The 72,089-nt window shown below is 43.6% G+C and overlaps 1 protein-coding gene and 1 long non-coding RNA gene across 3 annotated transcripts; one reads left to right on the top strand and one right to left on the bottom strand.

The window, feature by feature from the left end:
- The first annotated feature begins 41,731 nt into the window (after positions 1-41,731).
- Positions 41,732-71,818, top strand: LOC147139359 (BMP/retinoic acid-inducible neural-specific protein 3-like). Of its 2 annotated transcripts, none has more exons than XM_086047738.1 (9): positions 41,732-41,957; positions 49,459-49,912; positions 53,948-54,138; positions 58,365-58,555; positions 64,304-64,409; positions 65,394-65,630; positions 66,998-67,220; positions 68,592-68,934; positions 70,557-71,818. In XM_086047738.1, the coding sequence occupies exons 2-9, from the start codon at positions 49,698-49,700 to the stop codon at positions 71,325-71,327; spliced, it is 2,277 nt and encodes a 758-aa protein (XP_085903864.1). In that variant the 5' UTR covers positions 41,732-41,957; positions 49,459-49,697; the 3' UTR covers positions 71,328-71,818. The 2 variants fall into 2 exon arrangements, with proteins under 2 accessions (XP_085903864.1, XP_085903865.1); XM_086047739.1 differs by lacking the exon at positions 41,732-41,957 and adding an exon at positions 42,149-42,278.
- LOC147139360 (uncharacterized) lies at positions 58,044-65,465 on the bottom strand. The gene is made up of 3 exons (XR_015089034.1): positions 64,948-65,465; positions 60,231-60,349; positions 58,044-60,086 (listed from the first exon to the last, which is right to left on the bottom strand). It is a non-coding gene; the product is annotated as an uncharacterized LOC147139360 (long non-coding RNA).
- Positions 71,819-72,089: the final 271 nt, after the last annotated feature.

The raw sequence follows: 72,089 nt of genomic DNA, 5'->3' as shown, positions 1-72,089 counted from the left end.
TTCATAAATAGCAGATGATTAGAGTCAATGCATTCAACAGTTAAAGGTTTCCATCCGGGTTAATGTTGGATTAAACACAACCGTTTTTTACCTGGCACTTTGTTTGCTCTGGCACATGAAGTGTTGAGCAAGATAAAAAGTCCAAAAGGACAATTTGGGGTACAAAAAGGATCATTCACAAAGCTTGCGTAGCTTTTGAAGACAGCCACGTGTTGAACGAAAGCCAACTGTATTTTGGCGGACAAAGTTTCCAAATGGAATAAACAAAAGCAGTGGTGACTTTCATGCTGCCGGCGAGTGGTTGATTGCTGATCACTGATCAAAACTCTAACTCGAGAAAGCAAAGAAAATCAATGATACCCACTGTAGTATATTCCCCTTCACAATTGTTTTTTTTTTTTTTTAATTTTTTTATTGGTATTTAGGTCACTACTACTTATACAACTACTGCTCTGAATACATGGACCTCTACTACTACTATGAAGCAAAGCAAGGCAGATTTCATACACAAGGTAATGCAATGTGCTTCACATGATGTAATCAGGACCTACACCATTCCAAAATGTATAGACCAGCTGCAGAATTTTAAATGCTAGTCGACTACTACTACTCATAACAACAACAATAATATTCCTACGACTAATGGTAATAATAATGCAATGAAACAGTGTTTGTGTGAAACATTTGAAATTGGAACACCTGCTCCTAAATGACTTGAGGTGGGGTGAGCGGCCTCTCTCAGTGGAAAACAGTGAGTACTGCTCTGCTGAGTTGCTTTATCGTAAATCTCGAAAGCGTAAATCTCCGTTGCCACCAGGGAGCCATAATGATCGCTCCACTAAATATAATAAAGCGTGAATGCTTTATTATATTTAGTGGAGCAATGCTAACCCTTAATGCATTTGACATTACCTGCTCAAATCCTGACTAAATTGTAATCTGTCCCATGGGTAGAATCAAATCTAAAATCAAATGTATGAAACTGAAATGCACATTGTTTCCTAGTGAAACAGTAACAAAACAGAGAGACTGCTACAGTGCACACGGTACGATAACTCGTAACTGTAGCCTAATAGCAACAACTTAGTCCTAATAGCAATAAAAAAAAATACAAAAAAAACACCAAGGTGCTAGCTAAAATGGTGTCCCCCCTTTATGAATACTATACAGTTCACTGTCATTGTTATAGGAACAATGAAAATCAGTTAAGCATGTCGTGATTTAGAGCAATGAATTAGGGAGACTATAAGTACGCAGTGATACTCGCTGTACTTCATTTAGATCAACAGCATATCTAAAAGAATACTTTTACAATTGATCTGATGCAAATTCTAAAAGAGTCTTTTCTTCAGAATAATATTGGATTCTTACAGTCAATGTGACTCAAAAGCATGACTTTCATACCGTAGCAAGCAACCAGCATGGCAGAAAAGTCACTGTTTATCAGACCATGCAGTCATGCCTGCACAGTTGGACCAATCTTGCCCAACACATTCGTAAAACAGGCAGGAAGAAACCTAAACCAAGAGAAACATTTCAAATTGTGGAATTGCTTTTTTTTTTTCATTTTTTGAATTGTGTATTTGTGTTTTTGGCTCAAACCACGTGTAAGGCAAGCGGGGAGTGTTACTGTATTCTTGTTGTTAAAATGTACAATTTCAACCAAGCAGTGTAAGGTTTTAACACTTTTCCAGATTGTTAAACAAATGACAGTTTAAAAAACAATTCTAAAGATCTCTCAAATGTTGGTACTTGGATTCACTTTAGTGGTGCTTGAGCAACTCCCAACATGAGCTGGACAAGCCTATGGCTAACAATCATATTCATGTTTACAGTTACAACATTTTGCAACCAACAGCATGTGCAGGGGACCCTGCTAATAATTAAAACCCCCAAATAAATTCACCTGCAACAGTTGTACACAAGAATACAATACATTGATTTGTTCTCTGCAAGATTCATTGTCTGTTTGGCCACTTGCCCTTCCACAGAAACACCAACACCGGGCTGCCAGAGGAGGCTCCCATATTGTGCCTGGTGGCTCAGACCTGCCAAAGACAAGCCTTGCTTGGGTGGACTCGTTTGTCAACATTTCAAATGAAGTCCAAATAAAGATTTCATAGCGGTCAGCTAAGATCCAGTAATATGAATACGCCATACAAACACACCATTTTCGAAAAAAATAGAATGAAAATATATGGTCTCATTTTTCTGGTCTACAATCTTTAGAACACTGACCAGTGCACAATGAAGTAGATCAATCACCTGGTTTGAAAAGAAGACATGCGTCAATATTTGCTGGAAGGGGTAGCTACCTGTGATGGTGAGTGGCTGCAAAATGCAGCATTTGTCTCTTACTCTCATTTGTTCCCCCCAAAACGTGTAGATGTAATTAAGCGTTTGAAACTTAACATGACCAAAAAGGGTAAGCCACTAGTCACCTCTCCTTCCAAGAGACTGCAAGTGTTTTACAATCTGCGACACAATCACATAGAAACTTGGCCAGTCTAATTGTTCTAGTGTATTACACATCTGAAAATTCACTACTGGATGGATTGTAAACACAATACATTGAATTGTAAAAGGAAAAAAAAAAAAAAAAAATCACCTTCTAAATACTTTGCATACGGCAAGGGTGCCTGTTCTGTCCGGATAGTCCTTCACGTAGTTTGATGCTACCGATGAAATCATGAATAATGCACGGACATCATTGAAGACCCATTTTTATAATTACAATTTAGGACTGACAATACATAACTTTCAAAACCTTGAGGCAAAAACAATAAATTGTTGTTTGAGCAAGGAACAAAATGGGCTGTTAAAATGCAGTTTCAAAACATCATCTATCAAATAGATACATTGATTTTCACAAACACTGTGTATGTCATGTACTTGCATAACAATACTTTTAACGGATTCATCAAAAAAAAGAAAAATGCATTCAATGCTTCAGATAAACATATTGTCGTATCGGTATACAAAGGTGGACTTGTTCTAAAATTCCCAATATCTGTTAAGAGTTGTAAACTGTAGAGAGCTTGTGAAATTGCACCTTGATTGAGGCGCTTCATGATGGAGGCTGGCCGCGTTTGAGACAGTTCTTGGCAAAGGTCACAATGTGTCAATCAATCGCCGTTTGCAGTATCATCCACTTGAAGACGAGTTCAGCCTTCATTTTCCAATCTCCCAGACCGTTTCCCCTCACTGCCACTGTGCAATGTCGCTGAGCAGAGAGCTCACATATTGAAGGGATTCGTCTGTGAATAAGCACCTGTGTCTCTTTGTGACTTTTCGTCAAAGAGGAAGGCAGACAACCTGTAATCGCGCCAAAACGCCTGGGATGGGCTTCAGATAACCTGCAAACCTGATAAGGATGAGCAGCATACGTAAAATGCATGTCGGATGTTAGTGGGTGCGTGTGTTTTTTTTTTGTTTTTTGCAATCATTTCCATTTAGCGTCATTGGCTCATGTGTAAGGGCTTTGGAGTCACTGGGTGACTGTCCAAGTGACAAATGTAAAGCATGGTAGCTAGTTGCTGGAGAGATGCTCGTCTGCTACTATGATTTTGATATTTCTCCTTGCATGTCTGCTTGTGTATTATCTGGTTCTCTGTTTGGTGTTGCAACACAAAACATAGACAGCAGAATGTGAGTTTGAATTTCCCCTTTAGGGGTTATAATGAATAGGATAAATTCCTAGACCACAGAATTTGTTTCTTCGTGATTTGTTTTGACAGCTAAAGGTTGAAATGATCAACATCGCCAAGTCTTGGCATTACAAGTATGGGCATTACCAGTTCAACTACATTTCTCAGTAGCGTTGTTTTCAATGTCAAATTGCTTTCCCGTTGTGTACCTACTTTCACGATCGCATAATGCGATCATGCCCACAGAAGCCAGATTTCCCCAAGCAGTTCTCAACCTTAAGTGCATCGCTGCTGTTTGACGTCACCTCTGCACATAGAAGAATCAAGATAGAGGGCACTTTTTACAATTACTGACCACATAGAGTCACAGTACCTTTTTGCCGAGGTGTTATGTAAAGAAAGTCTTAGCTGATCCACCATTCACCCTTTACAGTTGTTATAGTTTATGAAAAACGAATAAAAACAACCCTTGTGAGGATAAGAGGTATAGGTGATGGATGGATGGATGGATGGATGGATGGATGGATGGATGGATGGATGGATGGATGGATGGATGGATGGACAATGACAACTAACACTGAACAAAACATTTCCATTCATGGAATAAAATAAAACCGAAAATGCTTTTAAAAAACAAAAACCTAACTTCAACTAAAGCTTTCCTTTAGACAACTTACTAAATGTAATTATGGTGAAAAGGGCCTTCATTTTCATCTCTATCAGTTAATATCATACTTGAGCTTTCAGGGTTTGTTTATTTCGGTATTGCTGTACGTCCGTACAGGAAAAGGAAGGTCAAGCAGTTGTTTGAGAATTGTACTTTGCTTTACTTTCTTCCACAATACCTTTTATCTTGCACTCGACAAATATCGTAAAAGAAAACTGAAACTGGCAAAACGAACTAAAATCAAGCTTTAAATGAAAACGAACAAAGCTGCCCTATAAACAAATTCACACTTGTCTGAAATTCAAAAACAAAAGTCAAAACTAAATAAAAAAAAACAACCAGAATGAAAACTGCCAAACTGTTATAGCCCTGCCAAGACCCAAACTTTGCCGTGTTTTTATAGTGGCGCATACGACACATAACACACACATGCATTTGTGCAGATTTCTTTCATCCCCATGTGAACGACAGGGATGATTATTCATTCATTCAAAACAGAAGCTACTTACATACGGTAAACTCTAAAAGTGCAAAGAGGAACATGGATAAAAGAATGACCTTTAGAAAAAAAGAAATAAATAAAGGTAAGCTTAGAAGTCTTGATCAAAGCATCCCTTGTTCCCTGACTTAGGAGGCAGGAACATAAGTGAGTGCATGGCTTTGGCATAATTACACAGCAGCAAACCTCCCCCCCACGGACCAAGTGAGATTCACACTTAGTCTCTGAGCGGGAAATGTGCCCACCACCTTGTCAACCAATACGGCCTCCCACGCTGAAATAATCAAAAAATTGATAAGGTCATTTGGGAGTGTTTAGTCACTCGTGAACACCTTGAGGGGAGCCGGCGTATAGAGCCGTCCCGCCGAGGCACGCAAGCGTGTCGGAGCGCGCCGGCAGTCGAGGGGAGCTCGGCCGAGACGAGCTGGGAGTGGACCCTCCACCTGATGTCCACGTCAGTTGCCTTTGACTGATTTCTGTCCCCACTAGTCTTGGTTGACAGGACAAAAGAGGCATGTGCTGTGAGGGTGGCTGCATGCACAAAAGGGGGCAGTTCCGCATCCGAGTCCACATTTGTGCCTTTTACTCACGTTCTTGTTTACGGTGTGCTGGGTTTGCAATAACTGTCGCCAAGTCAAACGGACCATATGAGGCTCAGACAACATTTTTCTGAAGGCCTCCTGGGTAAAAAACCTTTAAACAATACGAGTCACTGCAAGGTTCACTGATTATTGTGCACCCACTTACCTGACGTTCAATTTCTCAAATCATGACAGCTCGAGTTGACAAGTTCCTCTTGCTAAATTTCACGTGGCTTGTCACCGAAACAACAAAACCAAATGGTAGGAGTGCAGTTTGGGTTTCACCAGCAAGTGACTGAATCTAATTTCTAAATTGTCACAAGCGCATTTCAACAACTCCCTCGAGTCATTCGGCCAGCTGTGCCACGTTTCCATTCACAACACAATTTGACTTAGATGATTAAAACAAGTTTATAATACTGAATAAATGCCTTACGATACTAATAAGAGTAAGTATGGGATAACTTATGTGCAATTATTCTAACAGATAGGAAATAAGCACGCGATGCAAATGTTTCTCTAAATTTGAAAGCGGATGGAAGTGCAAAGGGGAGACCTACTCCGTTTGTTTGGATGACAGCAAGGCACTGTCCCACACATCTGTGCAATTTACCAGTCAAGCTTGTGCCTCCGACCTCATCCTTTTTTTTATTTCGTTTTTTTTTTTTTTTAATCCCAATAGTTGATCGACCAAAATTTTTCATATCAGAATCAGCAGTGCTTGATGACAAGCACTTACTTGGGTCATCTCAACCCACTCGTGACATTTTGGCATGAACCTGAAGTAAGTTTTTTGTTTTTTTATGCTCACGTCTTAGCTGGAGCGGCTCGTCTGTTGTCATTATCTTTTGGTTTCAACAACACATGATTGAACCATGTGAGAGAACGGGGTAGATCACTTCTCACGTCTTATTCATGAATGCTGAAGTACTCGTATCTGTAAAGCTGTTCGACTGAACTGAGTGGAATTGATCAATTTGCCGTTTTCTGCATGACATGCGCGCATTTCTGACCCGTAAACATTGAGGCTTGAGGTTGTCCTGCTTTCAGTGAAAATAAAAAGGTGAAATGAATCTCAAATTGTCAGCCAAGCAACCTTACGAATGGTGGCCTCAATTGTTTTGACTGAAGGTGAAATATAGTGAAATGTAATTCTTCCGATTTTTGGATACAGTATTTTCCTTTACAATGTTTCCTTTGCGTTTCAACTCAACAGCAGAGATCGGTTTAGGACAAAATGTCAGTGCCTTCGAACTGATGAAATTAGATGTATTTATCTGCTTAGTTCTTATTCCACGAGTGCAGCACGTTTGAATTTGGACGATTCCGGTTCCTTGATTCGATTCCGGTTCCTAAGGATTCTCGATTCTGATTCTTAACAAAAAAACAAAAATAAATTTAAAAAAGGAGTTATTTTTGGGCAAATCACCTGAACTTCTCTGTTCTTCAGTTTAATGAGCTTTTTACTATTTGTGAACTTTACCATGGATTACACAAAGGGCTGAACCGGTATATTTATTTTAATACATTTTTTTGTATGATTATTGATTATTATTTTTCACAAGAGCCTCATTTTTGAGAATACAATACAATTTTATTTGTACAGCGCATTTCACAACAGCTAGAGCTGTAACAAATACAATAATGCAGATGTTACTGAAAGCCTGCTACTGAACGCCAGTTGATTGGCTAACCTTGTCTTGCTTTAGAAAGAAAATATGACAAGCACAACACTGCATTTTAAGGGCAAGCAAGGATCGTTTAATCCAAGCAGTCTATGTAACCACATGATGTATCTGTATGTACAGTATTTATGTATATGCTGCAGCTGTGTGTGCTATAAGCTAAATATTAGCTGGGTACGTGCATTTGTGTGTTGAACTTGTTGGCGCAATGTTGCCATTAGGCGTACTTAGCTGATTCTAACATAAGCTGCATCACTGCAGTTCTATGGCTAGGCGTGGGGCGCCGCCACCGTGGAGATACGGGGGAAGGGCCGGGCGCACGCCCAGAATCGCCGCCGCTGCGGCCCACGCTTGCCGGCCGGTACGAAGAGAGCGGCGGGGCTGACCGAGAGGACGGCGGCAGCTCGAGTGGGGGCGAGCCTCCGTGCCATTGCGATGCAGCTTCGGCGGCAGGAGCCCGGGGTTGCGCCGTAGCACTTCCGCCCGGCTAACCAAGAATCGAAACTTAACACCGACATTGTAAAATCTGAACGGTTCCGGGAGAACTGAAATGATGGACCCGGTTCCACTCGATTCCCGGTTCTCAGTGCCCAACTCTTGTGAACCCTAACCCTAACCTTGTTTGGACTACCAGGGGCAACTTAGAATATATTTTGTCAAGGAAAGATTTGCCTTGAGTTCTGTTTAAACAACCTCAACTCAATGCATGGCTTTTATTGACAGTGATTTAAATGTGTTAAGGTGGAGAAAAGTTGGCATTTCGCGACCGAGAAGACACAAAACCAGTGCCATTGTGAGAATGTGCGTCTTGCGGGCCACCTTGTTCAGCTTAAGTAGGCGTTTGAACATGTTTTGTTTGAAGTGACCAGCAGCAGGCCAGTGGCGTCAATATCCATTTCATGCTCAGTCTTGGGAATACGATGCTTCAGTGGCTTCACACAAGCAGCTATTGCGTTTGCTCGTCCTTGCCCAGGTATTGTCTCTCTGTGAGCTAGTCTTTCGCTGTGGAAAGTTCAGAGTTCAGAAAAGAACGAAATGTGATTTCAGCATAAGCCCTTTAGAAACCTGCCGCGTCCATACCAACACTACGTTGCCTCTACTGCAATTCATTGATTCCAACAAACTCTGGCCTCATCACCAAAAATGTTCAGCGCACACAAATTGAAGGCACTGCTTGTTTTGCACATTCTAGTTTTCCCCCTTCTTCTGACAAAATAAGCCAGAGGACGATTGAACTAAAGTTCGCTTCAAAACAATGGCTGTTGCAATATGTGCAATTTAATGAGTTGTCTGTTGTTGCTGTTAATAACCTGGTTGCGTTCCTGCAAGTGCTGATGGACATGACTGTTTTTGCTCCTCTTCATCTTTGTTTTGCATGTATGGTTTCCTCATTTATATCCGTCTTGTGGCAGGTTGTCAAGGGTTTGCAATAAGTTGTCTGACATAAACGTCAGCCAGAAAAACATGTCGGCATGTTGCAAGAATAGATTTTAGGAAGAATGATTCTCATTTCAGGGGCCATCTGCTGGGCTTGCTGATACAAAATGTCATAACGAGTGGTAAAAAGCAGTAAAGGCTTTACAGGAGCTATTAGTCAGTGATAGCAATCACTGTTGCTCACTGTCCGGGTTGACTTGCACGGAGGACCGCAAACGAGATTCGAGATGGTAAAATCATCAACACGCATCGAGAGGTGGATTGCAGCCATTCTTCTGCGTGCTATGCTGCTTATTCCGATCGGAAGGTGCGGGTGCTCCCAAAATCACTTGTCATTCACAGAGATTGACAGATGAACACGAGGATTCCTACCCAATCCTGGCCAGACCAGAAGTGAGCGACGCTGACAGGGTGCTGCTTTGATTAGGACGACATTTGCCTTGATGTGGGTTTGATCTCAACTCACTCCGATTCCTTGGGATCCAAAGCGAATGTTTTCCTTAAGCAAAACGCGAGCGTGCTCGCAGCCGCGGGATGTGCAACGCTCGACACAAGAGAGATTGAAGCTAAGGACGAACAACAGACGATGACATTTCATCTTCTCAAGTATTGAACTGCAAACAGCATTAGTTCCGCAAACTGACCACACGACAAGCGGACAACATCCATAATATGTAGTTCCTGGCCACGTCATTCTAGCACGTGCCTTCGGGAGGCTTGTGAAGGAGATTGCTATTTGATATCTGACATACACCACATTGGTCCCTCCTGGGATTAGAGTATTGATTGAATTTGTTTTGTTTCTGTCCACATCAGGTGCCGGTGTTTGTGAGATTGCTTTCCTCTCTCGGGTTTGTCGCAACTTTTTCTCCATTCTGGAGATGCCGGGGCTGCCGTGATATTTTGAGAATTGATCCGTTTGATCGGAGGCGGTGTGGCGGAAGCGGACAATTTGTCGGCAGCGGGCACGTGTGGATTAGGCTGGGTGTGTCATCAGGCTGACGTGGCCAATTTTAAAGCAACATTACAGAATGAAGTAGCCAATTCCCACTCGGCGTGATGGTCCCTACTCTCGCACCGACACGATTTATTCCACTTTGAAAATGATTAATCCGACATTTCTGTTACTAAATATGCATTTTGTTCAGGTTGTTTGAACAGAACTCAAGGCAAATCTTTCCTTGACAAAATCTATTCTAAGTTGCCCCTGGTAGTCCAAACAAGGTTAGGGTTAGGGTAGGGGTTAGGGTTCACAAATAGGGTGCACCATTCCCCATATCCCCTATTTGTGTTGGACGTGTATACAAGTAATTTAAATAAGGTTACTAAGTGCTCTAGTGAAATGGGGAAATCATTCATCCTGAAGGTGCTTGAGCTTTCTGTTAAATGATTGAAATGACTACTTATGTCTTATTTTACGCAATAATGTAGTGTACATGCTACAAGTGTCAGGCTGAATTCAATTGACTCTGAGAAATAAGGCAAGAGTGAAACCTGACAGTGTCTTACTGCTTTGGCTATGTTATGGCATGTTGTCATACCGTCTTCTCCCCCGAGGCTCCGTGAAAAACAACCAGCATTCGATAATATTCTAAATGGATGGAGACAGAGAATGAAACTCGCGTTGTCCTCAGTCTCATTATCAGATGCATGCACTAAAATGTATGAGAGTACAATTGGGCAAAGTGAGTAAGAGTGGAAGGCGACAGAGGCACAACGAGCAGGGAAATAGATACGGGGGGCGGAGGGGGTGGTTATGGGTGGGGGGTTATGGATTTGGAAGAGCAATAAAAAGTGTGCTTATTCATTTGAGAAAGATTTATGGTCTCATGCAGATGTGGTTGTGAACTCTTTAGTGCTTTGTCTCTCTCACAATGTCCCCGTTGCGACATTCTGTAACTCTGCAGTCCTGCAATCAACATCCTGTCTCCGTGTAAATGTGCATAAGAGCTCCCAAAACAATGAAATTGATGGCCCGGCACGCACACCCTCAGATTGAGGGGGATCACATTTGCTCGGAATCTAGTGATTTATGCTTCACCTTTATTTCCAGGCATTCAATCATCATTGTGTATCACTTTGAACCAGATGAGATTGCTCTCTATAGATTTGAAAATAATTACCTTTTGGGTTTTTTGTACATACTTGCACATAGTAAGAATAACTGCATAATTAAGGTAAGGCGTTGTGAAATGATATGTCAAACTGCCTTTTGCCTGGACTAGCGCAAGGTCGCTATTGTACTTAAAGGCCACTTGTCATCAAAAATCCTTCTTTTCTTCCCAGTTTTAGGCATATCAGGTCTAAATGAATCTGTGACCTGCTTTAAAGGGGAAGCCAACCCCAACATTTTCTTGACAAGAATATGTTCTATGCGCTTACACTAGTCTAAACACGGCATTCCCACTCATATCGCATTTGCGGAATATGAGTTAACTGGCTAGATCCACAGTCTTTTTTATCCATGCCAGGGGGCGGCCATTTTGTCACTTTATGTCGACTGAAAATGACATCAGAGTCTCTCAGGGCTCAGGTAACAACCAATCGCGGCTCAGCTTCAGAGCTCCAACAGGTGAGCCCTGAGCAACTCTGATGTGATTTTCAGTCACCAGAAAGTGACAAAATGGCCGCCACCTGAGATGGACAAAACCGGTTGGATTTCACTGCTTAACTCATATTCCACAAACGTACTATCCATCAGAATACCGTGTTTGGACTCGCGCTAGGGCTACATACAAACATAATACTGTAAAGAACATTTTTGGGTTGACGTCCGCTATAAGTTTGACATCTATGCGGTTAGTCGATGGCATGCATCTATATGTATTGTGTGTTTTAAAACAATACTTAACTATATGAGTAATTTCAAATAATAATAATTATGCCGTAGTCATCTGTGGATGAAATAGCGAAACTTTTAGTCTCTGTCGCCAAAAACCGGCACCAGTGTGCCGTACATTCCTATGCCTTTGACAGTACAATATACAATATATAGTGTTGGGAGCCATTGTGCGCGTCTGCTTTCAAACAACTTTGTTTTTGCCTCCGGTTAATTTGAATCACTGCCGGTATCACAAAACAACATCTCTAGTTGACCGATTAGAGCAACCATAAACAGCACAGGTGTTAACGATTTTTAGAAACACATAACGGACTTATGTTTTCTCACTCACTCGACCGCCCGCCCCTCTGGCAGCATACAAATGTGACGTCACGCATTGGGGGGGGGGTCGGTTAGAATTACTGAATATATTTTAGAAGTACAAATGCTGCACCTTGCTTTATTACAAATGCGCATTCATGTGAATACAGTATGTATCCCATGTCTCACTCTCACAAGCACAAAGTGCTATGAAAATTGTGAAAAAAAAGTGAAAATTTCCCCACTGTGGGGTCATTAAAGGCCTTCTTATTCGTATTCTTATTCTGAAAATAGGCTGTTTATTCAACATATGTGTTTTGTGTGTGTATATGTTACAACATAATTCAACTAATTAATAATAATAATAATGATTAAAAAAAAAACATGCATTACTCGTGATCTTGTCTTGTTCTGTCGGACCTGACTGCAGCGTTGGGTACGGTGGCATACGATATTCTGCTGGCTCGTTTGCAGCACCCGGTGGTCATTAGAGGTAGCACTCTAGAGTGGTTTGGATCCTACCTATTAGCATTGGTTCCTCTGAGTCCTATTTAGTCCCACTGTTGTATGGTGTTCCATGGGTTCAATTTTGGGGCCCCTGCTGTTTTCACTGTATTTGCTGCCACGGGGTTCCATCTTGAGAAAGCATGGTATTTGCTTGCAATGCTATGCGGATGACAGTCAGAGATGTGTGTCCCGCTAACAAAATGCTTTCCCTTTAAGGCCACTGTTGTCCTGTCTGCAGGAAATCAAAGCCTGGATGGCACTGGACGTCTGGAATTTCAATGAAAAGAAAACCAAAATTAGGGTGTCTGGTCCACTAACAACCTGCATAGATGATAGCATGCATGATATCTGTTTTTCCACATAGAAAACAAAAACCTGCAAGACACAAATGCATGTTGTCTTCATCTGTTCTTTTAGTCCGTCTTGGTGTAAACAGGAACATGCAGACAAAAAAATACAAGTACAGTACTGCTGGAATTTGTGTCAAAGGACCATCAGACAAAAGGTGTTCATGATCTGATACAAGGTCTAATTTATATCACCGATTTGAAAGTCATCCCCCAGATGAAAGACCAAATTGAGAGTATGACCAAACACTTGATAGCAGCAACCCTACAATCCTACAAAATGGAAACATGTAGACACAGAAAACCCTTAAAAAACAAATAAGCAATTACGATTGGAGGATTGATAGGATACAAGAGCAGACTGGATTGTTACCTCATTTTAAAACAATTTAAATATGGTGCCTGAGGAGAAAAGTAATCTAAAAACAGATGCAACGCGACCTGCTGGGTCCGTAGTAGAACAAGTCTTTGCATTCCAATGAAATTCTCTCCATTGCAAGCTCTTCCTTAGAGAGCTGGCTTGGTGTCATCTCTGAAGAGCTTTGACTGAAAAAAGAGAAGTGTGAGGATATTTGCAACATATGGGCGTTTGCTAAATAATGAAGCATTCTTCTATAGTGAGTCACACCACACCTCATGTATGACATTAAGCAATGGACAGTCATGAGGAAAACTAAGAAGAGTTCTGAACAAAAACAGCTAGGAATTGCTTGGTTTTATTGAAATCCGATGTGAATGTGACCCAAAGCCATAACCCATAACTGTCTTCTGAAAAGGGCGATTGCTCTTAAAGCAGCAACTTCACTCGTCTAATACTGATATAATAGACTGAGAGAATAGCCGTATAAGAGCCATATTCATATTTGCCCATTAGAAGATGAGTAAAAATTCAAATAAAAAAAAACAACAAATGAAATGTCATGACAGTCAATGCAAAGATTTATAACAATGATAATCTTAATATATGCCATTCAAGTGATTGGCAGTTGTTTCTGCAAGTTCCATAGCAGCGGTGTTTGCTCGCCATGTTTTTTCTCTGAGATAAACAGGCAGAAACCAAGCAGTAAGTACAAAGAGGGGCCGTTTACGAGCGCGCTTCTATGTTGATCCTCTTGCGGTTCACGATGTGACGTCACACGGTCTAAAAATAGCACTCATGCAGCACACTATTAGGACCCACATGCCTGTCGTGAAATACACGAATCAAGCAGCAAACTTGCCTGCGTCGAACGAAATAATAATAATCAATGTCATGTTATCAACGATTACATAGATGGCCGAAAATCCACTTCCACCTACGCTTAGTCTGTTTTCTATTTTGGGTTTCCCGTTTATCGTTTATTGCCTGCAAAACGGGCGTCCGTTATAGACCGATCGACGAACCGGTCCGTCGATCGGACGGAATGCCCACCTCTGCTAAATACCCTTAACACTAAATATTTGGTGGATAGGTAGCGTAAACAAAGATCAAACCTGTATTAATACAGCAATCACTGTCAGTTGGCGCAGTAAATATGATGGTCGGCATCAAACTTTGTTGTTTAGGTCATGTTTGATTTCCGTTCTTGGTAAGCACAGAAAAATTCACCGCCGTGGTTTTACTATAATGAAATGCAAAATGTACTTCTCTTCCTCCGCAACGGTCACATTTTTTTCGGAGTTCCCTTTATGACATTCATTGTGGGAGCTCTGAATTCATTAAAGCTGCATTTTGCATAACTGTCACAGCCTCGAGTCACTCCATCTGTGAAACCTGTGCAGAACAAAAGAAGCAAAGAGCGTTGGGTACCGAGTTGAAACATTTGGAAGCGACAATTGTGAGTGACAAAAAGAAAATAGAAATGTGAGGGGGCAATGAAGGAGAAGGGCACATTCCAGCTTTAACCTTGGACTCTAAAGCAATCATTTAGTGGTGCTACTTGTTTACAAAACGGCATTTAAGTGGAAGCGCACGTTCGGCCCCGTGTTAACTGTGGTGCAGTTGTATGTAAGTGTGAGTGAGTCGCAGCGCACACGCCTGGCTGGTCATATGTAATTGAATTCGTTGTTAAATCTCTCCAAACAAATCGTCATTGACAGCGCGCTGCTGAAACTTGAGGGTGACCTTTTTAGATGAGTGCGATAACTCACGCAGCATATCGACTGTAAGGGCAGCACTACCGATGTACGAATGCTGAGGTGCTTTGTGCCTTTAATCATCTTTTAATGAGAGTGCCGATGACGTCTGGAGTGGATTGTTGCGTGCCACTCATGTTTTTGTCTCTCCCTAAAATTCCACAGCTGCAGACTGAAGGGAGAAATACACTGAAGCGTACGAGATTAGCTCGATGGCACTTAAGAAAATATAGGTGGTTCCAATAATTAAGCCTGCCTGTATTATTTGCTTTAAATATCTGCCCTAATTATTCCCCCTCTGGGCGATCTATAACTCGCTTTATTGTACCTTTGGGCTGCATGCCTCTGGACCAGGTCTTCTATAATTAGAGCTTTGTAGGAGCAGTTTGCCAAGTATTAGCTTTCTTCCCCTGCTAATGATCATGAGTTGCAGCCTGTCCATGTCCCCAAAACGATGATAAATATGTAAACAAACACACAGTTAAGGTCATGGGAAGAAGTGCTCCTTATTTCAGTCTTTGTAATTAAAGGGTTTATGAATCACGACATGACATTTCTTTCTTCTTTCATGCTCTAGATGGTTTGAACAAAATTCATAGAGATGCACACCCCTAATATATAGATACAGTGTAAGTGTGCAAGTTAATGCCAGTGCAAGTTAATGCCAGTTGACGATTATCAATCAAGTATAACTGATGCGGTTACACTTACGGCTCGAACCATGTTAAGGTTTGAAATGGATGCAGCAGTGGTTGCCACATGTACTCCGACAAGATCTGCAATTCAGAGTGCCAATGGCATTGCACAGCAAGCACATCAGCATCCACATCCATCATTCATAATTGAAGTCTCGGAAGTGAAAGTTGAGGTTGGTTCAGTATTGTCCTCTTTAATGGCAAAATGGTTCCGTTTGAATTGACCTCATAAATCATTGTACGCTCACTAATCTTGTGGCTTTCCATGAGAATGAGCGTGTGCCTTTTTTCAAGTGAATCAGCATGTTTTCACTGTACTTGTCGTTGATGAAGGCAGACCCTTATTTAGTGCATTATTTTGCAAGGAATTGCCAGAAATGTGGTTCCACCATATTTTGGGTTGATCACATTTGCATTTTTTGACCAAGCGCTTTATATTATATTATCCAACTTTTCACTGCAATATTGTAACATTCTTTTCACACAATCACAAAATGCACTTATTTAATATATTTCTCTCTTTGTATCTCACCATTTGTTTTCAAAACAGAGGAGATGAGATAACACTCCTATTCTTTCCCCAGCAAGATCACATGAACATTTCTTCACTTTCTTTAGACTAAGCCTCAATTTATTGTCACTGTCCTTCAAATAGACACATCGAATCTCTTCATTGCTACAACCACCTGCTATTGTGGGAATCATTTCAAGGTTGTGTGTGTAATTTCACAGCACAGTAAACTAGTGTAAGAGCCAAGTGGACCCATAGGTCTAGTTGTGTGTAACCAAATGTCACCTGAAAAAGCAGGGGGGCCCTGTTTCAAGGATTTGTTCAGTACGTATTAGGGGGAAATGTGCAGTACGCTCGGGTCAAGCATCTTACTTCACCATCATATGAAGCTCAATAATGTTCTCTCTTTTAACTTCGTACTATTATTTCCAATCATCAAAGAACAGTAACATTTGTGAAATTGAACTTTTGACGTTTCTGTACATTTTTTACATGATGTGCTCTTTATTATTTTTGCATTAGAGATTGTGCAGTCATAAAGCCCTGCTCATCAAAAGTAAATTTATTAGTAAGCGTGATCACTTAATTTGGCCGAGTGCTCTTAGCTCACAAGATTATTATTAAGATATACTTGCATTGGACTTATTTTTGCAGATCATCGATTGAAAATACAATTGCCCTAGCCCTGTTCAAAAAACACACCGCAGTGAGGCTTCTAAAAAGGAAAAGGATTATCTGAGTGCACAGAATAAAATACCTTCTGTTTGTCAGAGCTGCCAACTGCTATATATTGTCCGTATTTTAAGGAAGTCACTGATCTAGAACTCATTACCACTCCTAACCCTAACACTGATTGTTTTGGATATTTGCAGAAATCTTGGGTCACATTGCTCAAACAGTTTGAAAACGACTTGGTAGATAATCGCGATATACTGTATGTTTGACAAAACGCCATTGGCAGACACGGCGTCATTCCGCTGGTAGGCCCCAGTAAAGTAGTGCTCACGCATGTGCAGTGGATGCTAACAAGCGAGTTAGAGACGTTAACCAAAAACGGACAACTCGAGGCTGACCCCGAACTCGAGGCTGACCCCGATGGCACCCTAACATTAATAGATTCATATCAGCGGCAAGGCACAAGGGCAGCCACACAAAGTGAAGCCTCAAAGCCCAATTACTATATCCAATGATGCGCAGACAACTACTATGTGCTAGCGAAAAGTTGATTCATCATAGAAAAACAAACAGCCCATAATTTTGACAAATATGGAAATTATGATAACTTCTTCTGGAGCTGACTCTCTATATAGGTTGGGAGCTCTTGTTTGTAACAGAACAGATTCATATACAGATGGGATATGATGTCATTGTGAAAACTGTTAGTGGGTCTTTCTTGACATCGTTGGCCTTTAAACCTGACACATCTTTGAAGGTTCAAATCACAACAACCAAGTGGGCTACAGAATGAGGTCAAGAACTTTATCAGACCTCTATGATCATACCTGAAGTCAACCAAGCAGCACACACCATTGATTTCCAACCAGAGACACACCCACACAGACACAAAATGTACATAAAGCACATTTGACAATTTAAACAAGGCCAAGAGGAAATCATAGGGGCAGAAATCAATGAATAAAAATTGAATGTAGTTTACAGTCTGCTTTTCAACTGGGGCCAGAGGATGGGGGAAAAGAACAAGATGAGAGGCAAAGATTTAGAGGTCTTTGTGACCTTGGCAGCTTGGTTGCAGAAGTGTGTTGCTTGTCCTTCACTTTGACTAAGGGAAACCTATCAGTTTGCTGTAGTTCTAAGGCAAGGTGGGGATTAGATGTGTCTCTTGTGTTCTTCACTCTTGGAACCACAGGAAAGGGCCGACCAGATGGCAGGCCTCTGGCTTCAACTGGTGATTTATGTCGACAGCATGAGGTGGATCGTAGCCTGGGAATCGAGCTGTTTTCCAGCGAGTTGGTATGCTTATTTATATTCTTTCCGTGAAAGTACATTGTCTGTGATAGTATGAAAATGGCTGAAAGGCTTTTAGAGCAGAACCTCACTCTAAGTGAAGGACGGAAAAAGATGGGCATCTTGTGAGGAGTAGATTTTATCTGGATGGCATTGAAGGTGGAAGGTAATGAATCAGGCCTATTCTGTCCGAACTGAGTCAAGCACAATCGTTTGTCACATTGTATTTGAATGCAACATTATTGGAAATACAGTATCAAAACTTTGAATTGCCGCACTGCTGCTGCAGTGCTGGGAGGAAGGGGCTCTACCCCAAGACATGCGTGATGCCAAAATCATCATCCCTTTCGACAAGAACAAGGGAGAGTGAAGCAATTGTAACAACTATTGCGGTATCTCACTCCTAAGCTTACTACAACTACTTGCCGAGCGCATGTATCCAGAGGCACCGTGTGGTTTCAGACCAACCACCAGGTCTACCGTAGATATGGTTTTCTCTATGAGGCAGCTGCAACATCGAAGTCCTGGTCAGAGCAGATGTGCTCAGTACGTTTGCCATCCTGACAGAGAAACGCGTGCGATGGCTCAGCCACGTCCACCGAATGCAGGACGGCCGCATCCCCGAAGACTTAGTATGTGGGGAGCTGGCTACAGGAACCAGATCAGAGGGATGCCCAACCCTCAGATTCAACGATGTTTGCAAGCGCGACCTCGAGGCCGGAGGCTTCAACCCCTCCGACCTGGAGTCAGCCACCTCCGTTCGCTCCAACTGGCAGACCATCACCAAATAAATGTGTCATCCTAAGAGCAGAGAAGAGAAGAGTCACTCACTTGGGGGAGAAAATACTTCGCAGACAGAGACTGTTGATGTCCCCATGACACTTCGAATAATTTATCCGCAGTGGCAGGGACAGGGACAGGACCAGCAGATCCTGTATCAGCCTCTACAGCTACGCCGGACAGTGCATCACCCTGAACGCTGACCCAAGGCACAACCCCCCCCCATGATCTTTCGAAATCGATGGGGCCTATGAATGAATACTTGCAATAAGAAAAAGTTAGATGGTCATCTGCAGTCCATGAACAAACACATTCTGAGTTTCTTGCTTTATCATATTTTGTGAAGACGTAAATTCTAACCAGGCGGCACGGTGGTCGACTGGTTAACACGTCCGCCTCACAGTTCAGAGGTCGTGGGTTCGATCCCGGCTCCGGCCTCCCTGTGTGGAGTTTGCATGTTCTCCCCGTGCCTGCGTGGGTTTCCTCCGGGTACTCCGGTTTCCTCCCACATTCCAAACACCAGCATGGTAAGTTGATTGGACTGTCTAAATTGCCCCTAGGTGTGATTGTGAGTGCGGATGTTTGTCTCCGTGTGCCCTGCGATTGGCTGGCAACCAATTCAGGGTGTGCCCCGCCTACTGCCCAAAGACAGCTGGGATAGGCTCCAGCACGCCCGCGACCCTTGTGAGGATAAGCGGTATGGATAATGAATGAATGAATAAATTCTAACCAAGATGTTCTGTGCGTTCATTAACAGCAAGCCATGCTTCACTGATAAGTTTGGCCTAGGATAGGGAGGATACCAACAAGAGTGTGAAAAGAGTCCTGTACGAGTGGGCCAGAAACCATCTGACAAAGAAAATGCTGCAGCGAGCCACATGAGGTTTATGTTCATGGATTTCAACTCTGTATTCGTCTCCATCATCCCTGAACTACTTTACTCTGAGGTTATCCAGCGCAGCGTTTCTCCTACCATATGCCAGTGGACACAGTCACAGCTGTTAGGACGGCAGGACACAGAAACTAAGGCTGGGAAACCACCTCAGCCCCAGACACCGCTCTACTCCTCTTCTCTCTTGACTCACTAAAACCTCTAAAGTTTGCTGACGACACAACAGTGACTGTTGTGCCTCATCCACACCGATGATGAGTCTGCATAGTGACAGGAAATTGAAGTGTTATTGCGCTGGTGCAACCTGCACAACCTGGATCGGAACATTATCGAGACAGCGGAGATGATTCTGGACTTCAGGAAACATTTGCACCGTCTAACATGTCTCTGTCAGACCTTTGAGTTCTTGGGAACTAGTCTCACAGAACCTGAAGTGAGAGGCCAACATCAACTCCATCTTTCAAAAGGCCCATCGGAGGATGTACTTCCTGCATGTGCTGAGGAGCAAGGCTTGCCACCGGGGCTGTCGCGGCAGTTTTACAATGGGTCAATGTCTCTGTTTTGTCCCCCCCCCCCCTTACATGCATGGCCAATAAAGGTAAATAAATCCTTCAGCTCTGTCCGCCGAAATTAAAATGCATGCACAGACCTGGTCACTGAATAACATTCCATGTATTTGCCTCCAAGCCTTTTTCAGCATACTTAGAGTCACGTATCATTCAACAGAATGTGGCCATCATTTAGAGGAAACAAGATGGCCTGCGTGAATAAGTCCCAAAAAATATGATTCCTGAATACTGTAGGTTGATCAAGGTTTATTTTAGAATTTTTTTTTCACAGAGGAAAGAATTCTGCCATCATCAAATGTGTGTTTGTTTTTACTATGAGTTACCCTACAGAAAGCAGCTTGAGGCTTTTTGTAAACGAAATAAGTTGAATATTAATCAATTGTCAAGCGATCAAGTCAATAGAGCATGCCTTTTATTCACTTAAGACCAAGCAAATCATCTTACAAGTGGAAGCTCAAAAACGGGTGCCCATTAGCCTCAGACGTCAGTCGGCCGTCAGACTGACAAAGGTTCTTCAAAAGCTCAAGCGAAGCCAAGTTGAACTTAAATGTGATTTGTTCACTCAGACTGTCTGTTCATTAATCAATCAATCCAAATAAAATGGCAAAAGATTTTGTTTCAATTCTTTGTATGAATTCAAATGTGACTACAGTGTTTGCACGTGATTGACATTGTTTTAATATCATCAAACGTATAGATGATGCATTTCAGTTTCTATTGTCAAAAATTACATCGTTACTTTTTCTCACAGTCAAAAAAAGACGCTTTGCAATGGATCTGAAGTTGAAATGTTTTTGAAAAGCCAACACAAAGCACCAAATGGCTAACCTAAAATCACAGTGGTCCTCATAAGCAGACATGAGACAAAACACAGCTACTGGCAGAAAACAAGACAAATGCGGAACAAACACAAGAACAAGAAGCTGCAGTCGCGGTGACAAGCGATAAACAATAACTCGGTACCATCCTTTCCTCTCTGGTGTGTTTAAATAGCTTGCTGATGACAATTGCCAGCAGGTGTTACACGGGAGACTCCGCCCACCAAAACTCACCATGGAAACTGCAACAGAATGGGATACAAAACAAAGCAGAGCAGCAGCAAAACAGGATTGTGACAAGTTCAACTTATAACATTTTCAAGTTTGTGTTTTTGAACAATATTTGGTTCACCTAAAAAACATTTTGTCACAATTGCAAGATGTACTAGCATAAACTCTGTATCTGGGATTACTCAAGGCTAAGTGTTTGTATTCATTTGAGTGTGTGTGTGCGTGTGTGGGTGTGTGCGGGTGTGTGCATGTGTGTTTTTAATGGCACCAGTGCAAGTCTAAATAATACGGAATAATTGTCAAATCTCACAAAATGCCCCATTTTCATATCAAAGTTGATCCAAATTTGCTTTTGACTCATTGAAGTGAACACCCTTTTAAAGGTATGCATGATGCCTACTTGATCAGGAGCAAGCACATCCTGAGGGAAGCAAAGGAATCAATGATATTGTAGTATGTTTTTTCCCCCCTTTTTTCCCCAAGGGCAGCATGTACTGAAAACATGTCAACTACGCGAAGGGGACTTCAGTTTAATGCCATCCAGTGCAAGCCCTCTATACCAGATTAGACGCACTGGCCGAGAGGTCTTCATTTGACAAAGATTACACGGTTGTACTTTACAATGGCCCAGCGGTTAGCACGTCCACGTCACAGCTCTGAGGTTGAGGGTTTGAATCCAGGCTCCTTCCTTCCTATGTGGCTTGAGCATAGCGCTTGTGTGCATTTCTCCGGCCACTCCCAGATTCCAATTGATAAACATGCATGTCATGGTTAAACAAAGACTCTAAAATGTCCAGTGCAAAAACTACACTCACCATAGTAAACATTCAAAATGCATCCCTCTTTGTCAGCGTGCTGAGCATGATTTATCTTTGAAAATAAATCACCGCGGAGAGAGATCTGGTTGCGAGTGTGCTGAAGCCTATATGAAGCCTTCATTTTCAAGACATCGTCGAGTTACGATATCATCACTGTCATCAAAAGTGAGCAATATTATTTCTCTGATAGCAGAATCTGGAGACTCTTTCCACGCAAAAGCCGCCAACATGGCAAATAGTTGAACAAAAATCTATTATTTTTCTCCATTTCTGTGAACCAAATATTTTCCTCACTAAAACAACATCAGAGACCACACACAAGTAAAGAATATTTGACCCTCTGCACTTGCACCCACACAGATCAAACTAACAAAAACCAGAGAATGTCAGTGCATTTTACTCGTGCCTCGGGCATTTCTATGCTAATCAAACAAGCAGCAATTGTACAGTGCAACATACCATCTACCAGACTATATTGAAGACAACATTTTGAACCCAGTTCTTCAGTTGGACATATTCATATATTTCAATGGCTTGAAAAGAAGATACAGGCAAACATATCACAGCAGCACGTACCAACTCATTTGCAGGGGACTGGGAGTAAGTTGTCAAGTATATAAAGGCTGAGGACAGGTTAAGCTACCGATGTGATAGCTGTCCTTTGGGAATATAAAATTGACGCTTAAAAAAATGTTTAATTAGCAAGTTTTGAAGAAAGGACTCATAAATGTTGGTCATCAGTGAATTGTGAGTCTTAACACACAGCACAAAGTAGAGAGAGCGCAGTAGCAGCTGGCAGCAGGAAGGGGCGCAGCTGGTCTTCCTGTATAAAAACGCCATTGCTATGCTCCCGAATGGGAGCCATGCAGTGCTTGTAAAGGATGCATGTTGCGCATCCACACAAGTCAATATTTTGTACAGTATTTGTTCGAAATCGACATTCATGGAGTCTTGAGTCTGGTTTTGTAGTATATTTTAAGTTGAACAGAGCTTCCGCTTCACAAATGAATGGGAGGATAAACGCACTCTGCCACTCCGAACACGCCACTCTCAGTGTCGCGATTCTTGGGATAATATTAGCAGTGTTGATAACAGCTGTGGACAAAGGAGCAGCTTCTCCAGGAAAGGCAATATAATATTCAAAGCATAAGACGACACGACCTTGAAAAAGACATGGAAATGGGGAATGAATTTGGTGCATCAGCCCCCCTTGTACGATATGCCACCAACAAACCACTTAATGTAGCTCAGGGATGATTCAGGACAAACTTCAGCCAGCCTGGCAAATAGTCAATTTCAAAAAAGAAAGTTTGGAGACTGTGCTTAAATATAGAGATGGCACCTCCCTCCTGGGCAGAAGCTGAGAGATGATTCACAGGAGGAGAGATTTAATGGGGGATGTACTGGAACCTTTACTGACTTGGTTTGGGCAAATATAGGAATAGTTGCTGAAATTGTGAATATGATCCAGTGCATACTTCACCTTGACCCCTTGAGGTTTCATTAATTCTGTTATATAAAACCAGGATGAACTTAATTTGCCCCCAAAGGAATGACCTCTCTGTTCATTAAGAGTAACATCAGAGAGACCAATTAATCGGCGTTCATTTAATCAAACAGGTAATGTAAGAGTGTCCAACCAACCGCCGCCGTTGCAGGATGGTGTCCCAGGTGTGTGGGAGCATGTAGGCCCCCTCATCTCTGTCGATGGTGCCATCTCCACGTCTCCTTATTTAAATAGCCTGCTTGATCCATCTTTTGAATGTATTGCTTTCCGACGTTATGACTCTGCCCTTCTCCCAGTCCATGGTATGATTGTTTCTTCTGCAGTGGTCTGGTATGGCAGAACCGAATGCGAAAAAGAAACAACAGGACATTACACCGGAACTCAAAACAAAAAGCCAAACAAGAAATCATCCATTATATCTCGTTTATTTATTATTTATTCTTTTTTTTTTTTTTTAAATGGAGTGGATGCGGCTTATATAAAGGTACGGCTTATAGTCATATATATATACTCATGACTCCAGAGAATAATCCTCATCTTTGTGAGGGAAATTTGTTTTACAAAACCGAGACCAAGCGTAGAGCTCGGACTCGCACGCAAAATGCCCGTTCCCTAATGGTGAGTGCATTTGAAAATATGCTCTGAATGTGCGCCGCTTCACTCGGACTGTCCGAAACATTTGAGCATTGTTCAAATGTGCCGTTTGGTTTTTCAGAGTGCTCCAAAAAAGGAATGTCGGAGCCCAGCTGGTCAGGCGGTGCAGATGGATTGGGATAAATTATGTCATTGGGAGGGGAGCACGCTCTGAAATTGAAAGAAGTTGAGGGAGAGGAAGATGTTTGACATCTCCGCTCAGCAGTATGAGGACGCCAGGATGCTGAAATAGTATTCTCGCGGTCACGTGTTGCGTTGGCTGCTTGAATGGAAACACCAAAGCTCACCAACAGTCCATGAATCACTCTGACCGAAACTATCGTTTCATGGAAATAAAATGCTTGTGTGCCACTAAATGCAATCCATGACATTCATTTTTGCAGATTACCACATTCAGAGAAGTCTTTTTTGTCCCAATGAGGCAATTATCCGGTGTTCTTCGTTCTTTAATGCTCCAGACGGCAATAGATTCAACACATTTTGGAGCTAGCATTGATCAGAGGTGACTACTTCTTATATTCCTTAACGAGGTACCGACAGCTGAATATGCAAAATTGTTGTCATAATTGAGGACAGAAAAATTCCTTCCCTTCATGTGATGTGCTGTTGGGGCTTTAATAATCGAGTGGTGTGTTGAACACTTTGTTATGACAATCTCCGCTGAACTGAAAACCCTTTAAGTCCCCAGAAAGAAGTAATATACCATACGGATGTCATAATTCTCTAGTTTGCATTCTATGCTGTTTTCTAACATAAGGTTTGATTTTCATGATGCACCTCAACATTCACAACTCAGTGGCATTAATCATCACAGAAGCACCATGTACAACAGAGAATATGAAAAGCATGGGACATAAATCAATACAGTTGACAAGTTAGCTAAGGCAATAGAATAGCCCACAAATATCACTGAGCTGTCCTAAAAATCTGAGAGGTGCAAATCTTGTGGTGTAGCGCTCACAGAGAACTCTTACGAAACCATGTCCACTTGACATGTCACATTGCGTCTTCACTGACTCACGTTTTGGTCAAACTGGATAAAGTGAGTGAGTCTCTGTGGTATCCCATCAGAAAAGAACAGATGGTCCTAGCGGACCTCCACATTGCCCCCCGGGAACATCAGAGGATGTGGAAATATCAGATGCAAGGGTACCAGATTTGTCCGCAGCTTGGAGCTTCTTATGACACTATAGATAAGCGCTCATCACGACGGTGCCTGCGGGCACCGGGTAGCCCCCAAGAACAAAGTAGCCCGCGGGCGTGTTCTAAAAATCGCTCACCAGTGAGATACTTGAAAGTTTTTGTGTTGCCGTTATTTAAAAAAAGCTCCACTTACCAGTGAGCTTGTTTGTAGCATCGCTTGAAGGTCACGATAGTATAGCACGCGATCAAACCATCACATTTGTGGAAACAGGCTACGATGATTTACCCCCAGACATTGAAAATTTCAGCAAATTTGTCATTTCAGAAATGTGTCAACCGAGACGGCAGGCGGATCTCCCCCACCCCCTGATCCTGTACAACCGAGCAAGTTTTATACCAAGTCGGTGACTTTAACCCTTAAAAAAATTTGACTGACGTGCGGTTTTACATTTAGCTGTCAAAAAAAAAAAATCCCCAAACAAAGCAATATAAAAAGATGTGAAAGTTATTTGTTTTGCAATTTGCTTTGGATCAGAAGAAAATAAATGTTTATTTGAACATGACATTTGGCGGAAATATCAGTCAACTTGAGGAAATGAAATTGAAGTTAGACTTGCATATTATCTGATATGTTGGAAAAAGTAATTTAGTTTAATGAAACATGAATGGCAATCTTTTCATAGTGACACTTTGCCATTGACTGCACTGTTATTTCTTAACTTTCAGCTGCCAGTGGAAATAGTATTTTTTTTCCAGAGTCTGCTGGCGAGTCTGGTCTTCACAGATGCATGACCTGGCAAAGGGCTCTCGCTGAGGTGATTAATCAAAGCTGACGCCTGGACGGAAATGAGCAAAGTTGGAGGGCATCGAGCTGCCGGAGAGCTGCTATTCATTGTCAAACTTGCTATTGCATCATTCAAGGAAAATGTCTGCAGATCTAGTTATGGTCATGTTAAAATAAATATTTAATGAGGACGCTGAGTAATAAATGGAAGTTGTTGATTTGTTCAACTTTTAATCTTGAGCAGTGGGTTTGCATGCAGTTGAACTTTCAGCAAAAGCAGTGGCACAACAGACATCATTCTTTGTCCTGGGCAATTTTTCCAAAGTTGTCTGCGCCTTCGTCCAACAGCAATTCTCTGGTGGCACAACTAGACAAATGAGATTCTAAAGCATGGGCAAATAGCAATTAGAATGGCTAAAATGAATTGAGTCAATCGAAGCCATGTTAAACAGACACCGCTTGCACTTTTGAGAGTCTCGGATTGTTCTCTGGGGCCAGGTGAAGGATATAAAAAGGACGACTACGATAGACCAAACACACACGTGCGCACAAAACACTTTATTGCAAAGAGCCATACAACAAATGGATAGCCAAACTATCTTCAAACATCCGGCCACAATACTTTGAAACAAGCAACAACTGAATCCAAAAAATAATGGCCTCATTGCAAAAAGCCTCACAACAAAGGGAGGGCCACACGGCCGTTTTTACGCCCAGCCATATATATATATATATATATATATATATAGCCATATATAGCCATATACAAAACATACAATATCAGCAAGGTTTCTTATCAGTTCACTACAGGTCCTTTGTCCATCTCTCTTTTGTTCTCTCGTCTTTTAGTTGATTTTGAAGGGCATGGTATCGGTCCTTCTTTCTGAGTATTTTCTAGCAAGGATGAGATGTATACATCCAAAAATCTGACAGGCAAACCAGAAATGTGAATGAAAACTTGTTTGGTCACTGAATTGGCTGTGTTAGAAAGAGTTCTAATGAAAGGATCAGCTGTTTTGATTCTTTTGAAAGTACCAGTGGAGGCACTTGCACGGGCAGCTTCCGCTGCCTGATCGTCTCATTAAAGAAGCCATCAAGCTGTTTGACACTCACAGGTTGCCAATCAATCATGGCTGGGCTACGTCGGATGATGGCGAATCTCTTGAGAAGGCACGCTGCAATGACTAGTGGGGGGTGGGGGCTGGAGTAATACATGTCATACTCAGATGTCGCCTGGTGAACCAAGATGCCAACACTCCTGGGGCGGCAGACTTGAATCCTGATCCAGTAGCCAACTCAAATGTTCCAAAAACTCATGAGCGAGGCAATTAGCTGGAGCCCCTGTGGATAGCTCCTCTCACAATGCTCACCTCCACTCTTCCTCCTTTCTTTCCTTTTTTTGCTGCTTGCTCTGCTGTCCACTGAGGACATCAATTGCAGACTTCAAAAATGTGTGGCACAACTTTGAGCAAAAACATTTATGAGACCTGATATGGAATGGCCACTCCTATAAACCATGTTACAGAATGGATTACCATTATTATTATTGTTATTGTTATTGTTATTGTTATTGTTGTTATTATTATTATTATTGTTATTATTATTATTGTTATTATTATTATTATTATTATTATTATTATTATTATTATTATTATTATTATTATATGTGTCTGCTTGAAAAACTCACGTCCAGTTTATGACAATGGCAGAAAAAAAACAAAGATTTTGAAGCCCCCTTCTGTGAAAGCGGAACACCTTCAAACAAATGCATCTTTTTTAGTAAAAGATATTTATCAAGGCTATTCTTACACCACATACAATACACGTATGCATTTTGTCTCTGTTTTACCAATTATTGTGAGGATAAGCGGTTTGGATGATGGATGGATGGATATTCTGCTTGTTTTAAATTGTCCTGCATAAAGATCAAACACACAATGATGCAACCTAGATTCTCCGAATGCTAATATTTAAACCTACTTTAAAGTAGATATTAAATATTATACCGGATGGTAACGTGAGCTGTTTGCCAGCTGTTGCATGTGAACAAAAAACATTCAGACTCAAGAGGCTGCTGATCATGATTGTGCTTCAAATCGGTGATCAGTTCTTTCATTTCAATGATTCATGCTTTTTTTTTCTGTTTTTTTGGGGTGACGGCTATCAAGTTGGTAGCTTCTCACCAATCTGCCAGCCTCGGGATCTCCTCACCGTAGGTAGGCACATTAATTTGGAGCGAGATGAGGGGGGCCTACATGCTCCAGTGCCATCTGCAGTTTCAATGTCGGTGCCGGGTGGGTTTGCAGTGCTCAGTGGGAGTGGAGAAAGTGGTCCTGCACAGCTCTGCACGGGCACCAATGATGAGCGAGTAGACGAGTGATGGAGGTCAAATCGCATTTCTTGGGACCTCCTCTATCTGAGCGGATTCTGCGACGGATCGTCACTGCGGAACAATTTCTTGTTCCGAAATCATTGGCCCGTAATCATCGAGACTTGTTATTCCGAGCTGATTTGGGCAACACCGGAGGCTCGCGTCCTTCCGATCTGTTCAGAGGGCCTACAATGGCATAGTTGAAAGTGTATCGCCATTTTTATGATCTGCTGAGATGCATGTACGTGCCTTTGCTTTTGTTTTCCCCGAGTCATTTCATCTTGGCGAATGCCTTTCGCAGTTGTTCTCTCAGTTGCCGGTCCGGATGATATTGAGTGGGGGACCCTCACAACAACACAAAAGACCAAAAAGATGGTTTGTGATCATTACAGCGCATGGACAAGATGCGAATAGTAGTAGTCTGCTAAAGACACAATAGCTATGGCATGCGTCGCATGTTGGAAAATTGCAGAATTTCTCTCCGTTTGGCTGGCAATCCCGACAAGGTTTTTATCATGGCGTCTAGGTACTCTGTTGCTATGGTGTTAGTGAGTATTATGTCCACTAAAAGTGGTCTTTGGCAATTGTTTTCATTCCATGATTCTGCAATAAAAAACAAACCACACAATACTTGCAAGTACATGTGCATGCATATTTGCATGTACAAATGCAAAGCAATTCAGCTTTTCAGTTCTCCTTGAGAAAAGATCTCATAGGATCACTTCTTTGTCGAACAAAAGGGACTGATCTTAATGTGATACACCCTTTAATAGCGCTGAAACTATTCAAGGAGAGCTCTAAAGAGTTTAGTGGTTATGCTGCTGGGGAAGGTCAACTGGCGCTAAATTCATCTGTCAGTGATATTGGGGAAGAAGATAAAAAGTGGAGCACCACATAGGATCAGTCACTCATATTGATCGGTCTTGCCTCCATTTTATCAATGTACCTAAAAATGATTCAAGTTAAGAATTTAATTCCGTTCTCTGAGATACGGCCCCTTTATCAATAATTGGAGAGCATCGATGCAAATAATCTCACTTTCCTGTGCCATCAAAGCCACCTAAATTGAACCTTAATCGAGGACTATTTGTCACTGTTTAGCTTTTAGGATGACCTTATGCTGGGTTCCCTAGCTGCGAGCAAATATTCACTTCAGTGCTGTCCAAATATATTTGCCATGAAAGTGGGCGAGGCGCATCGCAGCCCCAAAAAACGCTCGACTTGACTTTTGCCCCGGTACCAAAATGAAGACGGGCCCACTTTTACGCTGAGCGCCTGCCTACCAAAATAGGGCCCTCGATCTTTGTTAACTTCCATTTCAAGCAAAGAGTGTAAGCAAGGAGGAGACCCTTTTCTGTGAAGCACCAGTAGCAAAAGGTCTGTCAGTGAAAGAGGATGGACAACACATGATGAACCCAAATGTGGGGCATCACGATGTCGAGGAAAGACCGAGCTTAGTCAGCGTCTCCTGCTGACTGTTCTCGATAGTTGCCTCGGTACATGATTGACATTTGCTCATGTTCTATTTTTGCATGGACATGTTTCAGGAGCCTCGCGGCTCTTAGCATTAGACCGTGTTAATGATGGGCCAGTGAAGACACAACCGGCCTGAGAATACTTTGTGGGGTTTACATTTCACCTATTATGGATTGAAGGCTGAGGGCTGTTTCTAATGTCGTTGACTCGCTTGTGTACCCCAGGTAACCAACCAGGTTAGATAGTTACAAACTACAACCACTTCACTTAGCGTTTTCTTCCTTTAATACATTCATTTCATACTTGACTGTGTAATCCCACATTTGTGTTGGTTGTACATTCAGTTGTAGTGTTGATCCTTTGTTTCTGAGTAAGGTGCTGTGGAAGGCACTTTGAAAATTGGATACGCAAAGACTGTTTGAACAGTGCATTTTATGTATTGCTTTTAATGTCTATAACGTGGGCGCAGTGTGACAACAGTGGAGAACCCCTCCTATAGCAATCCAGTTTAAAGGCCCTGATACACCAAAAAGACGCTGGCCAACAGTGACGCTTAAACCCTATGGCATCCGGCCGGCTGTCGGCACGTCGCGCTGGAGGAATACAGCGCAACGACAGACGGCGACGCTGACCATTAAAGTACCTTCTGCGCATGCATAAGATATAGTACCTTTCCATACCATCGGCGGCAGTCACCATTTCTCATGGTTAGAAAACTCCAACCGGAAAGATGTTGGCCGGGGGCTGACTATAACAACGTAAACAATGCATTCGGCTCTATTCTTCACTCACAATGAACTCCCACGCAAAGTAAACCATCACGTTCTGGACACGGTATTGTGAAATACTTACATTGTCAAGCCTCGCTCTTGTACTTGAAAGAAGATTAAGGCAGCGGAGGCGTGCTCACTGTTTTTCCGCCTTTGTCACTTCCCGTTGATGCTCCGCGCACTGATTTGCTAGCTCGCAGCCAATCAGAGTGACCAAATGTCACGACTGGCGACGCCGATTGAACATACGTCAACGCCCCCAAGACGCTTACAGTGGGGTTACGACACTACGACGGTGGCCGCTGCACCAATCAGACGGCGCTCAAAGACGCCACGACGCTCCGCGACCTCCGACGTCGGTTTGGTGTATCAGGGCCTTAAGGCTTACGTTGAGCCTTTTTTCCAAACTCCCTGGTCCCTGTTTTCTTTTTCGTTTGTATTCATAACAGTTGGTAAGTTACAAATAAATAGGTGGTTGTTTCCCCTCTTAGTTGCCCAACCTTCGATAAAAACACTTTACCCGGCCGGTATGTTGTTTTCAATGAAACGATGCTGTCCCAGATTTTGACACTCGTTTTGTTTTTTCGAAAAAAGGTGTGTTATTATAACCTTTAGTACCTTTTTACCGATTATAACCTTTAGTTGAGCTGAAAGTGCACAATTAGACTACATTTTAAATTGGTTATTAACTGCTGGCTTGGGCGATTAAATAGCTGGCATTGTCATTAAGTGCCATTGACTCCTATTACTTTACATGCGCTACAAAAAAAAAAGAAAGCTTTATGAATATTAGATGTCAGCCCCAAGGGAAAGCTTTGTCATATCAGCAAAGTAATCAGACAATGGCCACTTGTTTACCCAACACAGCCTGTATGAAGCGAAAGAGACCTTGTACATAAACATCAACATCATTTGGAAATCTTTGTTTTGCACTGCTGCCTTGTGCTTTCTTTGAAGCAGAGTGCAGCATTTGTGAGTGGCATTTGCTCAAGCTTGTGAGGATAGCCTGCCTGGGTCAAAGTCTGCTCAAATCAATCTTTGTGTTTGAATCTGTTTGCAGTACATGATGGTGGGGATTTACTGCACCGGCACAATTAAAACAGAGTCAGCAATGTCGATAGGCTGCCAGTCATCCAGCTATACAATAAATGGATTTTTAAATACATCAGTGTTGCTGTCAAAAATAAGCTGCCAGCTTTCAAAAATGAAGTACACAAATCTGTTCAAAGCTGAACTGTTTTGCCTTTAAATGATAGTTGAGCTTTATGGCTTGGTGGCATATATTGAGACGTGTTTGCGGTTCTTGTGGAGTATATTGCAAATGATGTCAAGCCCAAAATGTGTGCCCGTGTTTAATCAGCAAAAGAAAAACGGAGGTCCAATAAAAGACACAAAAAGAAAGTTTTACAAGTAATATATAAGTACAAATATGAATTTGGATGAAATTGGGATGTTGTGTCAAAAAAAGCCGAATGACGGATGACGGAGGGGTACCTACTGCAGACAGATGATGAATAACGGACGCTAAATGTCAAATGCCCAGCTCTGGTAACTCAATGTGCTGAAGCATGGTTACTAAACATTTAAATGCAAAAAGAGCATTGAAAGCAAACGAGTTTACGACATTTAGAAGCAAACGTGAAAAATACAAAGTTGTTTACTAAAATTCCTCATAGAACCTAGGCTACAGCACAGCAGCATGATTTGGTAAAAATGGATGATAGGAATGCTGTAAAAGACCAAAATCATAGATGTGTGTGTGCGTGTGGGGTGTGTGTGTGTGTGGGGGGGGGGGCGGTTGCATTGTTTTGAACCTGGATTTAAAAGCATTTACACTTGGGACTAACTTCAGTTCTTTTGGCAGATAATTCCATAACAGCTGGATGCTGATTCATCACGTTTGCTTTGAACTCTGGGCTCCACTGATTGACCAGAGTCTGAGAAACAACTCTACTGGGTTTATATTCCATGATCCGAAATGCAAAACAGGTACTGAGCAAAAATCACAAAAAAAAAGAAAAAGAAAGGAAAACAAACAAACAGATAAAACACAAACAGAGCCACAGCTGGCAACGCATATTTCCAGAAGCCATAGGGCAACTTGGTGACAAAAGTACATGTGAAGAGTGTTGCACTGGCACACATGCGCTTGGATCGGAGAAATCGAACGGGGAGAAGTGCTGGCAGGTGCTGAGCGGAGAGTAAACAAACGGATGTGTGTGCAAGACGATTTGATACGATATGACTGGTCGTACTACAAAAGTGTAAATATTCAATTCATATTCAAAAACAAAAGTTTGACATCATTCATTATGTGTGTCGTTATATCAAAGTAAAACTCAGATGGCCAAAAGTTGAACATATGTACAGGACAATTGGTCTGACTACAAAGTACTGCACGCGCACATGCGGCACAAACAAATTGTGAGTAGAAAGAGCCAATCGATTTGTGTCCCTTCCTGTTCTCTCGGTCTTGAATGATGGCTCTTGGTACATTGTGTGACAGTGAAGTCATCACCATAATTGATGTCACCTCAAAGGAATCGATAACATGCATGCTTGGAGCAGAGAAACGTACAGTATTTCACGTTGCTGAACTGACCACAGTAAGCATTCTCCGGCCACTGTTCAATTTGACCTGTTTCGTCTTATCAGGAGCCGGGCTGAACATGAAATAGTCGGCTACACAACGGCACTGCCTCTGCTGCCCGTGGCCAGAACAGGAGGGCCTGATTGTGTTTTCTTTGGGGGAAAAGAACATCGTTACGTGCCTCAACTCAATCTCTACCATCTTTTCTAAATGAAAGTGTGTGATGTTATTTATGACCTCGGGTTCAACAGTGGTAATCACTTTCCATGTCTTAGATAGCACATGTAAAGCAAAGTCAATTACATGATTGGCTGACACTGTGTTTTATGCGGGAAAATCGGAGAACGGAGGGACGGACGCGGTAAGTCATTTAGCCTTTAATTAGCTCCCCTAAAAAAAACAATAAGATAACATGTTTTCACTGGGTGTACATGATATCTATCATTTCAATTACTTCGCTGATGGGGATAAGGAAAAGTGGAAGGAAGGGAGGCAGCATTGTTGTTTGACCTTGAAAACTTTTCTAAGGCCCCTTGTCAGAGGAGAAGACCAAAAAAAAGAAACTTTATTTCTCAGTAAACATCCTTGAAAAAATCAATCAAATGTACGCACCGTGAAGGTTGCATGGCTTGGCAACTGTTTAACTGCATCATCCACTAGCAGGCATTTTGACATTTATAAGTGAACATAGGTTTGTTTCCCAGGTGTATTAATAACGACATGCTTTCATCCAAACACTGCAAGGATCATGAAATGCATGACATTGTAGTTACCTCAACCTGCCGCGCATCCTGCCGGCCAATTGTAAGACTGGCTTTTGTTAGACAGGCGACATGTGAGTTCATCGCGCTGGCGGGTTCCTTTTGGTGTTTGGTCATTTCCTCTTCCACCCGGGGTCAAATCTTATCTGGGCCCACACCCTCTGTCATCGAATTAATAACGTCTGGCCCGTAGCCCCGTTGACAAGCGTCTAAAATACAGTCTAAATGTAATTTCACCTTTACACACAAGAGGGCAGCAGCGCTCTGTGCGACACCATAACCCGTGTGACCCTTTCCGGACAACTTCCAAAATGGCGAAAATGAACAAACAAGGGAAAGTTTTCAGTGATGGCCGACAATTTAAGGAAAGATGGAAATTGGGCTATTTTTCACAGAAATACGCAACAACTATGTCTGCCTTATTTGCAAGGAGACTGTTGCTTATGTCCCTGTTTTTAAATCTAAAGTTTCACTGAACATGTATTTTCAACAATATGCCATGTTTCAAATTAGCCCCGGCCTCTGCTGGTGAATATGATATATATATATATATATATATATATGTCATGTCATGTCATCTTCCAAACCGCTTATCCTATATAGGGTCGCGGTGAGTTGCTGGAGCCTATCCCAGCCGTCAATGGGCGAAGGCAGACTACACCCCGAACTGGTCGCCAGCCAGTTGCAGGGCACACATAGACACTGTCACTGAGCGGGAATTGATCCCACGCTGCCCGCACACAACTCAGGCGTGTGTACCACTACACTATCAGCGGACTATATATATATATATATATGTATATTTGACATATTTCCCAGTCATAGAATGAAAATATGAAGAGAACATTTAATTGCCAGTTGTTTTTAATGTTTGAAATGTAATTTGCACTGGTGAAAACGTTTAACTTCATCATCTTCCAAAGCGCTTAACCTATACAGGGTCGCGGGGAGGTGCTGGAGCCTATCCCAGCCGTCAACGGGCGAAGGCAGACTACACCCCGAACTGGTCGCCAGCCAGTCGCAGGGCACGCACAGACACCGTCCCTGAGCGGGAATCGATCCCACGCTGCCCGCACACAACTCAGGCGTGTGTACCACTACACTATCAGCGACTTTACGTTTAACTTATTTCCCTGTTTTAAATCCAAAAGTTCAGTGAACATTTATTTGCCAGTTTATTTATTTGGCTTTGAAGAACCCAAATGACAAGCACCGAATCGTGACCTGAACACCATCAAACGGCTTTTGGGTGAGCTACAACAGAAATTGTCAGCCAGGCACTCTCATCCAATATCACCGAGCGCTGACCTCACAAATGCCCCACGTCAAGAATGGGGAAAAAAAAGCAGAAAGAAGCTTTTGAAGCGGCAAAGGAAGGCTCCAGCGCCACATTTCACTCGATTTTGTGCGTAGGTTTACGTGCGTAGGCGCTCAGTTGAAGAACCCGTGAACTTGAAGTGGTTGCAGCTTACTTAGCAGTCATCAACGTTCTATTGACGCTGCCCCTCCTCCAGTTACGATTGTAAGAGCTGCCCAACCAAAACAAACGGCGATACAATGGACCTTGACTGCAACATTTTGAAACGTGCATCCGCATGTGGTCTATAACCCACGGTGAAAGAGTTGTGATTTTTTTTTTCTTGAATGAGGAAGATTAAAATGAGGGCGAAGGAGCGAGCGTGACGGCCGACTCATGCCGATAAATTAAGTGCGGACAGCACATTGCCAAAGCCATCGCTGCGTAGACAGCAGAAAGTAGCGGTAGCCATAAGAAATGATTCAGTAGTCCCGAGACGTGGAGTGTCAATTTGTAATGTCCTCCAAATACAGAGCCACCTATACTTACAGCAGCAGAGCATACAGATTTGTCTGAAAGCAGCTGTAAATCTCATTTTAATGGTGCCACCCATTTCGCTGAGTCATGCACTTTTCCCACCTTCCCCACTCTTGTCACAAAACGCTCTTTCGCTGGCTGTCAGTTGAGGGAGCGCGGATCTATCAGGCCAAGCTGGGAAATACAGATTGTGACAGCGCTAATGTGGACCAGCTCGCTTCGCATGCCTGCGCTTGCCCCCTCGTTCGGCACACAATCCTTTACAAACCGCAGCTCGAGAATGTATTGCTGCTCCTACGCAGCTTTGTTTCATTGACACACTTTCAACCCTGGCTTCGGGTTAAAAGAAGCACGAAGATACAATTGTAAATCATTGTTTCCATGGGGCGGCACGGTGGTCGACTGGTTAGCACGTCCGCCTCACAGTTCAGAGGTCGTGGGTTCGATCCCGGCTCCGGCCTCCCTGTGTGGAGTTTGCATGTTCTCCCCGTGCCTGCGTGGGTTTTCTCCGGGTACTCCGGTTTCCTCCCACATTCCAAAAACATGCATGGTAAGTTGATTGGATCCTCTAAATTGCCCCTAGGTGTGATTGTGAGTGCGGATGTTTGTCTCTGTGTGCCCTGCGATTGGCTGGCAACCAATTCAGGGTGTCCCCCGCCTCCTGCCCAAAGACAGCTGGGATAGGCTCCAGCACGCCCCGCGACCCTTGTGAGGATAAGCGGTACAGATAATGGATGGATGGATGGATGTTTCCATGGATATGAATACATACTAAGTCAGCTATAAGTTGAAAAACAGCATTGAATGATAACAAGTGTTTTTCTTCATTTTCAGGCTGCGTTAACTCATGACCCGCAAACACTACAGACGTGGGCAGATTTCTAACACAGTACAAAGGTGAAATACAAAGGTCTAAATGTATTGTATTGTGGACAGAATGGCACCATGGAGCCAAAAATGCACTCAGTTCGAGGCCCAACTGAACGGCGATATCAAAATGCGCCGTACTCTCTGGCTCGCCAAGAAACTCTGCGGCTGGTTTGCAGTTTACTTGCATTTCTCCATGATTTATTTGTGTCATATGCACAGTAAAAACACAACAGCAGCCTTGAGCAATGAAATTCTAACTATGCCATTGTGAATAATGAAAGCTAAATACTGAAGGAAGCAAGGGGGGGTTGCAAGGCAATTGTACATAAGTAAAACATTTTAAAAAAGGACAGGTATTGAAGTTTGTCACTAGTATTAGACCATCTCGAGCAGCTTATCTCTGCAATCAAATCACAAAAACAGATCAGACCAAATGCAAGAAAATCCCAAAACACTTGACATTAATCTTGCTCTGTAGGAAGCAAGAGGCCATTGTTGCAAACAAATAACGTGTTCCTGGGAGATTCAGGACTCAAGATACTTATTGTCATGTGTGTACCGTGAGCATATGGATAGGACGTAATGTGAGATGGAGATTAGGTGGGACACAGTAAGAGGGTGGGACCCATCCATGTAAACGAATGCTATTGACGAGGCATGTTAAGAAAGCCTCAGTTAAAGATAATACCAGTGCCATGGGACTTATTCATGTTTGCAGACATAGACATAATAGTACAATGTGCGCAATGAAAAACAAATGCAATTAAAAAAAGGAATAGGAAAAAAAAAGAAACATTGCGAACCGGAGTTGGGGCATAAAGTGTGTCGTGTGTCACATTGGTGTCGTCAGTATGCGTGCCATGTTTGTGGACAGTACACGATGGGTAAACAGTGAGCAACAAAGGCACGTTATGCATTGCCCGAGCAAAACGGGATGCTGATCGAGGACTGGAATTTTGTCCGTTTCCCTAACAGAAAGTGTTGTCCGTCCGCTGCCCTGCGGGACGCAAATGCGACAGCAGCGTTCCGTTGGTGTGTATCGGCCGCGGTGATGTTGCCGGACGGCCCCCCCCCCCCCCCCCCCCCCGATGACCCTGCCGGACTCTAAATGATCCTGTCAAGAGGAAAAAGATGCTCCAGAGATGCGCTGTGTAGTTTCGATCACATGCCGGAGAGCCTTTCTGTCCTGTGCACTGTCCCCTGTGCAGTGCACTTTCGGTGTCACACTGCCGTGGAACGGGACACGTTCCACTGTAACGCTGTCAAAGTTGCAGAGGATTTGGGGTGGCGTAGCAAAATGTCTTAGTTTTCTCACAAAATTCAGCGTTGGCTCTCGTTATCAGTTATCGTGGGCTGCGAGCTCATCAGCTATACGTGTTCGGAGGAATGGCAAAGTTTTCTTTCTGTCCAACTGGCCTCTCTGTATCCAGGTGTGTGCTCTATGCTCCCCTTCCTGCCATCAATAATCATCTCCCAGGACAGGTTGTGAATATCAAGGAAGACAAACCTCAGCCAGTTCAGATGAGCTGAGCATCTCCCGGGAGGGCGTCTGGGCCAGTTGCCGTTCGGGCATCCATTCTGCTCAGAGCCTGACGGACCTCCGCCCATGCCGGTGACGCGTCCTCGGTTGGGCCGGGAGCCGAAAACAAGCGGAGGAAAATCTGGTGATGAATAGTCTATGCTGACAAAACCTTTGGACTTTCCGCTCTCATTCACGGTTGCGAAGTGCAGACAAAAGTAAGGTGGACCCAAGCGCAGGCAAGTAAGCTAGGCCAGACAGGAGAGCAGCACAGTAATCTTCGCAAATGTATTGATTACAAAAAGTCAACAAAAGGCATGGGCTGCGGGTTCAAAAATTATATTCAGAGTCCAAAAACGGAGATACGAAACGGACTACGAAGGCCACGGCCACCGTCTTTACTTTTCCCCGAATTGCCCTGAAAGAAATGCTGTGTTGAATTTTCTCCATTTCATTTTGTCAGGTGGTTGCACAAAGTCAGACCACCTGAATCCAAATACATTTTGAAGTAGATGAGTAGTCTACTTCAACAATTATTTTGTGCGACCACTTGACGAAATCAAAGAGTAAAAATTCAACACTGCATCTTTTCCCAGCGTGGACGGTCCTCTGGCTCTCAGCTCATCCACTTGCTTGTTGAGAGGCCGGACCTTGGCTAGCAAGAGGCTGCGTAGTGGTGAACACATTGCTCTAGCTGTTAGCTTGGGGTGCATCGGCAAATTCGCCCTGACGCCGAAACCCGCCCCTGGTAGTGCGCGTTCGGACAGCGGCAGAGGGCGGAGGCTCCCCTCCTGTTGGTTTTCCGAACGCAGCCTAAGATAGAAATCGACCGGCTGCTGATGCATGAAGGCCTTCCATCCGTACCGCCTGCTGCTCCGGGCGCATCGGCTCCCCAGTTGGAGCACCTGGAGCTGGCGCTCCTTTTTTGGGGCACGCCGGATAACCGGACGGCACATTTGAACAACGCTCTTGAGTTTCCAAATGGTTGGAGGGAAGTCAATTTCCAAACGCGCCCTTAGTATGTCGTCAGCTGCTCTTGCCGTGTGTTTGTCAGCGCCGTGACTCTGTCATCTGACGGCCACACCATCCACGCTGGCCCGGGGCCTTGGCGGCATGACGGGTAGGCTCGGTAGGGTCCCGCTGTGGCAGAAAGATTTAGCCCAGCTGGTTCACGAGGGAGAACTTGTCTCAAAAGCACTCCAAATTGCGTGAAGGGCATTCAAATGTATGGGGCACCATTTGGACACATTTCAACATGTTGTATTGAACAATAAAATATCTGGGTGGCAATAAACGGTTTCTCAAATTACGACACATGAACCGAGTATGATTTAGCGTTACGCTTTGAGATATTTAAGTGTTTAGGGAACCAATGGTTGTGGCATATTTATGATTTCAACTAGTATCACAATTAAGTGAGTGTTTATGACTTGGAACGTCCTTCTAAAGAAAGTGAACGTCTTTGTTCAGGACCATGGACAGCGCACGACAAACAAAATGTCAGCGAGTAGTGCTCGCTCATGATTTACAGATGAACGTGACAAATTGAAAATCATGTCATCTTTTTTGTATCCGAAAACTACCAAAATGTATCCCAACATTTGGGATTTCATCAACATTTTCTTCACAGTTCACATTTAGGTCAGGGCAAGAAAAGAAAAGACTAGGTTCATCAAAGACAAGCATGTCTTCATGCTTCCGTCCCAATCGGACACAAATCGCTGGTGGCGTCACAAGCATAAGCACAGCGGAGAGAAGCAAATGAATGGCTTCAATTGTGCCAAGAATGCAAGACAGCACTATTTTTTTTTCAACCTTTAAATGACTAATGGGTCCTTTCGTCAACCCAGAATCGGATTGGAATGTTTTTCTCCACACCAAAGGTAGCGTTGTTTTGTTCTTTTTTTTTTTGGCCCCGCAACCTCCAGCTGACCTCCTCATTCTGTCCACATCATTTGAATCAAGATAAAGTGACGTGACTGTCACCTCACTGATGTTTTTGGTGCTTGCATTGGTTGACCTGTCGATGCTGAAGGCTTCTGTTGGCTTCACTAAAATTAACAACGTAAATAAATAAATGAAATCAATTTAAAAAAAACATGACATTGTTATGACTAAGAGCCATTGCATTTCGCAGCACCATCGTAATAAGAATGGAAGGGAAAACAAACAGAGGCTGTTTCACATGAATTTGACGGAACTCCCAAGAGCGGGGCAAGTTCATTTGGTAAGCAGACACCCACAGCAGCGTCCGCACAGCATACTAAATGGCAGCGGTTCATGCAGGAGTGGATTAATTAGCAAGCCATTCAGGCGGATGTGCCCGTAGACTTGAAAAACGGGATTGCTTTTTGCGGATTCAAAACTGTTTCTTCGTCTGCATCTTCATCCGATTGTGTTGTTCAGCAAATGCATGGATTACACATGCAGAATAACCCACAGGCGTCCGGTGCGCGAGGTTGTCTTCTAACTAAACCAAGCATTCGGTGGCAGAAATCAGGCTACACTGCTTGATGGTGAGGCAAGAGCACATATTGTGGCTTACTGCGGGACAAGTGTAATTCATATGAAATGGGGGAAAGATGGCGGCACGGTGGTCGACTGGTTAGCACGCCCGCCTCACAGTTCAGAGGTCGTGGGTTCGATCCTCCCTCCGGCCTCCCTGTGTGGAGTTTGCATGTTCTCCCCGTGCCTGCGTGGGTTTTCTCCGGGTACTCCGGTTTCCTCCCACATTCCAAAAACATGCATGGTAAGTTGATTGGACACTCTAAATTGCCCCTAGGTGTGATTGTGAGTGCGGATGTTTGTCTCTGTGTGCCCTGCGATTGGCTGGCAACCAATTCAGGGTGTCCCCCGCCTACTGCCCAAAGACAGCTGGGATAGGCTCCAGCACGCCCCGCGACCCTTGTGAGGATAAGCGGTACAGATAATGGATGGATGGATGGATGGGGGAAAGATGTATTCCCGACAAATTCAAATGTGGCTCATGCAGCAACCTGTTTTGGACGAGTCGTGAAATCACACAGGACTCAGTGCTCCGTTTTGTAAGGTTGAACTCTGATGCAATCGTTTTGGCTGTTGAAGCATTCTCAAAGTGTCAGCCGGTATTCCTTTCACTTTCTGCTTTATGGCCATTTGAACAGATCGCGATGCCAAACCCAAGAGGACAGGACCGAGCATAACAGTCCTCGTCTTCACTGCAGCCATCCTTAAGATGATGATGATCAGTATTCTAAATAGATGCAGCGTTCTCATTTGTGACAAGTGTGTCGTTTGACTTTTGCGCGCGCCGGTGCGTCTCGCTGAACGGAAAGCGGCGCGCGAGACGATTGACAAAAAACAAAAACAAAAAAAACGGGGAAAAAAATACGCTTTCTCGCTTTCATTCTCGCCACGTCGCCTGTGTCCGAATCTCCCACAGAAGGCGTCTTGTGTGCGTGAACCACGTGACAAAGTGAGAGGGGGGGGGGGGTTGGGGGGCGACAGACGCGTAAGGGAGGTGCACCCGGGCGCTTTCTGCACACTTGGCCCGGCTGCTGTGCTTCCCTCCTTCACACTCGCGCGGAGCAGGCGGATCAGGTTGCTCCAACAACGTCGTCTTGGAATTGCATTGGATTTGTTGCCCTTCGTTCGCCTTGTCGGATTGCACATCTGTGGTGAAGCTCATCCCCATTTTGGCGCTTGGGTTTCTCCCTCGTCCTCGTCCACTTTGCTCTGATCTTGACTACATCGCTGGGCGGATGATATCATTTTGTCAAGTCATTAGAGAAAGGTAAACGCTTGTGCTTCTAGGAACTGTGAATATGCCGACTTGCTCCCGGCTTTCTCAAAGTTTCTCACTGGTGTAGAACCGCGCCACGGATTAGTCGGAGACATCAGCATCGGCGTTGTCGTCCCCCCCCCAAACCCCCACCCGGATCCCTGAGTGCTTACCAGTCATATTTTGGAGTTCTTCCCCCGCCCCCCCCCCCCCCCTTGTCTCTCTTCGTGGCCATCCACTGAAGCGAGGACGAGTGAAATGAGTTTGCACGGTTGAAATCCAGCTGCGTATTATAATGGGAAGCATGAACTTGAGCAGACTCTCCTAACTGCAGTGAGTATTGTGTACAGCGCTTGTTGAATTGTTGTCTATCCTGGACGATAAAAACGAAAACCTTCAGCATATTTTCATAATGTACACTCGTTGTTTTCATTGTGCATCTTCATGGCAAATATTTGACCTACTGTGACGTGTTTTGTAAGGTGGACACAAGGTGGGCAGAATTTCTCCCCCCCACCCCCGACCCCCTCCCGCACACACACAAAACAACATAAAACATTCCCAACATTTCTGTGCAAAGCCGATTTGCCACCTCAACACATTGCACCGTTCGTCAGCATGTACAGTACACGGTACGTTGCGTTCTATGATGCACTCGAGTCTCGATAAAGTTCCATTCATCCCCGACTTGTCCACTTTACCCTGAGGCTCATTTTGAAAGATGGCATGAGTTGTGGAAAGGTTGAAGCATGACTTGATGAGCAAAGGTCCTGAAGGCAAGCAATACCATTTCAAGTCCAATTCTAGGCCGCAGTAGGTGCAATATGTGCAAATGAACTTTTGCTCGAAAGCATCCTATTGAGGTGAAGCGCTCACGCTCTCAGAGAGGAGGAGCGGGATGCTTTTGGAGCACGATTCTCAATCCCAGCTGTTCATTTTCACGGCCACTTGCCAGTTTTTGGCCCAAGTCTGGAAAAGCGTCAGATTGTTTATTGGCCCGCAGCAGTGGCGGTGTCCTCATCCATTCCGCGAGACTCAACGGCTCAACCTGACCGTGACCAACACGCCTGAAAGGCACACTGTCTCTTGTTAGGACATGAGAGATTTCTGGCCCCGTAGCAGCTCCCTTCCCCACACGAAAAGAAAGGTGGTCGGGTTGTCATGTATCCACGTCCCCACCTGCTTATGAAATGACTCGGGATCCGGAAGGGAGTACACGTCTCTTGGCTCGCAATGCTAACGGAGAAAGGGCAGGCCTAAGAGGCTTTCTTGTTCTCACGGTTTAACGTTGAGTGCCTGGCTGTTGGCTGCAGAGCGACCAACAAAGGCTTAGGAACAAGCAAAGCACTGTCACTGTCCACCCACAACTTGATTAAAAACGGCACCAAGAAAACCAAGTGTGAAAATATTTGGGGAGGCGTCTTTCCCTGGACACGATGCATTGATCTCCCTTGAAATATTGCCCACCGTTGTCCACAGCGCCGTAACAGTGCAGGCGCGTCTTAACATGCAATTTAACAATGTAACCACCTACGGCGCGAATGGAGCTGAAGACTGGCAGCCCGAGTTCATCGAATGCATTCAATCCAACAGTTGCACCTCAAGTAACGTCACAGGCAGAGAATTGAGCAGACTTGCCCGGGATCCCAGCGGTGCCGCCTAACTTCAAGCTGATTTCCACATTTGCGGAGGAAAGATCTGTAAACAAACTTTGATGTGTAAAATGAAGCGCATGCTGTGAGAGATACCAGTGCGCAATACTTTAAAGTCATTTACTGGGACGTGGGAGTTGTAATAAGACTGACATAGGAAGATAAAGAAAGGGGAAAAAACACAAATATAAGGATGAAAAGAGGGGAACAAGATTGGTGGTGTTTCACTCTTCTGCTCATTATCTGCAGCCCATTATATTATGATAATGAGCAAACTGAATTGTTTTGTCTTCAATCTATACAATTTTTGGAAGCAGGGCAGTGAAAATGGGCTAGATGAGTTGTGCTTGACACTAACAGAACATTTGCAAACTGAAATATGCCGTTTGGGGATTTGGGATTGACTTGGGCATTCAAATGGAGTCTCTTGGATGAAGGCGGGGGGGGGATTCCACAGTTGCTGACACTCAGCAAAAGTTCATGTACTTCATTTTCAGGGCTGTGAAAAGAGGCCAGCACCAGACAGAAAACATGCCTGAAGACTTAGTGACGGCAATGTCAATTACGTTCCCAATCCGAATTTTGGATGGAATGTCCGAAACTCATACTTTTGTCTCTGTTGGCACAAACAAGTCTAACTGCAGTTGTATTTGTCCATGTGTGTCATCATGCAATATAACATTAGGGATAAAATGCGTTTTTTTTTTTTTTGCCATTTGTAGTGCAACATTTGTCCTTGTTCCTTCACCACGGCAGCGCAAGCGTTTGACTTTGATGAATTGACACTTGGATGTTTTCTTCTCACTCACTTCAAGACGCGCATGTGCAGATATGCAGCTTTCATGGGGATCGTCATTTTGCATTCATTTTTTGCGCAATTTTTTGGCAAATCATAAATTCATTTCCCCAAAGGTACAAATTAAACCACCGCCCCAAAAAGATCCATTGCCTGAAACTCCCTCAATGATTCATCCACAATTGTTGCCCAAGTGGGGATGTGCACCCATTTAGCCATCGTCAGATTCAGACACAAACAAACCTGTGCTAATGAGACTCAGATGCAAATAGGTTTGGTATCCCCCCCCCCCAAAGATGACCTTAATATTTTTGTACTGGTAATGAGGAGTTCTTTTTGTTTGTTCGTTTTTTTTTCACTTGATAACCAAATCCAAGGTTACTCGCAAGTACATTCAAGCAAGTTTGCCAGTCCAAATTTTAGACTTCACATTAACCGCGAGATGCTGCCGTACCATCCCGAAATTTGATGTTTTTATAGCCCTAATTTTGTTGTCTCTGCACGGTAAAATAACAGCTTTCTATTGAATTTCTGTTCAATCTTCATGTAGCACACTTTTTTACAGGTGTGGCTGGTTTTAAAGTGCAGGAAGCAGAGTGTCTCAACGATGAAGCTGTGCAAAGATGAAGCCGTGCTAAGTCTACCGCATACACACAAAACACTGCATCCTACCGTGAAATTGCAAAAGGCTCGCCTTTGATCACTTTGCTGATCCTTGGATAAGTTGAGTAATTCGAAGGGTGACGCGTCATTGATGGCAACTTGACGTCATTCCAGCAGACAGCGAGTATACGTTGTCGAAGAGTTTGATGCAGTCGTCGTTCACATCACTGCACTAAGCGTTTACCTGGCAACCGGAAGTTAGCGCACCTCACCTTCTTGAAAGTGCTGTGTGCGTGCAGAGTCCATTGGGACACTTGCTCTCTTCATCCAAGGGGAAACAATTGGCCTAGGACTCAGGCCGTATACAAATTGCTGTCCACATCAGGTTTTTTTAAAAGTTTTTGATGTGTTTTCATCGTACTTGCAGATATCTGATCTTTCCATGTTTATTCATGAACATTCGTGCGCCTCCACACAGTGACAATTTTGTCTTTGATGTCTCTCTCCCGACACACCATGGGAGCGCTTTCTTTGTATTTGTTTATGAGACAACTGGCAGCCATATTGCAACTCAACAAAGACTGTTTTACCCTGGGCACTGGTATGAGAGGTATTGTCGACGCTTGTTGCCGGAAAGATAACTGGGTTAATTAGGGCCCCCCCCCAAAAAAAACTCATTAGTCAGCACAGAGGGGAAGATGTAAAGTTTATCAGTTCCTGTTTTCCTTTCTTTTTTTCATTTTTTTTTTTTTTTACAATGGTTTTGGGGTTTGCTCGCAGTCAACTTACAAAGTGGATCCTGTTGAAAGAATTCTAATGAAATGTTTTAATCATGTCTGCCATCTCCCGAAGGGCTGTACAACTTCTGCTGTTGTCTTGTCACAGATTTATGGCGGTGCTAAATGATCTATTACATTCAAAGTATTGGCAATTTCCATTCATCGCTCTGCCTTCTATACAACGTCACAGCACTACGATTATCGTCTCGTTTCCCATACCTCGGGACAACACAATATTTTCTTTCCCTCATTTTCTCCATGCTGTTTTCACTGTACATTTCCGGCCAAATCTTTTGCTGTTGTCACTCTAAAATCACTCTGCCAACATCTTTCTGGTTGCGTGTGCCAAGATATGCTCCCACCTCTCAGCTTTTGCAGCATGGCGCATACACAATGAACGGTTTGGTCAAGACCACGCAGAGCTGTGATAAGTGCAGTGTGAAAAGGTCTGTAGCCTCTATTATATGTTTTTGCTCCAGGATCTATTTTGGCCTGAATTCTGACCTCTCTTAATCATTGTGATGTCTTCCACGTACACCCGCACGCACCCTCGCAAACAGTCAGGTGCCAGCTTGGCATCCTGCAATGTATGGAGCAGATGTTTCGAGGCTGAATGTTTGGGTTTGTCACCGTCTCCAATGAATCGGCTGCTGTAATTCTCAAGAAAGACTAGGCCTGGGAATTATCTCGTCAATTCAGTGTGCCCTCTAAAATGTGAGAGTCAAGCTCCAACAATGGAGCTGGCAAGCAAAAATCGCTGGAGGAAACTTGACATTTTGGGGGTACCTCCAAAAATTCAGGAACTGCTGCAAGAAATGAAGAAAGTGGGAGATGACTCCATTCATCTGGCCAACACTTAGAAGAGATTGTTTATATACAAGGTATTCTTAGTCCACTGATAATTCCCTTTCTTCCGAAAAAGTCTTTTCTGAGTGGATTTAGTGGATCCCGATGTGTGCTTTTCTGAATGCTTTGAATTGAAAACGTCATCCAACCGAGTCCCCCAATAATTCATTTGATGTTTTGGAATGGCGTGAACGCTGCTCAAGCGGGCACATTTTCCATCTTGTTGGAGGAAAAGCATTTTGCATGCGATTGAAATGGTGACATATTGCGCGCCCTTGTAAACGGAGACTGTTGTGTTTCCGATATCACTCAGGCATCTGACAACAAAGGCTCAGTCGACGGCTTTGTTGGGAGATAATGTGATTATGAAGCTGGCATGGACCTGTCGGAGGATGATGAATGTTTGCAGACAGCACTGCCGTAGAGATTGCAGAGAAAACATGCGGGATGTGAGTCAAAAGGCGGCTTTAGAGATATTCCAGAATGCAGAGGAGGAAGCAAGTGGGTGGTTTGACGAGGGATGAGCAGAAACATGACGACAAAGGCGTTTGCGTGGAAGGAAACGAGCGCGAGAGAGCAGCGTAGAACAGCTGATTGTTCACCGACATCACCTTTTTGGACTGTTGCCTGCTAGATTATCGGATTACAGAGTCCTTTCCGATGACCGCTATGTTCTGTTCTCAAGTGAACATGCCACGCATTGTGCACTAAAATGGTTTACTCTTGACACCGCATGAACCAAGCTTCACCGTGGCCGTCGCCACAGTGACATTCACAGCCATCCAAAAGTCTTACATTAGAATGAATTCATTTGTAATTGCATGAGCTGTCATGTTGTCCAAAGTGCCGCCGCACTTGCTGTCAAGACAGAAATATGCAAATCTTGAGCTCAAGCAGAGCGTGGCCCGACGTCTCCTGAGACATATGTTCCTCCTTTAGCGATGGGAATACACTATTGAACGCTGACACAACCAAGTCTACACAAGCGTAGGAGTTAAAAGAGAATTGTTGGGGAAAAAAAACATCACAATATTCTGTTTTTGAACATAGTAGCCTTCACAAAGAAATAATACTTTGCGCTGCTGAGCCAATAGGAGCTCATGATAGTTCACAATGCGGTGTTTTGCTGAAGCGGGCCGACAAAGATGTCGCTAAATGTGTGCCGGTATGACTGATTTATGTGACCTTTTTTGGGTTAGAACATCATTTTGTTCATGTGGGCCATAATCTGTCGAATGTGGTTGTGTGGCTATGGTTTCTGTAGAACACGGACACGAAATACAATACACATAAAACAAACATGAGAAGTTGTGTGCAAATGTCTCTACACAATGCTAATTGGCTGTGGTCCTAATTATACATATAGTACATTTAACATTATCCACCTTGTAGGTCATTATATATATATATATATATATATATATATATATATATATATATATATATATATATATATATATATATATATGTATATATATATATATATATAATGACCTACAATGGCTGAACACCTAATATTGAGGCACTTACTTGGTAATGCACGCGCACACTGTGTATCAGCTCAATTTGGGTTTTTTTTTGGAGGAGCTCAAATGTGTTATGTTCCTCTTCATTTGGCGATTAGCGAGGGACGTAAACTTAGGTGACATCAAATTAAAAACAACTAATAAACCAACCACCAGAGTGGAACTGCACAAATGGAAAATAACTTGGGCTTTTAAAAAGATTTACGATATATCGTGGCAATTTTAATATCGTAATATCACGATATTGACGACATTGTGAGATCCCCACTGGAACCACCTGGATCACATGCAGTTTCATTGTATAGAGTATGGAGTGTGAACAGAAGGGACAGCTTGGGGCTGATGCAGTGTGCAACATGAAGCATGTCTCGGTTTTCATAAGATTGCCCAAAAGCCCTCATTTCCCTTGTCTCCTGCCTACTTTCACAAGTGCAAGATGAATTGAAATGAGATCAATTAGGACTCCAAAACTGGCTTTCACATCATTGCTCCAAAAACGGTGAAACAAATGACTTCTTGACACCTCCTTATAGGTGATTTCAATGTGTTCATGTTGAGCTGCGCGTTGGACTTGACATGAGTCCAAAACCAGACAAAGATTTGCATGTCCAGTGGAATTGCTGCACATGCATTTACAATTTGTTGTGGAAGGGCCAATCGCTTTGCTGCCATACACAACATCCTTGAGGGAACTGAAGACATTAAAAGGCATGTGCGGCGCATTCCCAATGGACACTTTGGCCAACTAGTGGTACACTCTATGTTGTTTACATTCACTAGAAACTGTGCCAGTTCATCTGGTCAAAAAGAAAATGGCAATTGTATCACAGGACTGCAACATCATTTGGCTGTTGTATCCATCCACAACGTTCTGCCGTCGTCCCACGTTGCCTGATTTTTGTTTTTCTTCTGAGGGTAATGTCTTTGGCAGTCAGATGCCTGAGTCGGATTGATAGATTGTTAGCTGAAGACGACAATATAACGGGACTTAACGCCTCACGTGCACATTCCGGCGCAATGTGCCAGTGAAGGGGAAACATCTGAAAGGTTGGTTAAGATGTTGGCACGGAAAAAAAAGAAAGACATGAGTCTGACCAGGAGATGGTCTGAAATGCAGGCATTTCCTTTTCATGCACATTGTCTCGTTTTTCTTTGGCAACTTCCACACCTACGTCATTACTAACTCATCAGAAAGTCTTGTTGATACCGGAGGCAATGAAAGCAAGGCATCGCTGTCATGACAATATCTGCATTTGTGCTTCATCCAAATGCCTTGAACTTGATCTTGACCCGCGTATCTCTTTCATTCAGGTGTTTGTGGGCTATCGAGGCGATGCAGGACTTTCTGCTCAACCAGCGGACGAGCCAGCTCGCAAACAGAGACTTTGGCTGCTGAATGTTGCCCCAGCGCCGTCTCCTCCAAAATCGTCATCATCAGAAGCGGCAGCGGCAGCGGCAGCGGCGGCGGCATCGGCAGCGGCAGCGGCAGCGGCATCGGCAGCGGCAGCGGCAGCGGCAGCCTGACCCCTCAGCAGCTCCTTTGGTCTCTGATGGCTCGATGGCCCTTCTTCAGCCTCAGCCTCCTCTGCTGGCTTTGTTTACGCTCCGTGCGAGTAGCAGCAACGGCCGCGCTGCCCAACGACAAGCCCGGCGGCCCGCTGGACTGGCTGCTGTCTGACAAGGGGCCATTCCACCACGCTCCAGAGTACATCGACTCTGTGGAGAAGAACAGACAAGGCTTCACCACCAGATACAAGATCTACAGGTGAGTTGTCGATGATCTAACACGTCTTGGCTTACTGCCACCATTCAAAAAACACAAATTGTCATTTTTCCCAAGTACACTAATTGGCTTTCTGGCAAATGAGGCGCTCATCAATCGTGCTTTCATGTCCTCAACATTGAAGCCACTGCCGGCAGCAAATTTGCTTTGATTAGGATCCAAACAAGAAATTGTTTTCCCGAGTCCTAAGCGAACATAATCTCTGTAGCTCATCAATCAGAAACTTTAGCTGTGCAGTAAAAATAGTTCAGCCCTTTTGAAATGTTGAATTCAAGAACCGTACACTCCCCTCCAAAAATATTATCACAAGAAGTCAGCTTTTGTTTCCACATATTTACATCTGCTTTAGTTGCAGTTAGAGTTTGAAACGCTTCAAAATAGATTCAAGCAGTGCTGGGTGATCTAGCCATACACCAACATTTTTTTTTTGTTTTTTTTTAACCATTTGAATTGATTTTTCCCCGGTAAAAATAAAGTCACATTTTTAACAACTTATCAAATCTACTGTGAAACCGCACGGCTTGGCCTGATGCAATCGATTGATCGCCGCGTCCTGGACTAAAATGAGTAAGACTTAAGGTGCGGGCTTCCTCCCATCAAGTCTCTTCTCTACTGTGGAGTGTGACTCGATCAGCCCCAAACCAGTTTTTATCCCTGATGAACTCTCGTCCTGTTTTGTTTGTTTGTTTGAGGTCACTGAAGGATCACACAATCACTTTGGTAGCATTTTTTTTTTTTTTTGGCGGACAAAATGTTTTGTAGGACTTTTGAGCTGCTGCCACAATGTATTGTTTGTTGAGCCGGTCCTTGTCATGCTTGCCCACACCATTAGCTCCACCAAGTTTCACAGATCCATCTTTCTCAACGCCTTTCCGTGACTTTCGGAAACGTAAATCTTTGTCTCATCAGTCCATAAAACGTTGTCGCAGAATTGTGGATGAGAAAAGGCTTGTTTTGTTTTTGGGCGAATTCCAGCCTGTACTCCACTATCAAGAGCAAACTCAAACTTGTTCACTAGTGGGCGTCATTGACCATCTTGTTGCAGAACCGCTGGGTGCCCACAGGCTGGCTTCATTGCAGTTATTTGTTGTATTGATTCCGGTATTATACAAGACCCTCCTAAAAAAAAAAAATGTTAGTTAACGTTTACATCTTGTAAGCATAGCTAAGAAGGGAAAATCTTTTGGCCACCTGGTAGAGAATTGAAAATACTCCAACTCATTAATCAACATAACGGGGTACAAAATGAAATGCTGTACGTTCAGTTGACGAAAAGAAGACATGCGCATGTTCCACCAAAGGTCATCAAGTCATATTTTGACAAAAAAAAATACATTTTTTGGGCAGGATGTAAGACATGAATATGTTCCAAAGTTCATCAAGTCATATTTTGACAAAAATTACTTTTTTGGGCAGGATGCTGGCCACCTTTGCTCAAATCGACTTCATCCTTTGTTCAACAGATATTTCAATTCTAGCACTGAAATGAAGTCATTAAAAGGAAAGTCAACCCTAACATATTTTTTTTCAAGAATATGTTCTGTGCGAGCCCACAGCTGGCTATACATCACATGATTGTGTTTTCCAAAGCCATCAAATGCTCAACTCAACTATTCGGATTAGTTGGGCCCAAAAAAACCCCAAAAACGGATGGGTTGTCATGACAGTATCGTGTCCAAATGAGTCAAGATTTTGTGATAAAACATACAGAATGATGTCTGCCGAGATCCTGGAAACCGAGCGACATGTTCGTTTGCAGTGGTACTATGTCTCAACCTGGCAGACGTTTTATGGCGTCATTGTTCAGGGGCTGCGTTGGAGCTGCTTAATGTTTCGCTCCCTGGCAAAAGGTAGTTGTCCGCCACCGCAGCTGAGCGGCATGGGCGGCAAGATTAATAGTCTTATCATGTGGGCGAGTGATTAGAGATCTCTTCGTACTTATTACTCCACATTATCACAGAATCCCCTGAGAGGATTCTGTCAGCTGCAAGGTGGTGTTTGAGGCCCTCCACATTACCACAATGTGGCAGTGATTAATCGTGATGATATTACAAGGAAAAATGTACCTCAAATGGAAATAGATTGTGAATCTTGCCAAATTAAATGTACTCACAGTCAGTCCCACTTGATTTCAGAGACGACTCTGACAAAGACAAGAGGGTAGAGCTGCGGTGCTCGTGCTAACCACTATACCGCAGTATCAGTGTTGAAGCAAGCCCTTGTTTGTGTAATAAAGGCTCTTAGGCTAAGTGAGCATTTTTACCATAAATTCCTATGCACAATACGCATTTCTCCCCCCAAAAATCGGGGGGGAATTCAGTGGAATTCCTTCAATATTAGGATTAGTTTATTTCCTGAACCAAAGCCTCAGGGCCCTTCCTGTAATTAAGTTCTTCCGAACTAAAATCGAGGCTCTTTTCTTGATCTAATAGGTTGTGAAGTGCAATGAGCATCAGCACATTAGCTGAATCACAAGGGAGCACGCAGGTGCTCTGAAGAAGGTTTAGTGAGTGTTTTAGAGCCCATTCCTCAGGTGCTGCTTCTCAAGTCTATGAATATTTTTATTGATGTTCACTGTCGTTGCTGCTCTCTGAATACCTCCTCCAGGTTTTGAGCAACTAAGTATATCCACCTAGTCAACAGACTGGTGAGAGAAGTGTAATGAGTTATCACGAGTGACATTTCAGTAAAAAAAAAAGAGCTGTATGCTAGAAAGCGATTGGATTCCGTGCACGTCGATCTATTATCAAATTTCCAAAACACGGAGCATTAAATTGATTAGCAGCCAACTTGTCTTGTTGGAGCCAATCAGGAAGAGAAGAGAGAAAACATTCTCTTCTTCCAAAAAGTGTCTCCTGCGAGAGGCCATTGTTTACAAGCTCGCATGCAAACCTCATTTGTTGCTGCCACTTTGTTCGGGCCGCTGGAACACCCAAACGCAATTCTTCCAGTGTGCAGACAAAATGCCAAAAGGGCTTTGGTGAGCAAATGATTTTTTTTCCTTTTTTTTTAAAGTTTCACACTCGTGGATTAGGGATGCATGAAGATTAAAAAATATTGATACAATTCTAGTCTTATTGCCACAAAAACACATTAAAATAATATTTTCACACCCCTACTAAACATTGTTTTTGTTTGAATTCAAAAGACATTAGAAACAATGATCAGCCCCAAAATAGTTTGGGCCTGTCGCCTTTTCACAGCAAAAGGTCATCAAAAAAGCCATAAAAGCCATTTTCCCAGGTGTGATGGTCAGTATTGGCAGTTATGTGGCTGGACCCAAAACTCATTTGATTTGGTTCATGCATTCCATTGAGTCGAATACTTCGGGCTTTATTTACATTTGCAGTGCACGTCTGGAGTAAGTCTGGTCCCTTGGAAGGCTGTGTGTGTGTATACATACACACACACACACACATATATATATATATATATATAAAATATATGTATACACACACACGCACACACACACACACACACACACACCCCAACACCCCCCCCCACACACACAGCGTTCCAAGGGACATGCTTGTTATTGTTCTGTGAGCACCTAGGGGACCGAGTGAATCAGTCAGAGTGGCAACCGTCTGCTGTGATACCCTAACCCGGATGACAACAGTGTCAACTGTTGTAACCCAACTTTGTTAGTTTAATTTGATTCCTGAAGTCAATTGGTCTCATGCACAAAAACAACGTGTGTCACTTTATGTTGCCTTTGTCATTTTGACACGTTCCCTTCAGATCAGACGGAAGGGGCATGCTTGAGGAGAGCGCTTTGCTTGTCAATGCACTTTCGTATATCACATGCTTCGTAGACTTCAGCGTTTTCAAGGTATCGTCGGTGCACCAAATCGCACACGTCTGGATGGATTCAATTTCAGCCGGCATTTTCTGCACAAACCATTCAATCAAAATCTACCTCAGCGAAGCGATGTATAAACTTCATATTCCAGCCTTTTTACAAAATCTGTTCAAGAAACACTATGAATGTATTTATATTTTGTATATATCATCCAGGGAGTTTGGGAGATGGAAGGTGAACAATTTGGCATGGGAAAGAAGAGATTTCCCGCAGTCTCCTTTACCTTTGACATCTGAGTTCATCAGGAACATTCGACAGCTTGGCCGCAGGCCCAGCTCCCGGACGATCACTGATAACCTGATCAAGAAATACGGCACTCACTTCCTGTTGTCCGCTACTCTTGGAGGTAAACAGATCCTTTCTTTTGGAATGTATGCTGCCGTTAAATGTGTGCGTACTTTGTGCTAGACACTGAATAATGCTGATCTGAAATGAAGTCGGCCGCGTAACTGAACTGGATGAGTTCAAGAACCTCAAAGACCTTCTGGATCGCTTTGAGGCACTTGAAAAGATTGCAGACTACATGAAGTCCAAAAGATTCATTATCCCCTTCCGCGTTGGTCATCGTAGTCTCGTGAGCAAAAGCCTCAGCAAAAGGGGGCGGCATGAACGCTGGCTCATTTGCACGAGACGAAACAGCCGCCGCCAAACAGGCAGATTTTAACAGATGTAAAAAAATAAAAAAAGAGGGTGGAACGTGCTCTGCATTCTTGTCCTTGGGGTATTTTGAATAAAACATCTCAGCACAATAATGTACCGCTGGTATGCATGAATACATGCAAAGGACGAAGTGCTCTTCACCTTGTCATCCATTTTGGGTTTTCTGCTCTATCTTGAGGGCGGCACGGTGGGCGACTGGTTAGCACGTCCGCCTCGCAGTTCAGAGGCCGTGGGTTCGATCCCGGCCCCGGCCTCCCCGTGTGGAGTTTGCATGTTCTCCCCGTGCCTTGCGTGGGTTTTCTCCGCGTACGCCGGTTTCCGTCCACATTCCAAAAACATGCGTGGTAAGTTGATTGGACTCTCTGAATTGCCCCTAGGTGTGATTGTGAGTGCGGATGTTTGTCTCTGTGTGCCCTGCGATTGGCTGGCAACCAATTCGGGGTGTCCCCCGCCTAATGCCCGAAGACAGCTGGGATCGGCTCCGGAACGCCCGCGACCCTTGTGAGGAGAAGCGCTATCGATAATGGATGGAGGGATGCTCTACGTTGAATACAGCGCCTTGAAAAAGTGTCGGTAGTTATGAACCTTTTCACATTTGCCACCTTACAACCTCAAATTTCATTGTTTGATATCGAGAGCTATGATCGATACAAAACAATAAAAACAATATAGTGTGCCAAATCTTCGGCAAATAAACATCTGAAAAATGCGGCGCTGGTGGGCATTTGTATTTAGCCACGCTAGCTGCTAGTCAAAATGAGGAAAGGTTCAAAGGGCTTGCCTATGTTTTCAAGGCACTGTAGATGAGGACAAAAGGTACGTGGCGTGGGGAAAATACTCATTCTAGATGCTACAGAGGACCAAACCCATTTTACAAAGTAGATTTGGTTCGCAGAGGAACACCTGTCAATTAGCTCGAACATGACTCTTGGCTTTAACGTGGTTTCTATTGTTAGCGGCTGCACAAGACAAGTCGATACAATGCAGCTCCAGCAGCCGCCTAAGCTTCGTGGATCGCGGCCAGTACTTTGTGGTATGAAATGAGGAGAGGAAGGAGTTTGCATTGGATGCTGGCCGGATTTGGAGCTTGCGTTGCTCCAAACGGAGAGCATCCGCTTAAAATACAAAAAATAAAACAAACAGATGGACTAATGAAATGAATAAATGGATTGTCAAATCAAGAGGATGCCCTTCAGCGGCTGAGACAGAAATGCTGGGGGGAAGAAACATGACCTCCGAGCATTAACGCTGCATTATGAGGAGAAAAATGATGTGCGGGGGCTTCAGGGCACGCGTAAATAAAGCCAGTCCTGCAGCTGCTGCATTCAGTTATGGACACGTCCTGTGCGAAGCGCAAATGTGGGATCTGAAACCAAGCTTGCTAAGTGCCCAATCAGTATACTCAACATGCTTGACCTTGCAGTTGCTACATGATTCAAACAATAGTGCTAACGATAACGATGACATGCGTTTTCCTCCTTCAAGTTGGTCCCACCGCGTCCACTCATAAATGAGAGAAAACGTGTCATTTCAGAAAACAGCCGCAACACGGACGGAGCCCCGGGGCGTCTGAGGGCCTCGTCAACTACGGCCGTCTTTGGACTTTGCGAATGGAGAGTTTTGCGCGTCACCAGCAGCATCCCGTCCGTTGTGAATCAGTGTCAGTGTAGTCGGGTCAATGTATGCTTCAAAGTCAACTATTGGAGAGCAATGAAATGAAGGAATGAGTGTAGACATGTCATGCGTGTGCGTTGTGTGCGCCAGCATCATCGTGTGCGCTGAGGGTGAGACCAGTGCGCAATTGCTCATGCGCACAGCTGACAGCGGGGGTGAGCAATTACGGTCCTCCAGGGCCGGAATCCTGCATGTTTTATACGTCACCCTGCTGCGGCCCACCTTATTCAAATGACCAGGATCATTATCCAGCTTCTGCAGAACTTGCTGATTATATGATCATTTGAATCGGGTGTGTTGCAGCAGGGACACATAGAAAAGGTGGAGGACTGGAATTGCCCACCTCTGGCTTCGAGGGACCATTGCTGAGTGTCAAAGAAATATTCAGAATGAATGCTCACAGACTTAAATATGATACACTTCTTACAGCCTGGTACATTATATATATATATATATATATATATATATATATATATATATATATATATATATATATATATATATATATATATATATATATATATATATATATACATATATATGGATAGCAGTCAAAAAGGCATATGCATGACCAGTCGACCACCGTGCCGCCCACTACATTAATTTATTCTACAAAATATGATACGTTGTGGTCGACCGGTTAGCACGTCCGCCTCACAGTTCAGAGGTGGTGGGTTCGATCCCGGCTCCGGCCTCCCTGTGTGGAGTTTGCATGTTCTCCCCGTGCCTGCGTGGGTTTCCTCCGGGTACTCCGGTTTCCTCCCACATTCCAAAAACATGCATGCTAAGTTGAATGGACACTCTAAATTACCCCTAGGTGTGATTGTGAGTGTGTGATTGTTTGTCTCTGTGTGCCCTGCGATTGGCTGGCAACCAATTCGGGGTGTCCCCCGCCTACTGCCCGAAGACAGCTGGCATAGGCTCCAGCACGCCCACGACCCTTGTGAGGATAAGCGGTATGGATCATGAATGAATGAATAAACAATATAATATAAACAGGTAAATAATTATGCATTTCATTTTCAGTTCTTCACTTCTGACTCTGCAGCATTTTGTAGCACCTCGTGGAGGACCTACACTGCCTTCCAAAACTGTTTTGCAGCAGTGCTGTAAATTCAAACTTTTTGGGTAGGACATCAACATAACAAGAGACAAGAGTTCAACATTTCAATTTTTAATTGCAGGCGCACTTGGATCTGATCCACAATTTAGAAGGTTTTGCTCGATTCCGCACATTGTGTAACAGGCAGGTGTATTGTGTTGCTCAAGTTGGTCCCGTGACAGTGATTATTCATACAATAGCGTTGCATGGATAGGCTGAGTTTCCAATTTGGGGTTTGCTGCACACTACTTACTCTTCAGAGGTGTAACCCACATGGTAAATAGTGATTACACAAATTATACAAACAGTGGCCACATTGATTACAACCACTTGGATTCTCCTGAAGACAAAAGAGGGGTCAAAAAGGTAGACCAAGAAAAAACAAATGTTGATTGCTTGAAATAAATCAAGAAACAACTAGTGTAGGAGCAGACCTTGAATGGGCCGGGCTAAGAAAAGAGCAGCAGGAGCAGCTCATCACAGAAGCATTGTGAGACCTGTCAAGAAAATCCATAAACAATGGTTAATGACATCAGCAACAAACCTCCAGAGGGCACGTTTGAAGGCGACTTTGTCAACAAGTACAGGAGCAAACCATTCATGAGCAAAAAGAGAGGGCGGCTAGGCCAGGTTTCAATAAAACCTACAAAATCTGTTTTATGGACTGCTCAAGCAAGGATCATTTTCACCAAAAGGATAAAAATGCTAAGGTTTGTGTGTGTGTGTATATATATATATATATATATATATATATATATATATATATATATATATATATATATACACACATATATATATATGCCGTGTTTCAACTAGTGAAAAAAATTCTTAAAAAAAATATGTTTGGGTTGACTTCTGCTTTAAGAAGGTGGAATTATACTGATCCTACAGAATTTACAGAATGCAGCTTTATCGGTGACGGGTGCTGCTTTTTTTTTCTGCCGTGGGTTCGACCCCCAGCTCGACTCAGTTTGGGCTTACTTTTTTCGTTTTTCGTTGCTATTGCTTTTTCCATTTTTAGATTTTTAGCGTTTTGTTACGTGTGTCTATGTCATCCAGAATGAAGCTTGAAGGTCAACTGCAATAAACGCTGCGCACAATACCTTCACAATTACAACAACTTGTTCTTGTTGCAGGAGAAGAAGCCTTAACAATATTTGTGGACAAGAGAAAACTCAGTAAGAAAGGAGAAGTGAGCGATTATGCGAGTAATTCATCGAGCGTGACTCTGGAAGCTCTGCACCAGCTGGCCGCCTCCTACTTCATTGACAGGGAGAGCACTTTGCGCAAGCTACATCACATCCAGATCGCCTCCGCTGCCATCAAGGTAAAGCCAGTATATTGCAAGCACGCAAGCCTCTTTCTCACTGAGTCTCAAACATTCACACCGAGTGCCACCCCCCGACAAAAAAAAACATTTCGCTCTCCAAGTACCACCGCACTGATCACGATGCACTGGCATAGTAGGCCTGAGTGGTCATAAAAACCCAAGCACATACAATACTATTAATACTATACTATCAATACTATTGTGAGGAATGCAAGTACCGGTACTGTAACCTTAGTTTGAACACGAGCATTACTCTCAAATTGCGGTTTCAAACTTTAGACTTTAAAACAGCTGTACAGCTGTATAATCCTGTATTATTTTTCCATGAATACCTATCTTTTTAGCATGACTCATGCCGTACATCGGGGGTCTTCAGTCTCGTTCCCGGAGGGCCACCGTCCTGCCTGTCTCTCCCTGCTGCAGCACGCCTGATCCAAACGGTCAGCAAGGTCTGCAGAAGCTCAATAGCGATCCTGATCATTTGACGCAGCCGGGAGGGATGGAAAACATCCAGCACAGCGGCCCTCCAGGATCAGGATTAAAGACCCCCGCTGTATATGAATAGCAAGTAGCAAGTAAAAATGGTCACCGTATCAAAAACCTCAAGCGGTCACTTTCGGAAACTGAAACACAAGGGAAGTGTATTGGAGACCAACGTGGTGTTTTGTGTCATGCGAGTTTACACTTGCGCCGATAAGGCAAATAATGCCAAGCACATAGCACTTGAGGGAAGACGTCATCTTTCAGGTTGGAGACGTTGTTTGATAGCTCAGCGAACACCGTCACGGTAGAAATGCAGCAAGCATTCTGGCCATCTAACTTGCCGTTGCATTGGATCTCCGCTGGCGGAATGACGGCGCTCAAAAGTTAGACGGGTACACGGGCGGGCCGGGCCCGCGTGCGAGGGCCGACTCACGCTCGGGGCCCGAGTGGCCCGTCGCTGGACCCCCGGTTGAGCCACGCCCCAAAATTCCAGACTGAGAGGGTGAAAAAGAGTTGAATGCTACATCTCCACAAATTCATGACTACATTTCTCTCAGCCTCTGCACGCATGTTTTCAGCACTTTTTTTTGAAAGCCCATTTGATGCATTTAGAAACAAAACAGCAAGATGTTTTTTTTAGTCAGCAAGGATGCTGACTTCTGGAATTCAGGTTCCTCTTCACAATTCATTTGTTGGCCGTTGTCAAAAGAACGACAGCATGGAGATGACGCTTTTTATCAGTGTGCTCATGATAAGATTCAATCTCCTGCAGCACATTGAGTCAGCAGGAAACACTGATGAGCGCATATGGTGAGGGGAAGATAAATGAATCTTGTGAAGCTGTGCCAGTGACAGGTTGCTGCCACCGCTTGTCACCTTCAGGTATCACGCGGCAATTATGGTGACAGAGGAGATGGTGACCCTTCTTGCCGTCTTTTTCATTCCCGGAGACGCAGCTATGATGTGTGGCTGCCCCAGCGGAACCGCAACGAGCCTTTCTGGAGAATGTCAGCGCTGCGCCTTGCCGCCTGCTCGCCGGGCACATCTGAGGAAGATGCAGAAGCAGATGCTCTGTTCGCTTTTGGCGGCTACAGACAGGAAGCGGTGGAGGAAGTGGCTTTTTTCAGGCTCTAAAGGCAGTCGTCTGGCGTAACCGACATGTGAGAAGTTCAAAAAGGGGGAGACTCACCTCCGTCACTTTTCAAAAGGAATCAAAGGAGAATAATTCCCCCACTCGGCGTATCATTTCCATGGGGCAGTGACCCACACGCGAGCAGAACGGATCCCTCCAAGAGCTCTCTGCATGATCTGAAATCAAACACGCTGAGGAGGGAAGGAAAGAGGCAAAGCACAGCCTCCCGCCCTGCTGTCAGCATGCAAAGGTGAAATTGAAGCACATTTTCAAGGAAAAGCCCCGTTCATCACAATCACTGTTGTGCTGGGCTCAAGCGTGAATGAGGGAATCTCAGCTCTTTTAAAGACTCAACAAACAAACTGAAGATGGTCTGCTAGCCATGGATGAGTTATTTGGATGACAATACTGGAAATGCCATACACACTACCTTACATGTATACACATCAACATATGTACATACATATACAAATGATCGAAAGATCATGTCTTTTCCATATCCGTCTTCAATAGACAATTGTGTATAGAATTATAGGGCTCCAGACTAAGTTTTTTTCAATTTTTGTATTAAGAGCACAGTGACCCCCAACTTGAAATTTTAGGGACAGGAATTGTTCATAAACGGGGAAGTGATACATTGGCCGACCTCTGAGATGGCTAGATTTTGCTGCTCGACTCATATTCCACAAACACAATATTAATCAGAATGCCTTGTTTCAACTAGTGGGAATGCACAGAACAAAAATGGAATCAAAATGTTTGGGTTGACTTCCCCTTCAATTGAAAAAACAAGCATTGAATTCGACTCACACAAACAGCCCCTCAGCCCTTTCAAACGCACACACACACACCTGCACACACGCGCATCCGCGCACGCACACGCGCAGACACACAATCATACACATTGATGTAGTTCTGACAGATATATTTCTTTCTTCTTGAGAGCGACTTGTTGCTCACGCGTCGCTTGGATTTAGAACTACGAGAGCAGTCGCTCTCAAGAAGAAAGAAATATATCTGTCAGAACGACATCAATGTATATGATTGTGTGTCTGCGCGTGTGCGTGCGCGGATGCTCGTGTGTGCGTGCGAGAGAGGTGAATTAGAGCGAGGCTGTTCACGTCTGAATAAAGACGCAACAAAATACTGTCCTGCCGTGTCGGTTGTCTTGAACAAGGAATAGTCCAGAAGAAATACACAAAGTCAAACCTATAATGTAACCCGCCATACCACGGCCTACGAAGGAAGCACAGCATTTAAGGGTTACACTGCCAACAACGTAGGGCAGGGGGACTCAGCCGTGCTTGTGTCAGCCGAGCAATTCATCCTCATCGTCAATATTTTGAAGTAGATCTAACCTAGTAGTAGCCTCCTTTACTCTTAAGCTTTTTTTTTTAAATATACATGTATAGATCATGGTGACCAGCAGCCTTTCTCAATGCAGCCTCTGCTTGCTGTGGAAACCCAAACCCCCAAACGGGGGTTGGATGAACGCAGAAAAGATGGGAGTGGATCAAATCGAACCAAATCACTTGGAAATATATTGAGATACATATCGAATCAGAGATATATATCTTTGAATGAAATGACACATTTACAGTACTGACAAGTTCATTCAAATGTATGTAAAATGACAACAAAAAAGTCATCGCATCATACCCAATCGAACTGAGCCGTACCATATCGTAATCCCGAATCAAATCGTTCCGCTTTCAAATTGAATGCAATGATATATACACGATATGTACGCAAAGTGTATATATAAATATGGGTATGTATCGAATCAGTCAATAAAAAAAATTTTAAAAAAGTAAAATACTAGTCTGCTCAAAATAGGACCTTTGCTACTTTGCAGATCCTTGTTGTAGTCAGAATATTGTCACCAGGTTTCCTCTCTGTGGTCTGCTGTCTGGTGAAAGACCTTCATATTCAAATGATGAACACTGTAAGACAGAGCTAAATTTCGCGACGTTTCCCCATGATCGGGGAAAGATAGACAGATCAGTAAAGCCGCTTTGAAAAATGTTTCCAATCCATCTGCGCTGTTGGCTCGTAATCGTCAGTCAATTGGCTGACCCTTTCTCCAGTAAACGGAAGTGAGGTGCTCTTTGGGCGGGATCCGCACCTTTTGAATACACTTGGACTGAGGAGAAGCCAACATAACTATCATTTCAGCGAAACGCAACAATGACATGAAACGTGTGCAAGTGTCCAAATGCAACCTGATTCACTGTTTTAAGACTGAACATGAAGCAAGATCACATTTTGCCGGTGCAGTTCATTTGTCAAATTGTCACTAATATCTCATGAAAAGAATCTTCTGCTATTCCCACAGTTAATTTTCCTTCTAGTGCTCACTTTTATTTCACCAAATGCGCCGAGCACTTTTACGCACAATGGCACTTGGATAAGAATACAGCACAGACAGAGACAATTGCCCAGTGCCAATACCTCCATGCGGTCTGCGTTTCCATACATTGGGCCGATAATGTTGTCTCGAGTGTTTCTCATATAATAGCAGCTGCGATGCAAACCGGAAATTGAAGGCTCTGCTCATCACTGTGTGTTATATCATATGGCTTATCAAATAAGACCCCTTTACGCTTTCAATATTCATGGACTCTGAATGCCAGAGCTGTATCTCATTTCTTGGCCTGATGTCAGCAATAAAATTCATCATGAAGGAAGCAAGGGCTGTATGATGTGATAGAAACATTATTGGAGATTCGCAGTCGAATAAGGATTTTTTTCCCCCCTTTCCCTGACGAATGCCTTTGATGAGCAACCCCCACGCGTGCGCTCTGACTGTTGTGTGGCCTGTTGCGACTCATTTGAGTCGGGAAAGGTCTCCTGCAATTTATGATTGTTGCTGATCGAAGGACTCTCTTTGTTGGACCTGATGCATCCGTCATATTACAGCAAGTGGCAAATGACAAGCCTGATTAGGACAAGTGGCTGAACCGAGTGCAGTGTCTCAGGCCACAAAGAAAGAAAAATGGGAATCGCTTAGTGCGCTACATCAAGTCATCCAAGTAATAAGCTAACCACTTGCTAATGAAGTAAAAGAGGATGCTGTGCCGAAGCTGCTTTGTGCCAAAGGGGTCAAGTCAAACATCCTCAATCAGACCTCAAGACAGAATGGAACATTGTGTTATGTTTCGTTAACACCCTTACCTACTTTTTACTGACTCTTAAACAACATGTCCAACTTTTTTTCTGCACATACAAGATGCCAATTTTTATGTTGCCCATTTGCTCGGTCCAAACAGCCCCCATTGAAGCCCTTTTAACCCATTAAGCCCGGCCGGGAGCGCATAACCACGTTTCTACCACTCGAGCCGGGAGCGCTGTTGCGTCTTTCTTCCTTTCAAACCGGGAGAGCGGATAGGTCACTGTCCTTTTTTAATCCAATTCTCCGTCTCTTAGCCAATTGAATGCATCAGAATATACACGTGACGGTGGAGACCGCGGAGGATGTCGTAGAATTTTTTCGAGTCGATCGCCGGGAGCTCTGATTAAAGTAAGTAACGGCAGTGATATATAGACGACGTGCACGACCAGTGGAACCAGTCGAACGTGATATGATATGGTTTGTAGACAATTACCATATTGACGTCTTTGTAACAGAATAGAGGATGGTAATTACCAGTCGATTTCTTTTTTTTCTTTTTTTTTTATCAAAACAGTGCTTCTCTTGCACTGACACGTTATTTTTACATCTCCGATTGAAACAGTAAATAATAATAATTCTGCCTGTGTGAAAGCCACATGTCTAAGCTATTTGATTATTTTGGAATTATGTCTGCTACAGGGGCTGAGATATGAATCATTTTGTAAGTGTTGAATTTCTGGGAGAACTTCAGGTTTTCAAGGGTAATTCCAAAGGTGACCTTTGGTTTTGGGGAGCTGTTGAGAAAGGCGTTTTCGGCCTTAATGGGTTAAGGTATTGGTGTGTTGTTTGTGGAAAATAGGAACATATTCATGCAAGAATTGTGATGCGAAAGGTTTTAAAAGCCACCACGAATAGCAAAGAAATTAGCAACATTTTTATATTGAATGGTTGTTTGTAAAATGCTGGGCTCAATTTTAGAGTCAGCTTTGTTTTGTTTTTTTCTCTTCTCGTTGCCCAGGTGACTGAAACTCGCACTGGTCCCCTTGGTTGCAGTAACTATGACAACCTTGACTCGGTTAGCTCAGTTCTGGTCCAGAGCCCTGAAAACAAGGTCCAACTGCAAGGTTAGTTTCCTTCCTCCACATTGACGGTATCATGATGAGGATATTTGCATATCGATTTTCTTCCCCGAGAGGACGGGAGAAGCGTTTCTCTCGGCCGACTATTGTGTATGCTTGCATTCCAAAAGCCTAAGTAACACATTCCCTCACAGGCGGGATGCAAGCCTGGGGGAGATGTCTCCACGACAGCGCCTCCAAAGACGAACACAAGCATTTCCAGGATGCTCGTCAAACTGTCATGCTTTGGGATTTGAAAACTATTTCCCCCCCCAGGGGAGCAATAGAACTACAAATCCCTTCCCGGGGCAAACGCTTGCCATCATAAAAATGAACGGAAACTAATGGAGCAAAGCATGAATTAGTACATTTAGCACTCCTAGTGTCATAAAAAAAACAAGACGTCAGCTGTTAGTAAAAGGACATTCAGTGGAAATGTTTATGATGAAGGTTGAAGGCAAGCTTCCCACGTTTTGTCATTCAATGTCACAAAAGTGTCAAAAAAGAAGCTACAAATTGGAAAAGGTGAAACAAAAAGAAGCACCTCAACTTCGCTCCAATTTGACGATGCTTACGATTGCCGCATGGATTTGAATGCTGGGATGGACGTCTACTTTCCTCACAGAACTTCTTGCGCATGTCGTTCTTTTCTGATCTCATTCTTCTACCCCGATAAAGCAAAAGGATATGCAGACGCAGCGATCCTTTGACGATCCTTTGAATCGTGACGTACAGTCAGGTCTGGGATGGCGTCCTACAAGGCGACGGTCTGTGTTTTGGAACGCGTCACGGCAACCAGCAGAAAAGTCAAAGCATATACAGTACAAAGACTTCAGAGACTGCAGAGTATGGCAGTCGGTCAAGTTGTGTCCCGATTGAGCACTGCGCCGCCACCGACTCGCGTCCGGCCATCGATTATGGATGTGATCTACCTGTCCAAGCGAACTAAAGTGACTTTCAAATTGTACTAAAGCAGGCTTGCTTTGGCAGGTTTGCAAATCGTCCTTCCCGACTACTTGCGAGAAGGCTTTGTGCAAGCGGCTCTCAGCTACATCGCCTGCAACGGAGAAGGCGACTTTGTCTGCAAGGAGAACGACTGCTGGTGCAGCTGTGATGCGAAGTTCCCAGAATGCAACTGTCCATATTTGGACATTCAAGCCATGGAGGAAAGTCTGCAGAGAATCACTGAGACGTGGGGGCAGCTCTACAAAGATTTTGAAGAATCAGGTGAGAAGGTCCCCTTGACGATGATCAAGTCTTGCCTCCACGTGCAATATTGCCTTCATATTCACGCCTCGTCATGGACACTTGCGGAAAAATCAAACTTTCCAGACATCAATTATTCATAAGAAAGCGACTGAGCATGAATTGCTAAGTGCTGCACCTTCAGTGTCATATTTTCCGTCCTTTGTTAGTCCTTGCTCTGCAACTTAAAGGTGAACTCTAAGTGCAGGCGGACAGTGATTTTTCTTTTCTTTTTTTCTTTTTTCCTGCCGCAACGTCTGCATCGGACACATTCAAAAGCCATCGCTACCTAGCGGGGGAGAAAATACAGCTTTTGCCTCAAGTAGTTGACAGTATGTCAGCAGGAGATTAATCAGCAATAAAAAGCCTTTTACTTCTACTTCCAACGTTCAAATTGCGGTGACGAAATGCTTGAATGGAGGCTCTTAACATAATGTTTGCTTATTATTGCAGTGCTCGGTCATCCTGCCCAGGTGATTATTACTCACAATCAAATGGATGTCATTTCCCCCCCAAGGCTGGTTTGAAACATCCTCAAGTGCAATTCCCTTCAAAGTTTGTGCTTGAATAGCCGGGTGCAACGTGAGGTCAGGCGCATGGCCAGAATGCAAGCATCCAAGGTGTCATGGTGTCCTTCAGCAAATGAGATCAGTGATGTCCATGCTGACACCTTATCAGCACCGCAGCAGTCCAGACGGGTTGTGGTCCAGCCAATCAAATCGGCGACTGCTACCCGGCAACAAAATGTTTCCTTCAATGTTCAATGACTGTTTTCACCAGGCCCACCGTTTCTCAACCTCGTGTTGCCAAATAATCAATCACCGTTCCTAGAAAGTGTCACAAGCCGCACATTCCACATACAACTGTGGCCTTGATGTTGATTATCCTAACATTCTCTCTTCCGGTGTTTGGGAGGTTTGCTTGAGGATTTGCTGACATCATCAACACGTTGGGAGGATTACAAATGGTTTGATCAATTTTGTGAGTCATCATGCCCACCTGTCATGTTCACGTTGAAATATGAAATACTGCATTTGTATATTGCAGGGTATTTTGGAGACACTCACTTCTTGAATCCATGTCAGGGATCTGTGTGAGCCAATCAACTTTGTCCTCAGCGAACGCAGCCAAGCATGCTTCTTACCTCGCATTGTGCACTAAGTCACAGTCACATTCCCCAAAATGTTGCCACAATGTCGGAGGCATAGAAAAAGCTGCTATCGTCGAGTGCGAAAATTTAAGCGGGACTAAGTAGCCTTGACGCAGGCCGTGCTGGATTGAATTCAAGGAAGTGAATATTTCCGTATATATTGTGGCTGCGCTTCAATGTGCCCTTTCTGTTGTTGCAGATGAATTCAAAGGCTTCTACGCGAGGCTGCCCCAAAAGCATTTCCTCAACGTATCCACCATCCAACACATGTGGTCACTCGACACTTTGTTCCACGGGAGATATGAGCAGTTGGAGAACAACATGCGTGGCATTGCCAAGCGGGCGGAGAGAGTCGTCTTTAAGCTCTTCACTTTAAGTAAACGCTGTCACAGACAGCCGCAAGTTCGTTTACCAAGAGAGAGGTGAGCAAAATAATCGAAAGATCATGTCTTTTCCACATGCGTCGTCAATAGACAATTGTGTATAGAAATACAGAGCTCCAGACTAAGTTGTTTTTTTTTTTATTAGGAGCACAGTGACCCCCAACTTGAAATTTTAGGGACACGAGACGACACAAAAATTGTTCATAAACGGGTGTTTGGAAGTCAAGCTTACACTGAGTGTACTTTAACTCACACACACACACATATATATATATATATATATATATATATATATATATATATATATATATATATATATATATAATCTCAATCACTGTGCAAAGGTCACTGTGGTCTTGCATTGCTTAGTTGAAGTTAAATTTTCCTTTTATCCTTGCCTGCAGATAGTAGGTGACTTCTTGCTTTCTTCCTATTTGAATCTTATTCATGTTACTTCCCAGTGGCACACAAGACTGGTTTAGAAGGAGTTCTGCCTCACATCCTACAAAACATTTCAGGATTAGCATACATTTTATTCCCATCTCATCTTCAAAGTGTAACAAATCTGAAAGGAAAAGATTAAAAAACAAAGCGGCCGTTTCCCCTCTGTCGTAAGCAACGAGGATATGAGGCATAAAAGGAATCAGTCAAGAAAGACATTGTACGAGAGAGTGAGACACAGACAGTGAGAGAGAGAGAGAGAGAGAGAGAGAGAGAGAGAGAGAGAGAGAGAGAGAGAGAGAGAGAGAGAGAGAGAGAGAGAGAGAGAGAGAGAGAGAGACATCATCTCCCTGGAGCAGTCACAAATCAAACGAGTGTGTTTGGTTTTTTACCTTTAACCTTTACAATTGACTCTCAATTTTGTGCGCTAATTATTAAATGTGTATGTTGTGAATGTTTAACCAACGATATCACTCACATGACAATTACAAATACTAAGATTTCAGTACAAATTTCCCCCCCTCATTTTTGAACAGTCCAGCAGTTGTGTGCTTTTTTACGACAACAAAAAATAGAATTAGTGAATTGCCGAGCTCCGTGGCAATATTATTTCCCCCAACACAATCAATATCATTGGAAACACAAATGGGTCTTGATGATGAAACATCATAACATGATGATCCCTCTGCCAAGGCCAAGAAGTGCAAATTCATTTCACCGGATAAGGCAACGACAAAGCCTTTGTTGGTCGGGTTAGGGAAGCTTTGCAATGACAGCGTTTGGCCTTGCGCCTCTTTAAGATCCGTTGGGGTGATTTTGACACTCTACTGTTAGCTTGAAAATGACTTCAAACATTCATTACGTCGAGCAAATTAAGGCGTCTCATCAAAACCTGTTAGAATAAAATGTGCCCAAATGAGGAAGGATAAAGTGTGTTCTTTGTCTCTTTGCCTGCATTCCCTCCCGCAGGTCTCAGTCCTACTGGCTGAGTCATTTGCAGTCTCTCTTGTATTGTTCCGAGAACAAGCAGCTCGGCGCGTTCTCCGAGGAGCTCCACAGCTGCAGCTGTCGATATGAACACATCCCCTGCCAGCTGCCTCCGCCCTGCGCCGTGGGCCAAGGCTCCGCTTGTGCCGAGTGCGCGCCGGACAACCACACCCGATGCGGGGGCTGCAACCACGGCTTTGCCCTCACACAGGGGCTCTGCAAGCCGGCGGTGGCCGATTCCACAGAAAACTACCTGGGTTTTGAGACAGACCTCCAAGATGTGGAACTCGGCTACCTTCTGCAGAGAGCCGATCGGAGGCTTGAGGTATTTTCAAACGTGCAAAACCTGTTCACGCACTTTCACTAAAGTCACATGGGAAAGAAAAACAACAACGACAAAAGGAACATACAGTGATATGAAATGAATTGTAGCTCATCAATCAATAGACCATCTGGAGGTTTGCGATTGTTATTTCAGTTGTGCTAAAGTACCCCGCTGGAATTTCCGATTTGGGGGAACGGCTAATATTTCCATTCATTTCAGATGCAGTATGTGCAGGTTTAGTTTGAATTGGCGAGGTTAGTCCATTCTTTCTCCAAAAGAATACTCACGGTTAGGAGCTAGAAACAACAGGCTGAAATACATAAAACAGCGATAGGCAGACACTCAGATCTTCTACAGCATAACGCACACAACTATAGGGAAGGCAAAGGATTCAATCAATGTGGCTGGGCTACACAATCTGGTCTTTGGTTATAACTGGGGGTGTCAAAAACAACCAGTTAACGCAAATTCCCCTTATCGGTGCTAATGTTTTTAATGCACGATTAATGCACAACCCCTTGTTGGCTTTGTACTGCCCAGTTGTGTGTGCTTTGTTTACTCGTCTGTTCCTGTTATGCACAATTGGGGCTCTTAGTGACGGCAAAAGACTTCGGAATCAAGTTAAAAAGATGACTATTTAAATACAAATCTAGTTTGAGACATTGTACTTGGAATGGTGTCGAGGGCCTGGAACTTGATGTGCAAGCATTTAGCTGGCAATGTCCATCCAGCCAGCTTTATCCTCAAGAGGTGTGCTGGAGCCCATCCCAGCCGTTTTAGGGCAGTAGGTGGGGCACACCCTAGAACCGGTTGCCAGCCAATCACAGGGCACACACAGACAAACAAACACTCACACTTTGGAGTGTCCAATGAACCTACCAAGCATGTCCTGGGGAATGTGGGAGGGAACTTGAGTAGCCAAGGAAAAGCCACGCAGGCACGGGAAGAACCAGCTACCTAGCTGGTAATGTGTTGTATTTACATACACAACTTAGTTGCAGTGTCGTTTTGGTTTTTGTTGCGTGTTTAATTTGACAGTACATTAAGTACACTTTCAGTTTTGCAGTATGTGCCCATGTTGTTGGCTTGAATATGAAATGTTGCAATTATTATTTGTAAGGTTATTTGCCCACTCATCTCAAAAACTGAAAATATTTGTTGGACATTTCGATGCCAAATGTGTGACGAATCATGACTTAAGAATGGAAATCATGCAATGCAATTGCGATTAAAAAAAATGGTAATCAACCAACACCCCTAGTCATAACATGTTCAACTGTCTTTCTCGGCACAAGTATAGTGTAAAGGGGAATGCTATTCACACATAGTAGACATGCTCCAAAAAATGGAAATCAACCGACATCCCCAGTGATAACATGTTCAACTGTCTTTCTCGTCACAAGTGTAGTGTAAAGGGGAATGGTATTCACACATAGCAAACATGCTCATCAATACTAAATCCAAACCCATTGAATGGCAAGAGAGGAGTTTCCAAAGTAATTATCGGACTGAAAGACTTCGACTGGATGCCCGCCACTGGGCCTCTATTAATGTCGTGCTGTAGATGCGAGTCAAGGTCCTTACTGTACGGATGACAATGCTGTGTTGATTTTCCCCATCAGGTCCATGCGATTTTCATCAGCAATGACATGCGTCTTAATAGCTGGTTTGACCCCTCCTGGAGAAAGAGGATGCTGCTGACCCTGAAAAGTAACAAGTACAAATCCAACATGGTCCACATGCTGCTAGGAATCTCTCTTCAGGTTTGCCTTACAAAGAACAGCACACTGGAGCCTGCTCTTACACTCTACATCAATCCCTTTGGTGGGAGTCATTCCGAGAGCTGGTACATTCCCGTCAATGAGAACAATTTTCCTGACTGGCAGGCCACAAAGCTGGACCTGCCCTTTGAGTGTTACAATTGGACTCTGACACTCGGTAACAAGTGGAAGACGTTCTTCGAAACAATCCACGTCTACCTGCGGAGCAGGATAACGACACCAAACGGGCTGAATGACACCATCTATTATGAACCTTTGGAGATGTTGGACGCCGGACGTAATCTGGGCTACATGAAAATCAACAGCATCCAGGTCTTTGGTTACAGTATGCACTTTGACCCAGAGGCTATACGTGACCTGATTCTGCAACTGGACTACCCTTACACCCAAGGTTCCCAGGACACGGCTATGCTGCAGCTCTTGGAAATACGCGATCGGGTCAACCGGCTATCGCCGCAAGGGCAACCGAGATTGGACTTGTTTGCCTGCCTTCTCCGCCACCGACTGAAACTGACTGCCGGTGAGGTAGCTCGCATTCATGCCTCTCTGGAGGCCTTCGGAGCCCGTCTGCCCAATTCAATGGTTTATGAAACCAGAAAGCTTTGCAGTTAACAGCTGCTTGAAGCATGGCTCTTACGTGTCACGTGAATGTGACCTGGACTTTCTTGGAGACACCATTTGTGGGCTATTTGTCGACTTGTATTCCCTCTTTGAACAGATGACCATGTGGTGTGTTTCATCATGAGTGGGCCAACTGAGGGCAGCTGCAGAATGTACTCTGTAAATCACTATGGAGACTACCATCATGGGTATATGAAAGGACGGTGTGAATTAGTGGAAGAACCTACAGTATAAGTACAGTACACTGCAGTAGAAAGTCTAATAGCAGAAATCAGAGGCAAAACGAACCGTTCTCTATAGGACTGCTCAGTGTACTGTAAGCAACAAGTCCAATGAATGGACAAAATCGATTCATGGTTAAAATGTTGCAATCTGTTTGTTTGTAATTTTTATATGTCCCTTTGCTTCAGTAACAGTGCACTTGCCATGAACCCCAGAATGAGGAGGTGTCAATATTTTGTAGATAAATTGATATTAATACACATGTCTCGGAATCCAAGTTGTCTCTGTCGCGCAACGCAAATAAATGTGTCCGTATAAATCAAATTAATAAAATTGTGCGCTTAGTAAACATTAATTCCACCGAGCTACGATGGTAACATTTAGCTAACATCCACACATGTAGCATTACAAGAAAGTTACGGTAAGATAACTTTAAACTCACCAAAAGGGTCGTAGATCGATTAAATAAGTCTTTTATTTATCGCCGACCATGTAGAATGTTTCCTAGTCTCCAAAAGTATTTTTGTATTC

Source organism: Filicampus tigris, chromosome 12 (assembly GCF_054856515.1).
Source record: "Filicampus tigris isolate MCC_2025a chromosome 12, RoL_Ftig_1.0, whole genome shotgun sequence".
NCBI classification, from domain to species: domain Eukaryota; kingdom Metazoa; phylum Chordata; class Actinopteri; order Syngnathiformes; family Syngnathidae; genus Filicampus; species Filicampus tigris.
Note: the sequence above shows the minus strand (reverse complement) of the source record. Positions and strands in the feature narration are given on the sequence as shown.

Bases quoted from the DNA above. Each gene is read 5' to 3' on its own strand.
- LOC147139359 (XM_086047738.1), top strand. From the start codon at position 49,698: ATGGCTCGATGGCCCTTCTTCAGCCTCAGCCTCCTCTGCTGGCTTTGT. The intron at 64,410-65,393 runs GTTAGTTTCCTT...TTGCTTTGGCAG, and splicing joins AAACAAGGTCCAACTGCAAG to GTTTGCAAATCGTCCTTCCC. The intron at 68,935-70,556 runs GTATTTTCAAAC...TTTCCCCATCAG, and splicing joins GAGCCGATCGGAGGCTTGAG to GTCCATGCGATTTTCATCAG.